General features: G+C 36.8%; 5 protein-coding genes and 1 long non-coding RNA gene across 12 annotated transcripts; 4 read left to right on the top strand and 2 right to left on the bottom strand.

The window, feature by feature from the left end:
- The first annotated feature begins 3,587 nt into the window (after positions 1-3,587).
- Positions 3,588-6,058, top strand: LOC111889445 (G2/mitotic-specific cyclin S13-7). The gene is made up of 5 exons (XM_023885594.3): positions 3,588-3,773; positions 4,290-4,504; positions 4,599-4,919; positions 4,999-5,412; positions 5,503-6,058. Exons 1-5 carry the CDS (start codon positions 3,737-3,739, stop codon positions 5,839-5,841), a joined length of 1,326 nt encoding a protein of 441 aa, XP_023741362.1. The 5' UTR covers positions 3,588-3,736; the 3' UTR covers positions 5,842-6,058.
- Positions 6,059-31,437: 25,379 nt separating this feature from the next.
- Positions 31,438-32,010, top strand: LOC111889419 (glycine-rich RNA-binding protein 8). Its single transcript, XM_023885566.2, has 2 exons — positions 31,438-31,582; positions 31,757-32,010. The coding sequence occupies exons 1-2, from the start codon at positions 31,438-31,440 to the stop codon at positions 32,008-32,010; spliced, it is 399 nt and encodes a 132-aa protein (XP_023741334.2).
- Positions 32,011-35,503: 3,493 nt separating this feature from the next.
- On the top strand, positions 35,504-37,296 carry LOC111889438 (uncharacterized). 7 transcript variants are annotated; one of them, XR_006183438.2, is made up of 8 exons: positions 35,505-35,879; positions 35,969-36,107; positions 36,184-36,426; positions 36,522-36,599; positions 36,709-36,789; positions 36,895-36,950; positions 37,063-37,133; positions 37,219-37,296. It is a non-coding gene; the product is annotated as an uncharacterized LOC111889438 (long non-coding RNA). The 7 variants fall into 7 exon arrangements; XR_008223440.1 differs by having other exon boundaries at positions 35,504-36,107; positions 36,184-36,421; XR_002849536.3 differs by having other exon boundaries at positions 35,507-36,107; positions 36,217-36,426.
- A 449-nt stretch (positions 37,297-37,745) lies between these two features.
- On the top strand, positions 37,746-39,712 carry LOC111889437 (10 kDa chaperonin, mitochondrial). The gene is made up of 3 exons (XM_023885584.3): positions 37,746-38,464; positions 38,953-39,092; positions 39,415-39,712. Exons 1-3 carry the CDS (start codon positions 38,360-38,362, stop codon positions 39,461-39,463), a joined length of 294 nt encoding a protein of 97 aa, XP_023741352.1. The 5' UTR covers positions 37,746-38,359; the 3' UTR covers positions 39,464-39,712.
- A 65-nt stretch (positions 39,713-39,777) lies between these two features.
- Positions 39,778-42,492, bottom strand: LOC111889435 (glycosyl hydrolase 5 family protein). The gene is made up of 4 exons (XM_023885582.3): positions 42,478-42,492; positions 41,767-42,339; positions 41,090-41,687; positions 39,778-40,418 (listed from the first exon to the last, which is right to left on the bottom strand). The coding sequence occupies exons 1-4, from the start codon at positions 42,490-42,492 to the stop codon at positions 39,979-39,981; spliced, it is 1,626 nt and encodes a 541-aa protein (XP_023741350.2). The 3' UTR covers positions 39,778-39,978.
- A 2,501-nt stretch (positions 42,493-44,993) lies between these two features.
- Positions 44,994-47,747, bottom strand: LOC111889397 (serine carboxypeptidase-like 45). The gene is made up of 10 exons (XM_023885543.3): positions 47,414-47,747; positions 47,228-47,329; positions 46,752-46,847; positions 46,550-46,642; positions 46,382-46,452; positions 46,018-46,302; positions 45,809-45,936; positions 45,627-45,719; positions 45,423-45,540; positions 44,994-45,326 (listed from the first exon to the last, which is right to left on the bottom strand). Exons 1-10 carry the CDS (start codon positions 47,664-47,666, stop codon positions 45,129-45,131), a joined length of 1,437 nt encoding a protein of 478 aa, XP_023741311.1. The 5' UTR covers positions 47,667-47,747; the 3' UTR covers positions 44,994-45,128.
- Positions 47,748-72,089: the final 24,342 nt, after the last annotated feature.

Genomic DNA, 72,089 nt, shown 5'->3' with positions numbered 1-72,089 from the left:
GACCAATCTTGTAGTTTTGTCTATAAGCTTTCATGTTTTCTCGTTTTGAAACATTATGAAGCCATACTAGATAGTTCTTCCTCATTCCCTACAATATTTAAGCATCAAGCAAATGTTGCATTCATATTTTAATGTTATAAACTATCAAAAACACCATAAACAACACTCCCAAAAAAATATAAAAATTATGAGGCAAAACGAAAAAGCTGGTTCAATTTTCTTTTTCAAATTTGAGGTGCTTTTTTTTTTGGATAAAAAAAAGTCGAGGGGTTTTCCGTAAAAAAATTTCAAATATAATAATAATAATAACACTAATAATAATAACTAGAAAGGTTACCCCCGCTACGCAGGGGCCAGAAACTTTCAATATTGTTTCCGAATCGATAAATATGACAGACGTAGAAAGTGCAAGGATGAAAAGCTGGGAGTTTGTCCCGGACTGTTTTTTTCATGTTTTTATGAAAAAATATAAAAGTTTTGACTGTAAAGATCAGAAGTTTCAAAACGGTTAAAGAATTAAAGAGGTATGAATTAGCAAAATTTTAGAAAAGGGATCAAAGTTGTCAAACCGTTAAAGTTTAATAGCCAAACTTTAAATATTAAAAGATTCCTAAAAAGTATAAAAATATTGATTGCAAAGACCAAAAATGTCAAAATAGGTAAAGAATGAGGAGCAAAGCGCAGGGACCATTTCTGCCAAAAAAATGTCAAGTTTACTATTCCTAAGTAGGGATGAGCATTTGGACCGGTGGACCGGACCGGACCGTTTTTTTGGACCCCCGGGCCGGTTCTCGGTTCTAAGATTTCTCGTCGGTCCGGTCCGGTTTTTTTCCCGGTCCGGTCCGGTTTTTACTGGGTTTAGAACCGGTTGGACATGATTAAGATTTTTGTGATATTTTTTAAACGCACATAACTCATTCGTTTTAAGTCGGATTGACTTGTGGTTTTTTCCAATATTTAGTTTACAGTTTGTAGATGAATTTAGACTATAATTTTGTTTATTTTTGTATTATATTCATTGTGTTACAATCCTTCAAAGTAGAGCTATCAAAGCTGAAAAAATTCAGCTTTTCAGCAACATTTTGTAAGCTGTGACGTTTTTTAAACACCCATAACTCATTCGTTTTAATTCGGATTGACCTCCGATTTTTTCCAACATTTATTTTACAGTTTGTAGATGAGTTTAGACTATAATTTTGTTTATTTTGGTATTATATTCACCGAGCTACAATCCTTTAAAGTAGAACTATCAAAGTTGAAAAAATTCAGCTTTTTAGCAAGATTTTATAATCTGTGACGTTTTTTAAACACTCATAACTCATTCGTTTTAAGTCGGATTGACCTACGGTTTTTTCCAACATTTAGTTTACAATTTGTAGATGAATTTAGAATATAATTTTGTTTATTTTGGTATTATATTCATTGAGTTACAATCCTTCAAAGTAGAGCTATCAAAGCTGAAATATTTCAGCTTTTTAGTATTATTTTATACTATAATTCCGAGTCCGCGTTTAGCACTTGTGGTAGAGTTGTAAATGAGTATCAAACTAGTTTATCGACATTGATAGTTGAAGCTTTGTTATGCACCCAAGATTGGGTGATAAAGTTTACAAATCCGATAGTTGACAACGTTTGTGACATCTTGAACGATGATGATATAGCTTTGGGTAAAAAAATTATAATCTTTATTCTTTTTTTATACAATTATTACTTTTTATTAAATACTAACAATATTTTCATTTGTGTTTATGTAGAGATTACACAAGCTTTAAATATGTTACATATGGATGACAATGATATGGGGAAGAGGCCAATGGAAGATTAAATTATGAGTTTATGAAATTTGTTAGTTTGATTGATTTTAAAGTTTAAACTATGATTTTTGTTGTTACGGTAATACTTTTGTATGTTTGTCTTAAAATTGTTTAACTTTTGTTGGTGAACTTGATTTATATGTTAGTTGCTTTTATTTGAAAAATTAATTTTTGCAAATTGCAAGTTATAATATTATACATCAATGTAGATTAGTTAGGCATGAAACGGAAACATATTAATTTTGCAAGTTATAATATTATACATCAATGTAGATTACTTATTATACTCTATGGAATTAAAGTTGTACCGGTCCAAACGGGTCCAAAAACCGAAAAACCCGGACCTGGTCCCGGACACGGACACGGACACGGACACGACTCATCCGGTCCGGTCCAAGAGCCGGTCCGGTCCGGTTCGGTCCGGGCCGGTCCAAATGCTCACCCATATTCCTAAGCTTCATATCTTTAATATATATATATATATATATATATATATATATATATATATATATATATATATATAGGGAAAAAGAAATATACATTACAGCCCCACCTAAGCTTAGGTACTAAACCTCTTGAAAATACACTGTTTTACTATATAAAGATTACGGTTAATGGATTCACGATTAATACTTTAAGATGTAAATTCAAGATCGACACAATAGGGTTTAGGGTTTAGGGTTTAGGTTTATGTTTAGGGTTTAGGGTTTAGGGTTAAGGTTTAAGGTTTAGTGTTTAGGGTTTAGATTTAGGGTTTAGGGTTTAACTTTAGTGTTTAGGGTTTAAATTTAGGGTTTAGGTTTAGGGTTTAGTAATGTTCACTTGGATGAAGTAATAAACGATAACTGGGGAAAGAAAACGGAGATGATAAAACTATAATGAAAAAAAGAAATGTTATGGAGAATGAGATATTTATCAAGTGAAACCAAACCGGGTATATTTAGGATGTTAAAACGACATATTTTAGAGGTTTAGTACCTAAGTTTAGGTGGGGCTGTAATATATATATATATATATATATATATATATATATATATATATATATATATATATATATATATATATATATATATATATATATATATATTTGTTTTCCATAGAACTCATTCCTATATATATATATATATATATATATATATATATATATATATATATATATATATATATATATATATATATATATATATATATATATATATATATATGTTAACTTAAAAATCGTAAAATGAGTTATATTTAATTTTTCTATTTAAAATGTAACTTCCGTAAAAAAAAATCAACCGTAGTTAGATAACCCTTGATGATAGATTGCTATCATTATTACACGAATAATTTAAGATAGAAAGTGATAATAATTATTATTCTTTCTATATTTATGTTAGTTAAAACGATAAAATAAAATGAAGAGAACGTAATAAGATAAAAATCTTTTTATTTGGATATATAATTAATATAATATAATATAAGATTTTGTATTTTTCACCTAAGAATAATATCAGAACTTAGAAGGAAATTTGCATTTTTGTCAAAACATAACAAAATCCCCAAAATAAGTCAGAACTCAGAATACCTCTTAGGTTGCTAAAAGAAAAGGATCTTTGTGGACATAATATTAAAGTATAGGGGGTGTTTCTAAAAAAGCACACTCTTTAACATGTAAAAAAATGTAAAATACATTTGAGCATCATTTTGAATCGTCCAACGGCTAGAAATAAGACCGTTGGACAGCGCGTAGATGAAGGCGTCCATTCCTTGGCTTCAAAAAGGGGTTGTCGTCTCTTTCCACTTTCAACACATCCATTAGTTTTTCGATTCAGAGAACCAGAGCGAGAGTGAGAGAGTGAGAGGGAGGAAGAGAGGGGCATCGTCGTCAGTGTTTTCTGTTCTTTTTTAGATTTCAATACATTCATAGATCGATTAAGATGGCGTCCAGGCACGTTCCTCAAGAACAAAACAGAGGTATCCCCCTTTTTTAACCCCTTTTCATATCTGGGTTTTGATTCAATCGCATATATTCTGTTTCTTGAGGGGTTTTTATCGATAGTTTGTGGGTTTTGATTATTTGTTGGTTTAAATCTGTTTTAAGGATGCGAATCCCGATGAGGGTTTATGGGTTTCTTAGTTCTCTCATATATTCAAAGAGGCAATAGTGAATCTGTATGAGATCTTCCTTGATTCCGATTTGAAACCTTCAGATTTACTGGTTTTATAGTTCTTCTGTCGGTTCAATCGAAGGGTTTTATATTTTGATTTTGACTTCCCTCTGATCTAAATCAGTATCTTGATGGGATTTAATTATAACGAAAGATTTATGGGTTTTTATTCGATGATATGCGATTAGATCTGCAAGTTTTATGTTCTTTCTGACTCGAAAGATCAATACCCAACATTTAAATTACGTTCTTGATTGTGGGTCTTCCGTTGATGAATTTTCTTGATTGAAAAAAGTTAATCTTGTTTTTGTCATTGGTAAAGGTGACGCAGTTGGGGCTGTAAAGCAGAAGGTTAACATGGCGGTTCCGGCTGCCGGACAAGTCAAAAGCCGCCGTGCACTTGGTGACATCGGCAACCTGGTTAAACTCCGGCCACTTGATGGCAAGCCACTGCCTGCAATCACACGCCCGGTTACAAGAAGTTTCTGTGCACAGTTACTCGCCAATGCACAACGAGACGCAGCTGAAAACAAAAAGGTGAAACTTTTTTTCAAATTTCACGATTAATCGCAGAAACTTTTCTCCAAATCTTTTTTCATTAACGATTCATCTTCCTGAATCTTGATTACAGAAACCAATGGCAGTCAACGCAGCCAAGAAGAAAGCAACAGTCAAACCAAAACCACCACCGGTGCCGGAAAATGCAACTGTAATCGAGATCAGTCCGGACACCCAAGAAGAGAGGAAATCAGGATCTTCTTCATCTTCCCGAAACAAGAAACCTCAATCGTCACTCACTTCAACACTAACTGCCCGGAGCAAAGCTGCCTGTGGCCTTAACTACAAACCAAAACCGGCGAATGTCGTCGACATTGATGCTCAAGATATCGACAACGAATTGGCTGAAGTCGAGTATGTCGAGGACATATACAAGTTTTACAAACTCATTGAGGTTCGCATATATACAACAGATACATTCATGTTTTGATGTATGAAGTTTTATTGAAAGATTTGATGTGTTTGTGATGCAGAATGAAAGCAAAGTTCATGACTACATGCATTCCCAACCGGAGATTAACGACAAGATGAGGGCAATTCTGATTGACTGGCTGATTGAGGTTCACAACAAATTCGAGCTAATGAATGAGACACTGTACTTAACGATCAACATTGTCGACCGATTTTTGGCTTCTGAAACTGTTGCTAGAAGAGAATTACAATGTGTAGGAATGAGTGCAATGCTTATTGCATCGAAATACGAAGAAATCTGGGCTCCGGAAGTCAACGATTTCGTTCAAATCTCAGACAGAGCTTACGAACATCGGCATGTGTTAGTGATGGAAAAGCGGATTCTGGGTCGATTGGAATGGAATCTAACCGTTCCTACGCCGTATGTGTTTCTCACTCGGTTCATCAAAGCCGCCGCAACTCCACCGGAGATTAACGTGAGTGTTTAATTCTGAATTTCTGATTCTAAGATGTTTTAATCCTTTGATTCAGATTATGATTCTGATTATTGGAATGGAATACGACAGATGGAACACATGGTGTATTTCTACGCAGAACTAGGGATGATGCATTACGAGATCATAAGGTTTTGCCCGTCGATGGTTGCAGCGGCGGCGGTGTACGCTGCCCGGAGCACCCTGAATAAGAGTCCGGTGTGGCACGAGACTCTGGAGATGCACACGGGGTTTGAGGAGAGGCAGGTGATGGAATGTGCGAAGATGATGGCTGTGTTTCATTCGGTGGCGAAGGATGATGAGAAGAGGAAGGTGATATACAGAAAGTATTCCAGTGTTACACGTGGCGCGGTGGCGCTATACCCTCCGGCCAAAGCTCTGTTGGCCGCAGTGATGCCATTGTCGTCGTAGTTTTTAGAGGAGGGGTTGGGTGGGTATAAGAGATATCTAACTAAACTGTGTTGGTTGTTTCTGGATTTGGGTCAATTGAATGATTCTATTACTTTTAATATTTGTTGAACATTTTAATGGGATTATATAATCATTAAAGTGAACATTATAAGAGAGATCTAACTGTGTTAGATTATTTCTCGATTTGGATCAATGAAATGATTCTTTTCCTTTTTAATATTTTGTGAACATTAAGATCGATGATTCCAGAATTTCTCCTTTTTGAGAGTTCTCATTCCCATCATAAAAAGAATTAAGAATTAAGATGGTGTTTGGAGAAAAGAGGATGAAACTATTGATGAAAAAGTTATTTACATCATCATTGTTTTTCTAGCAAGAATCTTAGGTTCCTAAAAACTAGTTGAAAAAAAAAAGAAAGAAAGAAAGAAGAAGAAGAAGAAGAAAAAAGATAAAATTAAAATGAAAAAAACAAAGAATGGCAATATATTTATGGATTTTATGTTAATAAATAGTCTCTTACTTCTTGTTCTTATTATTTATAATTAATGTATTTTATAAATTATTGTAATATTACACATAGTTAATGTTTATCATATTTAATTATAGTAATATTTTTTATAATTTAATGTTTTTCTTATACATAAAAACACATATTAGAAAATCTCAATTAACACTCAAAACATATGTTTCACAGGCCAAATAGCATCATAATATTTAATTGGACCAATGATAAATAAACTTATCTCTATTTTTAAGAACCGAAAAAAAAATTACGCTTTTAAAATCATATTATCTTTATTTGCGGAAAATCTCAATACAATAAAACATTTTACGGAAACGGTCTCGTTTTATTACAATATATTAAGTAAAGATGTTGTTTCAAAATACAAAAATTCTCAGGATGTCATAATCAATACATAGTAACAACGTAAAAACCTAACGATCTTGAATATTATTAAATATTGTCTCTTAATCACTAGACATCCTAATCAAGTCACAACAATTTTAACCTTGTTACCTATGATGCATATTAGTTTGAGTGGGTCAGGTTTGAGAAAACCTAGTGAGACATATAGAGTTTCAATCCCACAATTTTATTATGATAATAATCTATAATTAATAAACCAACAAAAGCAACTGTTACCAACAATATATCATACACTGTAGATATCCATAAGGCAATCTACCCCATCCAGTTGATTCTCACATACTGATCTATAACATTGATCCTTGAGATTTAACCTGGTGGATCATTGTAAGCAACGAGTACTCTTTTCTGATTCGGGGATTCCTTGGCAGTAGAAGTTAATAAAGGCAACCATAAGGGGGAGGGGATATAGTATAAACACCTACGGGAATAGTGACCCATTATGTTACATAATACGTTGTGGGTCGTAAATACACACAAACAATGTAATTCACAAGATTTGTCTAGATTAGTCAGGTGTTGTCATCTTACTCTACCAGGTGACCAGACATACCGAACCCATTGCCTGATACACACACACCATTTACGATTGTCTAAAAAGAAGAGGAATACTAGTATAGTACTCTGGTATGTAATGTTGGATTAGTGTCTAAGCTCGTAACTATATTTGCTATGTACTTGACCCGGTTGTGCATTGTCATTTTGGGTTGCCTTCACCAAAGTAACTTAATAGGATGATTTATGGAGAAAGAGGATTAATTATGATTTATTAATATATTATATGAATAATATATTAAAGGAGAAATCATATTGTTTAATTAATATTAGTCAAGAATTAATTAAGAATTAGTTTTGTGACTAAAAGACATTAATTAAACTTAGGGGACTGGAATTGTAATTATAAGATAATTGCAATTGGGCTATGGATCAACTTGGAACATAGGTTGGACGAATTCTATGGGAAGCTCATAAGGAATTCGTCCAAGGGTTGTTCTAAAGGGAGTCCATGGGCTGCTTAGGGCCTAAGCAGCCAAATTAGGGTTTCCTAGTTGATAACCCTAATTGCCTCACTATATAAAGACCCCTATAGTCCCAAAAACGTGGGGAACTTTCTTGAAAGAACCCTAGTTCATTTTTGGTGCTTCTCCTCCTTCTCTTTAGTCATCATCTTGCTTGTGGTGTTTGTAAGCCATTAGAGGAGTGACACTTGTGACTCTAAGCTCCAAGACAAGAAGATTCAAGCCATTCTTGAAGAGGTAATCATTTAGATCTGCTCTTACGTGATAATTTAGGTTTTGTAAGTCTTGGATGAATTTCATGTACAATAGAGAAACCTAGATCCAAGCTTTAGGGTTTGCATGAGCACATAGGATGTTCTTTTGTTCAAAACCCATCATGTAACCCGTACCCTAACACACAACCATGTAATAGAACATAGCTCTACTCTTCGTTCCAATCTCACACGCACCATTGGTATAATATTACTCAAAATCCAACTTATGTGAACCAAGCATTCCTTTCAAGTCTTAGTTTATAACTAGACAAGACCACAATACCCATAATTAATCTCAAACACAAATTTCATGCTTATACAATATCATTACAATACAGTGTATAACTAAACACTCGTTCAACTTTCTTTTGAACTAAATATCCTTGACAAACCTTAGTTTGTAACTAGACCATATCGCAATACTTGTAATTTCCTTTTAATATAGTTTTCCTAGTCATGCAATACTATATTGCATGAATATACCCTTTTTCAACTTACTTGGGACTAAACATCTTTATATGTCTTAGTTTAAAACATAAACAAATACTACAATCCTTGAAATCAACTTTCAGTACTGACATTATTTAGACAGCAATATCATAATTAAATATACTCTATCATGTATTTAATATACATAAATCTTTTAAAGAGTAATACTTCTATTAAAGTTTTTATGTAGTAATACCGTATATACACTTAACACATATATAATCATATTTTTGTCGCACCGTATATGCTAAAAAATATACATATAACACATATTCTAGATAATAAGTACATGATTCACATATAAGCTATGAACTATTATTTAATAATTTTAATAAATACTTGTATTAAAATCATGTTCTTGAAAAGCGACTATGCACTCGCTTGATTGAGGTGGAAGATTCGCAGGAAAGTTAGTTCCTTGACTAACATTTAAATTTCCCATTTTTAAACGATCTAAATATGAATATTAGCACGATTCAGTATTCGTGCGTATTTATAAGGTTATATTAATCAATTCTCGAATTCATCATTAATCCCAATAAAATACCGAGTTCTATTAGATAAGGAATGACCAGGTAAGATCACTATGGCGGTAGGATCCGTTTGGTAAAAAAATGTACCGTTTGGAAATTCCAGTTTAAACACCTCACATACCTAGCTTAGACACCACTCCTGTAAGTAGATCAATCAATATAATGACTGATATTACTGATAAATTTTATTTATAGCTTCATAATAACGACTACGAACATAAATATAATCAATATTGTAGAACTCGCTACTTGGTACCAATTCGACCGATTGCCGAGTAGTGAGTACTCAGTAGTACTCAGGAGTACTCGGACTCGTTAATTCATGTAGAAATATTTTAGGGAAATTATATATGTAAAAATCATAAGTTGATTGAAATGTATTACAAAATTATGTACATGTAAATACACAAAAACTGAAAAACACATAATGGTCTCACTTCGTGAATAATTGATGAAAATTTAAGATATATATATATATATATATATATATATATATATATATATATATATATATATATATATATTAATCACCAAGTTGGCCGAATTCTACGATACTGATTGCTTCAGTAAGTGGCTGATCGGGGAGTACTCGGATTTTGTAACCTACCTCGGTAAGGGGCCGAGTAGGGAGTACTCAGCCGAGTAATCGGCCAACTCAACGAGTTTTACAACACTGAATATAAGTTGCACTTAAAGCACGGTAAGTATAATTCAACTTACAAGTTTTTTAGCGAAAAACTAGAAACTGTACGGATAGAACTTCGATACCGAAAACTTTATTTTGTTGGGTGTGACAACCTGGAAAATACGTCATCGACCATCGTTAGTATTTAACGATAAAACACAAAAATGTAATAAGGATAATCTTGTAGCCTCCAACTATATTTTAATATATTCAATTTTTCGTCATTAATTACGTCAACCTTTAGGCTAAAAAATAAGTGCACGGAAAGTCACGTCACTTTGAGAGCATATTAACATTTTTAGATATTATAAGCTACCACTATCCCAAAAATATAAAATTCGCAAAAACCCAGCTCAGTATGAGTGATATATGACTTTTGTAGTAAATAAATATCCAACATACGTAAAAAAGTTACAATGACGAAAACTACAAAGAGAATGGTTGACTTTTGGAAAAAGTCACCAAAATGACAAACTTAGTACTACTCAAAGTAGGAATTTTGGAACGAAGAACGCCTAATACAAAAATTGTATGAGAGAGTTATGATTTTTATAAAATAATAACGGTAATAAAAACTAGTCGAAACACAAAAGTTAGAATTAGCCAAAACGACCAAAAGGAAAGTTGTAGGGAACGTTGTAACATCCAAAATTTTCAGTAAAATTTTTCATTTTTAAGTAACGAATTCATTTCCATAAAATATAAAATTCCGATCACATTTGTTTTCAAAATCCATAACATCAGACAATTTATTCATAATACCAGAGTGTCCCCAATAAAACACTAGAGCGTGCATGTCGCACCATCACGCCGAACTATTTCCCTTAGATCCTGAAGTACCTGAAACAGTCAACAAACTGTAAGCTAACGCTTAGTGAGTTCCTCATAACATACCCCATACAATCCACATAATCATATAAACCATATCAGCCATATAAGCTACATAAGTCATGCATACAAACATATAAGGATGCCCTGGAAACCCTCCAATGTCTTACTTCATGTCACACCCTCGAACCAGACGGCGAAAACGTATGGGGGCTTGTGAGTGACTTCATCCTTGTAGTATCATCATATAGTATATAATTCAAACATAACATCATCATCATCATCACACATGTAATATAACAACGTACATTGTTTACATCGAGTATTGTATTTTAATGTTACATGACAAAATAATTAGAGTATGATGAACAAAATATAACAAAATATCCATTTAATTGATCAATCTAATATGCTTTAGCGGTTTCCTGAGAATACAAGTTAATTTGAAAAGGTCAACATAAAAATGTTGGTGAGTTCATAAGCATGTTTTGAGAAAATGATTTGTGTAACTTTATAATCACAAGAAAATCCTGTATTTTCTTAAAATAGTTTAGTGTGTTTGTGTCCGATCTTATATTAATGCATGTGTGTTTTTGTTTAGTAGAATCCTAAAAGTAAGTGAAGAGAATGTAAGGAGAATGCCCCCAGACAACCCTATGTTGCCTGTAAAAGAGAATGTTGTCGTACCAACCCCCGAGGTTGAGTACCAGTGTAAGTATGTTCCCGAGTAATCCAAGAGAGAAAAGAACGGTCTCCTGTAAATTTCATAACATTAATTCCTCTATGTGAGTCGTTATAACCATGCTAATTAATGACAAATTCGCTTGTTTTGGCGTTGTTGAACACCGACGGAAAATAGAATAAGGATTTTGGTCACCCTAGACTGATGTAGTTTAACTGTAGCGAACAGCTCGGGTGTGGGGTGTCATCCCAGTATATATCTACACACAAACCCCCGCTCTCCCTCCAAGAGACTCTGGTTATAACTACAGGCTACGATCGTACACACAATAGGTGTCGACTGATACGTCTCACTAGATCCTTAATCGAATTTTACGCGAAGAGAAACATATAAAACTCATTTCAGGCTCAATGAACCATGTAAGCGGCCACTAAGGCTCACTAAACACGTAAATCATTTTCTGGCCCAAAAGGGACGATATTATATAACATAGGCCCAAAATATATGTAAAATGACAATTAAAGCCCATTTCATATGTAAGGTATTTATACGCCCAAATTAGTATACAAATAGTATGCAAGGTCCAGCACGCATGTTAATGGGTCATGTGGCCCAATAAGCATATAAATAGTATTCATGACCTATCAAGCATGTAAATGGGCCACTAAGGCCCAATATCAAGAAAGTGACAAAGTTAGCCTGTTTGTTATTATTTTGCTATTATTAGTTCAAATATTTACTAAAATAGCATAAAAAGCCCACTTTTTGTAAAAATTGACATTCTTGGCCCATTAAGCCAAAATTTTACAATTAAGGCCCAATTTTTGTAAAAATGACATTTTTAGTCCTAATTTGGACAAAACTTGTGTTTAAGGCTAGTTTTTGGTAAAAATAACATTTTTAACTCATTTTTGTCAAAAATATTACTTTTGGCTTGATTTTTTTGAAATATACATTTTCGACCCATTTATAGAAAATTTCATATTTTTGGCCCAAATGTTCATAATTTCGCAACTTTGACCCCTTTTTTTTTATCAAAATTTACATTTTTGACACAACTTTCTTGAAAATGAAAATTTAACCCACAAAAGACCAGAAATTACCATTTTGGGCCCAAAACCGTGAGAAGCCCAAATAAGGCCCATTTATAAAATATTTAGATTTTTGGTCCCTATAAGGTTTCAAATGTCAAGTTTAGCCATTGTTTAGCACAAATTTCCTTTTAAACTACATACTAGCCGAGAGTTACAAAAACAACCCATATTTTGTTACTTTTGTCATTTTTAGTCCCTATCATGAAGTTTTTCTTAGATTCAAGTATCCTTAATGTATTTTAAACCTTTCTCTTATGAGATATGTTGAACTAGGTGTTATGTTATACCAAAATCATATTCTTTTAGTATATTTTCAAGTTCATGAAGTTTTTACCACATAAACATATCTATAACTAGAAAAGCACATAAAATCATGCATACACACATAGATCTACACAAAACAACTTGTATTCTCCCCCAAAACAAAGTATGAATCGAAAATAGAGGGGTATGAACTCACTTTGAGGTTTGTTTCGGTTTTGATGAAGGGATATGAGAATATGATGTTGTTTTCAGCCTAGCTTACTGATAGGTGCATTTTATGCACCTATTTTGCATGTTTATTTCCGTCCTTTTATAGCATTCTACTTCATAATTCTTGCATTTAGTTGATTATTAGGGCAATTGTATATTTCATCAAGAATGTCTGGTACTTCACCATTTTTGATTTATTTTGTAGGCATTATGGAGCATGGATACATGGAGCTTGGATGCTTGGAGCTTTGGAGTATAAGGAGAAGATGAGCCGGTCATTCCATGGCAGAAAACATGAAGATGGAACCCGAGTCATTGTGCATTATTATCATAGCAAAGGACTATGTTTGAAACACGATTCTTGTCACACCGACACGGGTCGTGTTTGTCCTTTTTCATCTTATATTTGAGCAACATGACTCATGGTGAAGCTAGATTGAAGATGGAGCCAACGGTGAAGACTTTTTGGAATTTTAGCAAAAAGCATGGGCCATGCCAAAAACACGTGGTCAAGACAAATGGCCATGCCAAAAACACATGGGCAAAAGGCATGGCCATGCCAAAAACGCATGGCCTCATGGCATGCACGTGAACATTAATTAAAATAGGAGATGTTGCCATTTTGAAGGAAGGAACGGTTTTTTGAGCAGTTTTGGGCGATCTTGGGCGATCTTGGGAGAATTCTTGGAGTTTTTGAGAAGACCTAATCATTGCAAACACTTTGGATTTCATTTTTGTAAGGATTAAACATTCCAATTCCATCTTTATTATTGTTTGATTTGTTCTTAGCCATGTGTGGCTAAGAAACCCTAGTTTCTAGTTCTTGTTCAAAACATGTTGATTGCTTGACTTGAAGCATATGATTTGATGTTTGATTTGTGATTCTATTCTAGTGATTATGTTTTTGTTTAAACTATAACCCTTAAATTTGATTTGTGTTTGATTGGCCACTTTCATGAATTGAATTTTTGTGCAGTTAATTCACTTTTAGGGCACCTAATCATTCTATTAAGTTAATAATTGGTAACAAGCAATAAGTTTTCTTATTGTAAAACATATATCACATGTTTTCACACTTCCGAGTGTATGAGAAGAAATGAACATTGTTGGGAAGCTTGTACAAAACTTAATGTAGTTTTTCAATACAATCTAAGAGCGTGTTTAGGTTGAATTAGTAAAGCTAGGTCTAGTCAAAGAGCGAGTTTTGGTTAGATAATTTGGCAAGAGAGATGTGTTAGATCATGTTAATATCTTTCAGTACCAACTTAGAATAGCAATCTTGAATTACATCAAGTCATAATCAAGTTGAACAACAACATTGAGAACTAGAACTGGAAACACTTTTACAACTTGTTCACAAATCTATTTCATTTTGTGCATGTTTTTAAAGTAGATTGTTATTTTATTATTTCACTTTTGCAAACAAATTCCCCTTTGTGATCAAAGTACCTTGTGCAAAGAGATATAGACTTTTGTCCCGTGTCTTTGTGGTTCGACCCTGCTTGCCTTGTACTATTTTTTAGTGCGTTAAAGCAGTGTATTTGGAGTCCATTATACCCCTATTATTTGTTGGGTTTGACATGCCTAACAAATTGGTGCCGTTGCCGGGGACACGGTGTTACTAATTGTTTATGCCTAGATCCTTTCGTACAGGTACACCACTTTAAATTGACTCGGAGATAGAGAAGACTACAAAGAAGCTACGGAAGCAAGCCAAGCTTCGTAAGAGGCATCTGGTTTCCAGAACTTCTTCATCATCTACCCCTCCGGTCATCAACATTTGGGAGGATATACCCCTCTCAAGTGTGTCAGAAACTGAAACAAAAAACCCCTCATCATCATCTCAACCATCCTCACCCATAAATACCACCCCACTCTCTTCACCTACTCATAACATCCCAAACACTACACCCACAGAAATCTTAATTCCTACTCATACCATGGGAGATAACCATGGAGGGAATCCACCTCCAAACCCACCACCCGAACAAACCCTTCGCCAATGGGCGAGGAAAGAGGTTACTCAACAACCTCTTTGCATCACTTACCCATCAACTATAAACCTAGAATTGAAATCTGGTCTCATCCACTTACTCCCAACCTTTAGAGGCTTAGAAAACGAAGATCCCCACAAGTTCCTCACAGATTTCCATGTTGTGTGTGTTGGCATGAAACCACACAATGTCACAGAGGACCAAATTAAGCTTAGGGCATTCCCCTTTGCGGTGCAAGACTCAGCAAAAGATTGGCTTTATGACCTCCCACTGGGGACGGTCAACAAATGGGTAGATCTTGCACGCCTTTTCTTAGAAAAATACTTCCCAGAAATGAAAGCTTCGGCCCTAAGAAGAGAGATAATTGGGATCAAACAACACAAGAGATAAGCCTTTCATACATATTGGGAGAGGTTTAAAAAGCTTTGTGCCCGTTGTCCAAAGCATGGTATTAGTGAGTACCAAATCCTTCAATACTTTATTGAAGGCATGGATCCTTGGGAAAGAAGACTTATTAATGCTTCAAGTGGAGGATCTTTGACCGATAAGACCCCAACTGAGATTCGAGATCTCATAAAAAACATGGCGGAGGATTCAAAGCATACTAGTCAAGATGAAGACTGGTATACAGATGCACCCTGAGGTGTAAAAGAGGTACACACTCCTCAAATTGAAGCTCAACTATCCGATTTGACTAAGGTGGTAATGATGCTTGCTAAGGACAAAGGTGTGCAATCCACACCCCATCCTTGTGGCATTTGCACTCAAGTGGGACACCCGACTGATATGTGTCCTCAATTGCAAGAAGAAGAATATGAAGAAGCAAATGCTATAGGAGGCCATTCCAAGCAAAATCAAAGGACTTATGATCAGCCTCGAGGAAATCAAGGGTGTAACAACAACCAAAACATGGGCTATCAACAAAGACCACCACCCCATTACCAAGCAAGGCCTCCATTCCCACAACAAAATTACCAACCGAGGCAACCACAACCTCCTCCTCAACAAGCCGGGTCCTCAAGTATGTCCTTTGAAGACATAGTCAAAAGCCTTGCCACTAGCACTCAAAGTTTTCAGCAAGAGACCAAGGCAAGCATCAAGAATCTTGAGCAACAAATGGCACAACTTGCTCAATTGATGAGCAAAATGGAGAATCAAGGAAAGCTGCCTCCTCAAACTGAAAAGAACCCAAAGCATAATGCTTGTGCAATTAGCTTGAGGAGTGGAAAGAAATATGATGGCCCGAAGATGCCCGAAGAAGAAGAGAAGGAGTTGGTGATAGAAGAACCACCAAAGAAGGATGAAAAGAAAGAAAAAATGGTGAAGTACCAGACATTCTTGATGAAATATACAATTGCCCTAATAATCAACTATATACAAGAATTATGAAGTAGAATTCTATAAAAGGACGGAAATAAACATGCAAAATAGGTTCATAAAATGCACCTATCACTTACTTCTTTGAGAAGATCTCGAAGATGTGGATGGTTCTAAGGCCTTAAATATGAAAATAATGTTATAAGAATAAGAATCCTGTTATAGACTTGAAACAAACAATGAGGATTAACAAGCCTTACCAAGAATGATGCCCTTTGATGAAGTGTTCTTCAACACTCACACAAGCTCATACGAAAATTAAAGAGGAAAGATGAGGGAGTTTTTGAAGCTCTAGAGAGAATTATTGGATGTAGTTGTAATAGAAAGAAAGTGAGAATGGTGGTAGAGTCTCTTTGTCCAAAATAAGAAGAAAAGATAGAAGGTGGTGGTTTTTGCACGATGGTTACAAGCTAGCTTTCATGGAAGTATGTTAAATAATGACATTGTTGTTTGGTGGTAAATTGTGAGGTGTCACTCCTCTAATTATCCATCCCTTTTTTGTGTGTGTTGTTGGGCCGAGAGAGGGGAAGGAGGAAAGGAAATGAGAAAATTTTGGGCCCTTAATGAACATTCTCAAGATTATAGGCCCATCATGGATGTTTTTGGCCCATTGGGTCCTTCTTATGGGCTTACAGCTTAGGGCCCATGAAAATGAAGTGAGTCATTTTAGGCCCAATAAGGCCCATTAGAGATAAAGGGAATCATTCTAGGCCCATATGACCCAAAATACTTTAATTTCATGAATGTGGGTCCAATTAGAGCCCAAATAAGGTTCCTTGGCCCAAAATAGACAAATTGGGAGTTTATTGGCCCAATAGGCCCAATAAAAGGATTCTGGTCCCATATGAATTTGAATCGGAACATTAGGGTTACAACCCATAGTTGAGTGTATGAAATGCTTTGAATTAGGTTTTTGGAATGAACATCATGTATTATCAAGATTAAAGTTGCAGAACATATCAAAAGTTGATTACATATTGACACAATTTCCTAGCTGAGTGCTAGTTGTGACACTTCGGGTGCCATGGGAACCCCCACATGGTCTTAACTAAGGATGCCATGGAAACCCTCCAAGGTCTTACACCGGGTTCTATGGGAACCCCCACATGGTCTTATATCCAATTGCTCGGGAACCCCCCGGGGTCTTCCATGCAAGTATCATAAAGATAATAACATACCACATACCACATAATCAACTAACATACTACATAACAAATAATAGGCTGACCTTGTTGCCTTCAACCCATTAGTATGGTGAGGAGACTTACCTTGATCTGCTAAACACGAAAGTTGCTCGCCTAACAGTCTGAAACCACACGCACTAAACAATAATACCATTAACCCAATATTAGAATTAAATATAATCTAATTAAAGAACCCAATTGCCTAAGCCCAAGTCCTTTCTTAATGGCCCAAGAGTCTTTCCTTTGCTAATGGGCTCAAAGTCCATATCCAAAGCTATTAATGTGCCTCATGGCCCAATACATCCCAACAAACACAACTATGGTCCCACAACACAAAATTAGCCCAAAACTCTAAAAGGGGTCCAAACCCAACGTTGAATAAGGCCCAATGGTTTACGGGGCCAAAACAAAGTCCAAACCCATCTGAGTGCGTACGCCTTGTGTACCACTCCAGTACGCTCAACATACTAGCTCCTCAAGCAGTATGCGTTGCGTACATGCTACTACACATGTCGTACAATTCAGACATGCACAAAAGACCATTAAGCTCTTAATGCTTGGGATTTTAACGTCCAACTTTAGATCTGAGTCCATTAAGATGTCCTAAGGCATAAAGTTGGCCACTTTATGCCTTTGCATGCTCCATATGCTCCCCACACCCCTTTTCAACCCATTAAGACCTTTCTAAGGTTCTTATTGATGGGTTTTGGTCATAAGACATCCTATGTGCTCATACAAACCCTAATGCTTGGATCTAGGTTTCTCTATTGTACATGCTTTGAATCCAAGACTATAAACCCTAATTCTAGCATATGTGAATCAATATTAACATATAATTAGGTTTATGATATTACCTTGATTGTTATGTAGCAATAACAATCCCAATTCCTCCTTGAATTGACTTTGGAAGGCTTAGAGTCACAAGTGTCACTCCTCTAATGGCTCACAAACACCATAAGCAAGAGGATGAAGAGGAGAGAGGATGGAGGCTGCCCAAAAACATCTACAAACCCTAGAGGAGTCTTAGCCACGTTTTTGGTCCTTAAGGGATCTATATATAGTGAGGCAATTAGGATTATCTAACAAGGAAACCCTAATTTGGTTGCTTAAGCCCTAAGCAACCCATGGACTCATTTAATCAAGCCCTTGGACGATTTCCTTATGGGTTTCCCATAAGAATTCGTCCACCCCTTGATTCAAGACAATCCATGGCCCAAATTGCAATTATCTTATAATTACAATTCCAGTCCCTTAAGTTTAATTAATCTCTTTTAGTCACAAAACTAATTACCAATTAATTATTGACTAATATTAATTAAACAATATGATTTCTCCTTTAATACATTATTCCCATAATATATTAATAAATCATATTTAATCCTTTCTCTCCATAATTCATCCTATCAAGTTGCTTTGGTGAAGGCAACCCAAAAGGACCATGCACCATCGGGTCAAGTACATACCAAAATAGTTATGGACTTAGACACTAATCCAACAGTCTCCCACTTGGATAAGTCTAATAACTATTATGCGTATGACTTCAGATCCTGATCTGCAATCGTAGCTTTCCAAAGCCGCTGTCAACTCTGATCCTATCAGATACGCGTGTCCTTAAGATAAGGGATCATATATTCCTCCATTCTAGATATCATATGAGATATGATTTCAAATCATTCTCTTTGTACTATATCTCGATTCCCGATTTATGACGACTGACTAATTGAACAAATCAAATTAGCCCTAGCCCGGCCGAGCATTTACGTTTGTCATCACTAAATCATCGAGGGGCCCAAAGATATCGCTTTTATCCTACCTTGGATAAAAGGAACGGATAAACTTTGATACAATGCTTGCTTGCACTCACTTACCGAATTACACACAATAATATGTTTTATAACACCAAGTTACTAGTGCGTTTACATATTATCAATGTGCAACCGATTCGCAAGATACAACTCACACATCTCGGTTTCAAGAATATAAGATGTTATCGTCTCACCAATCACTCGTGATACAATTTCATGGAGTGATCCAAGTGAGCGTGGGTTTAATCCAATGCTCAAATTCATATTCATAAGCACTCATGAACGTTGCAACAAACATTTGCTTATGTCTAATGCTCTTTAGACAATCTTCACACCAATTCACGACAGTCTTCATTCATACCTACTTCCAACATATGAACGAGTGTGGCCCGTTCGAATAGTTCGATTATTCTTAATAAATTGAATTATTCTGGAAGTCAAAACATGCAAATGTGAAACACAAGAATAATACTAATCCCATATGGCCTCAAACCTTTGAGTATAAATAAAACTCCTTTTATTTATCACCATATCGATTACTCATTATTTGTCGTTTTGGGTAATCAACTTCTTACTTGAATTACAACACTTGTCCCATGCTCCTAGCATGCACACAATGTTTACCTATGGTTCTTACTTTGTGAAATAGATCACATTGAACAAATTTCCAATCATTCTCATTTCACAACTCCAAATCCTTTTTCATAAGTGTGAGAATATCAAATTCTTGTTACTTATAAAATATGCTAGATCTTAACATTCTATACAACTATCCTTTCGTAATGTCACTGCACCAAAGTCACAAAGACTATTGGCAATGATATTACAAAGTCCTCTATCGGATATTGTTACAAGACAATTCCATAGATATGATGTCTCTCACTCAAAGTACTTTCCTTTGAACATCCTTTTGCATAAAAGTTTCTAATCTTAGACATAGATTTTTCAATATTCATTCCCAATATGGACACGCTTCCATATTTTCCATATGACAACTCATTCTTAATAGAATCTTATCTATTCGTAATGATGTTGATATGGTCCATCTGATATGGAAACATTTCCATAATTTCCATATGACAACTCATTCTTAATAGAATCTTTTCTATAATAATGTCGATATGGTCCATCCAATACCATGTTTCCAACTACTCACAAGCGACCAATCCTCGTCAAACTTTGGATTGTCCTTTGATAGTTGTTTAATTATTTTAGTCAAAACCAATTCTAGTCCCTTTTCCCTCTAAATGCGCTCGACATTTGGAAAATTTTAGAATGGTCAAACATTAAATCATTTGCAATCGATCCTATACCCGAAGTGTATGGGACACGACACATAATGTTTTATTTGCTATGTTCTAAAAATTCGAATTGTGAAGAGGAATGCCGTAATCATAATCGAATTGTGAAGAACACACTATGTACCCTTGACTAAATTTATTAACATTTCTCAACCTAAACCTTTAGATTTGAAATGAAGCATAATATTCTCTCCCTTAATTATAGCAAAACACTTCTTCAACTATTGCGACTTTGCAAAGTATGACTCTTGTTTTCTATAATTAATATTGCTAACCTTGCAATACTTTCCTTAATAATCATACAGTCATAACTTTTATGCCCCCACTATCATGATGATTATTATAAAACATAACATTTATGCTCCCACTAGCTTCGACATGTATTCATAAACATCTTAACTTTCAGAAAAACAATGCTTATTGAATTTCTTAAGTCCATGTTTCTAATACTTAATGCTTTGATAATCTTTTATCAAGGCTTCTTGAACTTATACACCTTTGCCTTAGATAGTTCATATGTGTGTGCAAACAATTTCCAAACCTCACAATTCAAATTATGGAAAGGGATACTGTAACCATAATCGAATTCGAGAATGCAATTTTACAATCACTATCTTCTTAAAATCTTTCTTAGTGAAAGCATTTCCTCACAATCATTTTCATGAAGGAGGAAATCTTATGACACTTAGATTTAAACGGTGTATTTGTTCCTATCCTTGTGAATTTGTCAAAACCAAAGTTCACGACAAATTCAAACTCATATGGACCGAACTTTCTTAATCTTGATTTCTTGCCTTATGGTAGCACAGCTGCCCACCATGTCTTCCAAGTAGTTAAGTAGCTCACCTTTTCTTATCAATGTACTTTCCATTGATCAAGGTCCTTGCCTTTTATGCATTAAAATGAGAACTCATAGGACTCATATGCATAATTAACTCGATTGGATTGGCACAGAAACAAAATAATGTCAACACGATAGGTTGTAAACCTCAACTCGTGTGCTAGTGATGATTGATAAGGTCTATTTGATTTCTTCTTGAAACCTTTCAAGACCATTAAGACTCCCACTGACTCCTTGACATATAAGATTCTTTTGTTAAAACATTTCTTGACAAACAAATATTCAAGAGTTAGTGTAGCTTTTATCAAAAAACTCTTCATAAATTGGTCCTAGTTGGTCTTTGTCTTATCCAAGACATCACAACTTTCCACATTTGATGAATGTTATAAACCTTTAATACTTTTCACTCATTGTCACAATCTTAACTTTAAGACTTGTTATTGGAATGAAGTATGATAGACTTCTTGATTTAACCATTTCTTCAATTCTTGATTCCTCTTCTTAGACATACAATTGTACTAAGACTCACTTAGAGGATTAATTGAGATATGGTTCTTAATCATTAAGACCTATCATAAAGCATAAAAGCTATTCTCCCTTCTTCTTAGAATGGAGAAACTTTTATCTTTCTGCCTACTTGATTCTTCTTATTCGTTCTACTATTGATTTAAACTTTGTTAATCAATTCATAATTACACTTAATCTTATAAGTATAATCATATTTACTAAACCTTTAGTAAATCATGACAAATATCTTTGTTACTCTTATGGTGGACTTGATCAACACGCAACTTTGTGTATTCGATCTCCAAGTCCTTTACTTGATACTTTGACAATGAATTAGTCTAATTTCCAAATATGAAATTTCTCATTCATCGTGCAACCAAGTTGCATGATTCCAAATTTCCGTCTAATTAAAACTTGGGCGATGAAAAACTCTCCCTATTTGGTAAATTCTGGACATTCCATCAATAACATAATAAGAACCAAATCCATTATAGAAACATTTTAACATCAATTTTTCATACACGCCATTGCAAGGATAAATAAATAAAATTTAAAATCAAAATTTATTTTATTGCGGAAAAAAATTTGTCCTTACAATGCAATTCATTGAAAAACTATGCTAATACATCTTTCTTAGCAATCTAATTGTAACTCTAAGTAGTAGCTCAAGAATCTAATCTTCGAGAAATGCGATCGAAATCCATTCCTTCACGGTTAGATTCTGCTCACTTCTTCCCTTAAGCTTCCTTTCTTTTCTTCGATCCTACAAAACATCAATTGTAATCTTATCACATTATGTATTAAGAATCTAGAATAGAAGCTTGAAAGAGTTAGTCAATGGATTTTACCTAAAGCAAAACCATACGTTTTGACTCTCCCATCTCTTAGATCTCTTAGGTAAATAGGGCAACTTCGTCTCTAATTCTCCTTCTATTGGCAATAAAAGCAAATTGACTCTATTGGAACAGGACATGGAACTACTTCAGACATCGCCTTTCTCTTATGATCAAATTTTTCGATCATAACATGTCTTTTGTTGCCATTGTCTATATCCATAGAGGTCTTAAAGGCAGATTCACCAATCAACTTTGCTTTTCCATTGCGCCAAACCATTGTTGATTCAGCAGCAATAAGCATATAGGTGAGATCTATAAGGGTCACGTCGTAGTTCATCATATAGTACTCTCTTACGAACTCACTATATGAGTTAGGAAGTGACTGAAGAACCCAATCAACCACCATTTCCTCACAGACAATGGATCCCAACATTCTTAACCTATCAATGTGTGACTTCATCCCTAGGACGTGTGTACACACCGTCTTTCCTTCTTTACGTTTACTTGCCAAAAGGGCTTGAGTGATCTTGAACTTTTCAAGCCTTTGAACTTGTGGGTTAGGGAGAATAATTGGAGGAGGTGGAGGGAGTGAAGCATGATTTCTTGTTCCTTGATCGAATCGTGGAATATCATCTTCATGTGGAATGCATGTTCCACGGGATTTGGGAAGACCATAGTTGTCGAACTTTGACATCTACAATACGGGAGAAAACGAATTCAAGTTAGTTGATTGATTGAGTCCTTAGTAAATGACCCAAATGAAATACTAAGGCTAGGACCCAACACAATATTCTACAACTCGGGAAAGGGATGCCGTAACCCTAATTGCAGAATATTTGAAGGTAAGTGAATGACGATTCACTAATTTCCACCACGAAAAACGAAAAAGAAATTTAAGTTTTAAATCTATGAAAACTCCTAGATCCTTTGATATTCATTGAACTTTCAATGACATGTTTAAATCTCGATATGCCCCTCTTGTTTGTGACTGGGATGCCGAGGATCACAAAGCAGGTGTGAATAACCATGCAAACTTACATGGTGCCCTCACATGTTACAGTCACCTATTCGATGTGCCGGTAAACCACACACGCTCCACCGAACTATGAAAAACATTGAGTCACCCTTTGCTACCTTTGCTTAGAACCATTTAGTGTGTCGGTAAACCACACACGCTCCACTAACGTCTTCGCAAGGGCACAAAGTGTAATTTCATGGAATTGCATCAATTCACTTTTCCCTAAGTAACTAAGATTGGGAATTTTATGAAAACATTTAGTTACTTTTATACTTCATTATATTTATAATGGAAGGTTTCGTCCTATCCTACCCGTTCGGCTAACGACCCTCCACTAGTCAAGAGTGCGGTGGGTAAGAGTGGATACCCATTCAATCGCCATTTTATAGGCAATTTCCTTAAACACCCCTTATAGACCAGCTTCGTGAATGAGGCCTACTAACGGTAAGACTGACTTTTACTCATACATATATATAATGTTAGACTTTTAATGTTATATATAGTATAGGGTGTATTTTATACTTTTAAAATATTAGGTGGTCAAATTTAACAATTATACCTTTAATTCAATTAAATTGTAAACCAAAACTTTATGGATTTATTAAGCCTCTTTTAATTATACACCTTAATTAATTAATAAAACCATAAGGGTCTGATTTGAACTTTTTCAAAACAATACTAGAGTTTTAGAATTTAACATTCCTAATTAAACTTTTAATCAACTTTTAAATTCTAAAACTTGAGGGCAAGTTTTGAAACATTTCAACACATTAGGGTTTAGAATTTAAATATACATCAAAATTAAACATTTAAACAAAATTTAAATTCCAAAACTTGAGGGCAAATTTTGGAACCTTTTTCAAAACATTGGGGTTTTAACTATTTAAATTTCAGAACAAAAAAACTTTTGGGGTTCAAATTTAAACTATAAAACCTAAAGGGGAAAATATGAAACTTTTCAAAGCACAAGTATCAAATAACAAATAATCTAAATTAACAATTAATCACATAATTATCCATATTTGATTTATTTAATGATTTCTTGCAAAACAATTTACCAATTTAATCAAAATAATTAATCAATTATCACATAAGGAAACAATTATCTTATTAATTGATAAATATCTTTAATTAGATCAAGAATATAGTCAAATATATCATAAAATCGGATTAATATTGATCTAATATGATAAGGTAACATTCCATAAGCAAAAACAGCAAGAAATCGCGAAGATATCCCCATCTGACGAGTTGACTCGTCGAGTCAGGCTTAGACTCGTCGAGTCTGCATGGACTCGGCGAGTCCAGCCTCCAGAAACCAAGAAAACGAATTTTTTTAAACATATCAAGCATCAATACAATAGAAACCAGTCTAAGCTCTGATACCACTGATGGGTTTTGGTCATAAGACATCCTATGTGCTCATACAAACCCTAATGCTTGGATCTAGGTTTCTCTATTGTACATGCTTTGAATCCAAGACTATAAACCCTAATTCTAGCATATGTGAATCAATATTAACATATAATTAGGTTTATGATATTACCTTGATTGTTATGTAGCAATAACAATCCCAATTCCTCCTTGAATTGACTTTGGAAGGCTTAGAGTCACAAGTGTCACTCCTCTAATGGCTCACAAACACCATAAGCAAGAGGATGAAGAGGAGAGAGGATGGAGGCTGCTCAAAAACGTCTACAAACCCTAGAGGAGTCTTAGCCACGTTTTTGGTCCTTAAGGGATTTATATATAGTGAGGCAATTAGGGTTATCTAACAAGGAAACCCTAATTTGGTTGCTTAAGCCCTAAGCAACCCATGGACTCATTTAATCAAGCCCTTGGACGATTTTCTTATGGGTTTCCCATAAGAATTCGTCCACCCCTTGATTCAAGACAATCCATGGCCCAAATTGCAATTATCTTATAATTACAATTCCAGTCCCTTAAGTTTAATTAATCTCTTTTAGTCACAAAACTAATTACCAATTAATTATTGACTAATATTAATTAAACAATATGATTTCTCCTTTAATACATTATTCCCATAATATATTAATAAATCATATTTAATCCTTTCTCTCCATAATTCATCCTATCAAGTTGCTTTGGTGAAGGCAACCCAAAAGGACCATGCACCATCGGGTCAAGTACATACCAAAATAGTTATGGACTTAGACACTAATCCAACACTTATCTCATGCATGAAGTCAAAACACCCATCAAGACTGCATTTTTATGGTATGAATGAACTAAGGGACCTCGAATCTACTCTTCCTAAGCTCTGGAGTTGCTCAAGCTCCCAAGAGGCGACTTATGAACCCAAAAGAGGACAATGTAGCAAACCCTAGCTCAATCTAATGAATAAGATGCCATTTAAGAATCTAAGACTTGACTAATGAATTAGATTGATAATCCAACTAACCAAATCTATTTAAAAACATCTAGATTCAAAATGATCAAATGAACTCATAAACAAATTTAGCTTGAAATCATTTCAATGACAAGTTAGAAGCCATTAGTCACATATTTTGATTTATTAAACTTCATTAGAGTGTAAAATCCCAAAAATACGACCCAAAAAATTTTGTTTTTAACAGTAACTAACAACATAATCTCGAATATCATATTATCAAACCATGTCTCGTGTATCTCGAAAAGTCATAACAATGTATCAAATCAAAACCGATATAAAAAAACATCTGGAAAATATCAGAGTATAACTCCCAGGGTAAAACTGTGGTGTGTGCCATGCCATCATCCCGAGCCCTTCACCTTGCTAGCTGAAGTACCTGAAACCAAACTGAAACTGTAAGCACAAAGCTTAGTGAGCTCCCCCAAACTACCACATACCATACATCAACATAATAAGCACATACTGGGCCTTGCCCACTGCATCAGACCTGAGTCCGGAACTAACTAGGGCCTCGCCCTCTGCATTGGACCGAAGTCCGGAACTGCATCGGACCGAAGTCCGAAACTAAACCGGGGCCTTGCCCCCTGCATCGGACCTAGTCCGGAACTGCCTCAGACCGAAGTCTGGAACTAACCAGGGCCTTGCCTCTGCATCGGACCGAAGTCCGGAACTGACTATACATAGCATAACATATAGCATGAACACATATACTGCATACTACATCGGACCATAGCCCGGAACATATAACACATAATCCTGCTTGAGTCACGAAGACATCAAACATACTAACTACTACATCAGACCGAAGTCCGGAAACTACTGCTAACTAAACGAGTCGGCATTGTGGCCTTAGACCCATTCCTACTGGAAGGAAACTCACCTCGTACGGCTAACTGTTGAAATGCTGATCGGGAACTATTTGACTGCTGCTGTGGTAGCTCACCGACTACAATTCCCATAAAAACACTTAATCAAACACTGATAACTAATCTTAGGGTAGAATGACTATTTTACCCTCTGGTCAAGGTCAACGTCCTGGTCAAAGTCAACTTCCAGTTGACCTGACTCGCCGAGTTGGGCCGCCAACTCGTCGAGTCCCTATCCTTCCTTCTATTCCCCCACCTGACACTACTCGTCGAGTTTGGCAAAGACTCAACAAGTTCTCTTTCTACATTAATGTCGAGTCGACCTTCAACTGACTCGCCGAGTTGTTGAACAACTCATTGAGTTCCCCTTCAACATAAGAACACACCCAATCTATGACTCGTCGAGTCCGTCTGCTTCTAGATCCAAGTCTTAACTCACTGAGTCCTTACTCTACTCACTACCCAGACTCGCTACTACTGAACCGGGAGTCTAAGACTCGCAACCCGACTCGCCGAGTCAGAAGAACGTCTCGTCGAGTCCTTTGCATGCATATCCCATACAGTCGATTCTAATCAACTTTACTGCATCAAATTCGTAGATCTAAGCTTCTGGGACTATCTGAACACGTAAAGTTGCTAACTTTACGTGTATCTAAGATGCAATGAAGCAATAACACTCAAACTTTGCTATTATGGGGGTTATTAGACCAAAACAAAGCCATGGCTGCCAAAAGGTGGTCTCCTTGAGCTTTTGGAACTCAAGAGAGGCTAGATCTGAGATATGACTCGATCACAAGGCTTTATCACAAAGGATTTGGGGTTTTTGAGCTTAAAACCAACAATTTGGGGACAAACTAGATCTATTAGCACAATAATCAAGATGGAAACTTTATTACCAGAAGGGATGACCAAAGAGGAGTGTATTCTGGATCTACTTCTTCTTCTTTGAGCTCTTCTACCTTCTCCTTCTTCTCCTTACTCCCAAATGCACCAAAAGTTCCTTCACAAGGAAAAGATCACTCACACACACTTCAAAGAGGCTAGGGTTTCGGGAATAAGTCTCTGGGGGAGTGAAGGAGGCTAGTTTGGGGCTATAATGGCGTTTAAATAGGGTGCAAACCCTTGAAATTAGGGTTTCATCCAGACTGGCAGACTCGCCGAGTCCGAGAATATGGACTCATCGAGTCGCCAACTTAAACCGCGTGCAAAATCCCGTCTCTACTCGACGAGTCGGGCTAGTGACTCATCGAGTACCCCTCAAGAATGAAAATTACTTTATTTAAATCACATACGGGAAAATGGGGCGTTACATAGAGATTTGAGGATCATTTCTAGGTTGGGTTAACGTTTAATTCGTGATCTAGTTCTTTAAATGAACTTTTCACCAAACTAGGGTTCATAAGTTGCCAAAACAACTTATGAAGTTCAAATCAAGCAACATCAATGAACGTTTTTGATAGTTTAGTGAACTATTGAATAATTCTAACACTACAAGAAAAAGGGGTATCGGAGACTGACATAATCACCCTCCAATGATCAATAATCAGTCTCTGATGAGAATCAGGGACTGATTTAGCTAGTCCCCAGCTAGTCCCCGAGACCTAGTCTCAGATAGTCAAATTATTATGTATTTTGGGACTGAAAATCAGTCCCTAATACAATAAAGTATCAAGGACAGAATATCAGTCTTCGATGATATCTCATTCAGTCTCTAGTTTGTTTTCTTCAAATTATCAATTTGATGTAATGTCAGTCCCTAATACTATTTTTTAGGGACTGAATATCAGCCCTTTGTAATATATCGTTCGGTCCGTAATATGTTTTATTAAAATATCTATTTTATATGGTATCTTAATACTATCTTTCAAGGAATAAATACTAGTGTTTATACTATCATGATCAATTTCCAATATCTTTCCTTTAAGGCACTAGTAGAAAGAAAGACTTTAAATGACAGACATTTTATGTCGTAAATGACTATAGATGACCAACAAATGTCTATAATTAACATTTCTTTTAGAACTATCGACACATTTTCCGACAAACTATGATAGACATTTTAAATTTACTTAAAACTATATGTTTTTCTAAATATACTAATATTCAATAAAAAAAAGTTATATATACACTGAATGACAATTCATTACACAAAAATCATACTTTGTCGATTACAAAGTGGTGTACGTATTTAATAACAAATACTACTCTCGAAACCTGAAATAATTACAGAAACAATGTTTATGACATAAGAACTATGAAAATGCTATGTAAAACTTGCCCAAATTTCTACTCGCCTTGCTTCGCAAACCCTTTATAAGCTAACCAATCATCTTGCTAATTTTCTTCTCTTGTGATTTTGACTTCACTTTCGTATAAGAAACATCCCTGAGAATAAAGCACATGCATTAATATTAGTAGCAAGAATAAGTTCAAATTCCGTTTACCAATTTATTTATGAGAGTTTAGTTGTTTTGGGGAGAAAATATCATTCAATGAATTCTAAGGAAATTCATGATGAAACTTCATATTTGGTCATTTATAGTGTTATTTATATAGTATGTAGGTAGATGATCATACCTAGGTCACCAAAATAGGACCCACTACAGTAACTTTATAAGCAAGCAATAATGATGACATCTCTACCTGTTGTTTTTGTACCAAAGATTTTATAAAAACTAAAAATGCAAACCTTATGTATAAATGGGGAAAAAGAGTTGAGATAAATGTAAACATACCTGGTTGTATAACATCGAGTATTGTAAGAATACCAAGGCGATTCATGTAGCCATGCCTCTCAACTGTGAGCTTTTTCACAATCCTGTTATAGTCTTTTGGTTGATTGTTAATTATCAAAATTGTTGGTTTAATAAGTAGGTAAAACAGATTAAACTTTTGAAAAGAGAAAAAAGTGACTAATTTAAGATGCCTATACTCGTTTGATGCTCCAAGTACTTTTACAGCTTGATCCCGCACTTTAAAAAAGTGTTACGCCACTTCCTCTTAGTAACTTTGCAGCCAAACTAGTTCCTGCCATAATCGGGTCAAAATCAATAGATGGTTTAATGTGATATATAAGTTGATAAACAACACCTCCAAGATGAACTTGAAGTTATTATACATTTGACTATACGAATGAACTCGATGCATATGCCAGGTGATTGATCACTTTTGTTGAAATATATATAACTAATGCATTATTATATAATAGTTTAATAATCAATATGACAAGAGTAATGATAAGCAAAATCTCACCTTCATTGTCTTGTAAGTATGTATTTTATCTTATCAGGAATCTTGTCCCACTTAGAGCTGTCCAAAATTGGTATCACACTCACAAACTCATTCTTCCCTTCACACATCAAACCAGGAATCTATATAGAATCAATAGTAACTAGAGATGCAAGTGGATCTTACATACCATCTGCACCTTGATGGATGGATCTGAAATCTGATCAAACTAAAGAAAAGAAAAACCACAAATTATTCTCATCCAGTTGAAAGTGAATACTATACTAAATGATTATATAGAATTTCATTAAAAAAATTACAACGTTAAATTTTTTGGCAAACACTAAAACTAAAAATTGCCACTTGTGTCTGTATTTGGATTCAAGAAAGAAGTTATGTGATGTGTTTTTAACCATGAGTATATTAAAAAAAAATAGTGATCATCACAGATCTCAATTTACTCGATTTAAGACTCAATTAAACAACTTTTTGCACAAATTTCTCATAAAATCATTGGTGTAAGAGACCAAAAATCAGAATTATACCTACATCAACACTAATGGGAACTTTTTCAAACAGTTGGTGGTCACAAAGAACATACCGACATCATTTAGTAACTTTGACTAGGCAAATACAATTTTAGATAAATACATTTAAGAGAAATTGGACATTAAAATGAAAATATATAGAGTTGCTAACCTCATAATGTTGATTCCACATGAAGATGAAATCTTTGATGCATTGGAGAAATCGATTTCAAACCTTTGCGATATTAGAATCCATTTAAAACCTATGTTTTAAAGAAACCGGTGCATCATAAAAATCGGTTTCAACCTTTGATATGTTCATCAGGAACTTAACCACATAGAAACGTACAAATCAAATCGCATCTTAAGCAAACCAAACAAATCGAAGGCTAAAGAATACTTTGATACGCTACCCATCCGAAGACGTGGAGATGGTTTGCCTTCCTGACGTCGTAGAATGGATATGTTCAGCCTATCGAGAGCACCTAATCGATTATCGATCAGGGTTTGGGGTAGCAGGAACTGAGTCGGAGCGGGAGAGAAAGAGGGTCAAAATTGTTAGGGTTACGTGAAAAGAGAAACTAAGGGAACTTAAAAGTCTTTAATTTTTTTTATGGAAAATAAGATTGAAATTGTGTATTTTAGAACATTAATTTATAAAAAAACATTTTTATATGTCATCTATTTGATCTTAAATTTAAATTAACTCTTAAATGGTAGTAAAAAACACTCTAGTTGTGATGGCGGTGTTAGATGGGTGGAGTGGATTTGGTAGTGTTGGTGGCCATGAATGTAGCAGTGGTGGCAGTGGCGGCAGAGATAGTAGTGGTGGTGATCGTGAATGTGGCGGCGGTGGTGGTAATAGTTGAGGTGACGCAAGTGATGGAGGTGGAGGTGGTGGTGGTGGCACTGTTTGCAAAGGTGGTGATGGTGTTGGCGATGACTTAGGTGATGATGGTGTTGGTGGAGAAAACAATGGTGGTGATCGCGATGGTGGTGGTGGGGGTTGTGGTGGTGGTAGTGGTCACGGAGGTGGTGGCGGTGGTGGTGGCAGTGGAGGAGGTAGTGGTGGCGACATATATGATGGTGGTGGTGACGATAGGGGTTGTGGCGGTGGTAGTGATCGCGGAGGTGGTGTTCGTGGTTATGGCGGTGGCAACCGCAAAGATGACGATGGTGACATAGGTGTTGGTGGTTATGGCGGGGTGGTATGGGTGGTGGTGATTACGGAGGTGGTGTTGGTGGTTGTGGTAGTGGTGGTCGCAGAGGTGGCGATGACAACATAGGTGATGGTGGTTGTAGTGACAATAATGGTGGTGGAAAAAGGGGTTACGATATTGGTGGTGGTGGTAGTAGTAGCGTCAATGGGGGTGATGGTTGCATATAGGGTGGCGGTAGAGATTGTGATGATTATAGTGATTGCGGAGGTGGCATTGGTGGTTATGGAGGCGGCAGTCGCTGAGATGGCGTCGTAGGTACTGGTGGTGGCTACGACGATGGTGGTGGTGGTGGTAGTGTTCGCAGAAGTGGATTTGATGTATTAATGATTTGTATGCTATATAGTAAAAAAGTTGTACATTATGTTAAAAATGTAATGTATTGCTAACAAAATTCCTAATAAATTGTCTAGTAACCTGTGTCAAAGAGTAAAATTCAGTCCCTAATAAGTTTTCTTTAAAATAGTATTCATGACTGATTTATAAGTCTCCGAGATACGGCATCTATGACTAAATAATCAGTCTTAGATACTTAAATTTAATCAGTTATAAGTGTTCATTTAAATGTCAAAAAGTACATGTCCATTAGGGACTGAAATTCAGTCTTTAAAAAGTTTCCCATCCAAAGGACAAATTGTTTTAATTGTATTAATGACTAAAATCCGATCCCTAATAAGTTCCATGCACAATTAAAACTGACACAAGTCTACCAGGGATTGAAATTTAGTCTCACATAACTTACCCTCCAAAGTCCTTCAACTATTTGAGACTGAAATTCAGTCCCCAATACGTTTCGCACAAAACCTAAACCAACGCAAACAACTTACGGACTGAATTTTAGTCTCAAATAAATTTTGTCAATCTCTAATGTTTCACATGTTAAAATCAGTCCTAGATAGTATTTAAGACTAATTAATCAGTCTCAGATACATTGTATCCAAGACTGATTAATCAGTCTCTGATAATTTAGTCACAGAAGGCCTCTTTTCTTGTAGTGTAAACTATAATTTCAATCTAACTCCTAGTTACATATCATTGATTGGACAAAAATCCAAACCATAGTTGAATAAAATGAAGAAGATAACTAATGATTAATACCTCTTTAAATAAACTTAAATCCTAAACTTAATCTTCAAAATCATCTTTTTAACCCTCTACACTCTTCAAAATCGCTCAAATTAAGGAAAGTGAAAGGGAGTCATGCTTGTGTCTAAACTTTGTCAACTTCACACATAGTCACATATAGTCCCTCCATTTCTTATTTTCTTTATGAGTAAATGTCACTGTAACCCAACCAACTATCAGGTTTTGTTTTAAATGTCCCTCATCTTTTTTTCTTGCATTGTAGGTGTATAAACTTCACTTTTAAATTTTAAAAGGTCACTATTTTTGAAATCCTTGACTTACTACCGGCTAACAGCCTAGTCAGCACAAGTTAGAAGCATAGTCAACACAAATTAAAAGCCATGTCATCAAATCACAAATCCACCTCATCAAGTAAGATGTCGCATCCCCTTCATCAGTTAAGATGTCACTCTTTTCCTCCGGTTAAATTGTCGCTCTAGAAGTGCAGTTATATAAGTGCAAGAACCAAAACCTCCTTCGTTGCCCTTTACTCCCTTGCAGGTACGTTGACCATCATCGATGGTCACCTAGTCAGCGCCGATGAAAAGCCCTAATTCACAACTATTTTCCGCCAATGACCACCACCGAAGGCCTTACCATCAACATCCAATGTCATCACTCACTCTCGATCTCTCATCATCTCTACCACCTCCCTTTGTTAGTGAATGTGAACCGAACACAACGATCTATCATGGACAATCCCAAAATAAATCAAACTTTTCTCAACCACCTGTGTATCCTATGTGCAGGCCCCAAAATAAATTGGAAATCGAAATACATGGGTTTAGGTGGTCTCTTCCCCTTCGAGTCAAGAACAGGGCTATTTCTTGTTGTTGTGTGTGCCTCTCACCCCATTCTTCAATTGATGATAAGGAAGTAAGAACACGGATATCTGGAACAAAAACAATTCTAGGTTTGGCAAAACGATTCCAGATGGTTTCCAAGCAAGATTATCAACGAACAAAAACAAAAACAAGTGAAATATGCACTTGTATTAATCTTTGATGCAGGTTAACTATTTTTCCCCTTCCACGAACAAGCGCCAAGTCGATGCAGGTTTTGATTTTCGATTTTAGTTGGTGACACTACACTTTTGTTCATCTTCCTCCCAACTCCCACAACAATCACATGTAGCTCAAACTTATGCCCTCCAACTTGTAGAACCATGGAACTCAAAATGAAGAAGAGATTCAAACCAATGAAATCGAAATGAAAAAGAAACTAAATAAACATCCTTGTTGGGCTGTTGTGCTGCTTCACCGACTTGTATATCCATGGAAATCAAAATGAAGAAGAAATTCTAACCAAAGATACCGAGCAGAGAGTGAAACTTGATTGTAAAGGTCTATGATTGAGAATACGGAAGGTGGGTGTTCTTGAAGATGAACATAAGTTTGTGGTGGGTGAGGACGTGAGTGACATAATGAGGTGTATTTTTAATTTAATTTTTCTTTTTAGTGAAAAAAGTCAAAACATGAAGGAAACCGGCAATTACAAGTCAAGGTCCCTTTTTAGTAGGTAAAAATTGACTTTATGCCTCTAAACTACAAAAAAAATAATATTAAGGACCTTTTAAAACAAAACCCGATAGTTGGTTGGGTTACGATGACATTTACCCTTTCTTTATTTGACCATAAAACCGTGCCAACTAGAGACTAGTCTTATATATTTATAATATTAAACATAATAAACTTATTTATTAACAAAGTAAATCTAAAAATAGGGTTAGTGGGTTAAACCAGATTTAGATATGAGTTTCCCCGATTAACCAAGTCAACCCAAAATTCCTAAACCTCAACATTATTTAATATTTATGGGATATCATGTAGTGTTTGCTTTGTTATGAATTTTTCATAGAAACTGATTTCCAAGCCTGTGATTTGAGTTTGCTTATTGAAAATACCTACATGGAGCAACTTGGTATGGAAAGGAAAATAACTAGCAAATAAGTAAAATGTTGATCACAGTGTAATTGTGTCAAAAATATGCTTATTACTTTGTTTTGTGACTTGTTAATTTTAGTGATGATCATTGAAACTTTTAAGCACATCATTATTTATATCGTAGGTAATTGTATGAGCTTTGGATCTATATGTAAAAAATGGTGTTAGCACTTTTATAGTTAATTTTGATCTTGGCTTAATTTTTGTTTGGAGTTTTAGATCTAATTTTGGGTTTTCCTAAATATGTAGTTTTTATTTGAGTTTTATAACGGGATAAAAGATTATGGTCATGAAAAATGGTGTTGGCGGAAACATACGTGGTGATGTGGTGAAAAATTAAAAGAGTTATTATACTATATATTAAAATTATGTGGCCTTAGCTACAGTAAAGTTGGTGACTTTTTAACATGTTTGGTCCACATATTTGCTGTATGTCACAATTGGTCCAGTTGTTCATTGAAATTGCAATTTGACCCTTCCTGCTCAATGTCACCGCTTTGGTTTGAGAGCCCTCCTGTACACGTGGTCGCGTTGGGATATCCATTGTCTACGTGTTTTCCATTCGACATTCTCTCTTCTCTACTCACCGATTCTCATCCATCGCTTCTTCATTCTTCTTCTCAGTGAAACCTCACCGCCATCACCCTATGGGCGGCCATCGTTCACCACCACCAACAATCTGCTTTTTCACCACTGTTCATGGGGTTTACTTCGTCAACGATGCTCACCACCCCCACAAGTTCCGGAGAGTGCAGCCTTGATTTTTGATCAGTTTTTTTATCACCATCAACGACGAGCAAGAGGAGCAACAGCCGCCATCACTGCAATTCCTATTCTATTGTCTGCGACTCATTGATCTTGCGTTTTCTGGTTTTTCTCATGCCCTAACTCTCGCTCTATAGGTCAATTATGGAAGATGCAATTCTGATTTTGAAGTTTTCGATTTTTTTGAATGATAGATCAAATTGGGGATTTTCTTTTCTTATCTGACCCTTGATTTATAGTTTCTCACATACTCTGGCATATGAGAAGCAGCATCCAACTGCGGCCACCATTGCATCTTCTTCAACCAAACAATATATGTTCCTAAAAACTTAGGTACATATTCACCCTTCAATTAATTATAAATAAGTTTTCATCATCAGTTAATACTCTTCTTTATGTTTAATGTTAGGTTAGTTTTGATTTTACCCAGCTCCAATCTCAGGGCTCTAAATTGTTGGTGCAGTTCGACAATTGATGTGGTGTTGGGTTTATAACCGACGTTGGTTGTGTCTGGAGGTTTCCGGCTACAACCCATTGTTGATTCTGATGCGGTTTAGATCGACCTCCACTGCCACCACCACTCTCAGCATCGTCAGCCTAATGACGAAGGTATCAGCTCTAATGAAGAAGGTGTTGTCGGCTAATAAGTAAGGTATCTTTATCTCTCTTTCTTAAACAGATGTTCATCACTACTCTTTTTCTCTAGGTTTTTGAAAAATGTGTTCGAATGTGGATGACAATTAACAGGATCGGGAAAAAACCATTTTTCTTTGTGCATGTGTATCTTTCTATCTATGCCCACCACATGTTTGCTGGAATGCCCAGGTAAATGTTTTACCCAAAAAAATCTATATCTGGAATAAATAGAATATACTGATTTTTCCATTGAACTTCACAATAAAGCATCTATTTAATCGAATGTCTTTCTTTGTAGATAAGTTGTTTCCGGCCCCACGGTAGAAGCACATTGTTTTATTGAACTATGTTTCTTAATTGACTTAAAGAATGAAAAAAGGTACATATCTTGCTGAAATGCTTTATTAACGTTTATATATACTCATTACGAGCTTATGATCTTTATTTATAGCTATTGTAACAATTTCTTTGTCCTAATAATTAGGTCAAATTCCCAACATCAACCTAGACTTCAGACACCCTTTTTTCCCGGATCAAAAAGTACCCTCTGGATATTCATCTTCGACTAAAATATATTAGAAGTTTTTATATCTTAACATAAGTATAATTATTTACATATATCAAATATTAATACCATGTGTGTATATTGCAGCCCGGAAACTTTCATCTTCCTTCCATAATAAAGCAGATATAATTAGCTTTTTTTTGACTTTCCAGAGGAAGGTGAGTTGACTAACCTGCTATATATGAATCACTAATCACAATCTTTTCATTTGTTCTAAAATCACCACTTTCAATCAATTTGCAGCTATTGAATGGACAACGATATACGAATTGCCTCATTATGGAAGGAAGTCAAAGCAGATAAAGAAACAATTAATGGTGCGACCTCCATATCCTAAAATGTATCTCAAAAATGAAATGCCAACTGTCAATTCGATTACAGAAGTATGTGTTGTGATTGATGGTGAATGGAAAGTTGGGGATTTGGTAGATTGGTGTAAAGATGATTGTTATTGGTCAGCAAGGATCATCAAAATATTGAGTGGTGATGAGGTTCAGGTAATGAAATTTTATCATTTTTTTATTAGTTTATTACTTTCATCTTATAAATTATTATTTATTGTTATAAATTTGTAAATTATTGTGTGTAGATTGAGTTGCCAATACCTCCTACTCGACAAGGGAGGATTTATGATGCATTTTGTAAGGATTTACGCCCATCCTTAAACTGGTCTCCATTAGAAGGCTAAACATTTCCTACCATGGTTCTTTTCTTTTTTCCTATACACTGATTTCTTTTTTTTTCTTGATTATTATTGTCATTTTAGATGTTTGTTTTGAATCGAAATCCATTTGTGTTACAAATCTATGAAATTGTATGTATATATGAATGATTTATATTCATTAAAAACTATTAATATTACAAAACATGATAACTAAGCCTTTGGATTTTTTTAACCGAATTAATTGTTGAGTGTCTTGGTGAAATAGTGGCTAACATAAGAGAAAACGTGAGAATTTTTGTTCTGAAATCTTAGTTAATGTATGATGAACAGCTGACAAATTTTTTTTTTCAGTTTCAAACAGTTTTGTTCTACATATTACACTTAAAAATAAAAAAAAATTATAAAAAAAGTAGCTTTCCATTTCCTGCATTTAGCTCATCCTTGGGCTAAATACAACAATAACATCCTCTTCCCCATGCAAAGCATGGGTTTCCATCTAGTTAAATATTAACCCCTCGAATTACAAATATGATGGATTTTTCTAAAATTTCCTATAGTGTAGGGACGCATTTGTAACTAGACAATATTACAAGGGTACAAATTTCAAACTTCACTATTTCTAGGTTAGAAAGTCCAAACCCTTTCGTTTCCAAAACCCCAGTCTTCTTTCTCCGTTTCTGGACTCTGGTTTGTTTTCAGCTTCTTGTTCTTCGATCGAAAATGGCGAAGCGTTTAATTCCTTGTTTTAACCGTGTTCTGGTTGAGAAAATAATCCCTCCATCAAAGACCAGCGCCGGTATTCTGCTTCCAGAAGCATCCTCCAAGGTTACCATTTCCACCCTTTATTTTTTAGATCTAGATCCCGTGTGCACATACATGGGCCATGGCCCTGAAAATGTATGAAGATTCATGTATTTTAATGCGATTTCAAATTACACCAATAAGTGAAACCTACACCTGTTTTATGTGTTCATTCTTCCTCTGCACATGCATATTATTCCTTTATTATGTAATTGCATCCTAGATGTCAATCTGCGCTCATTTACTTCGTTAGAAGATTACAATCAATCATTGGAACCCTCATGTTACCTACTTGATTTTATTCACTTTCAAAGTAAGCGGAAAATTTACAGAAATCTCCGGGCCTTTTACCTTCTTCTTGATCCCTGGATCATCACCTTATTAGGACGCCACTAAGATTGAAATTTGTCTCTGTGAAATCTCTGTCATCTATCTTTTAGTTAAATTTACTAGCTCCCGAATTAGATTCCTTGGATTTCAATTAGTAAACTGATTATGGATTGTTGAATCAGCTAAACTCTGGTAAAGTTATTGCTGTGGGCCCTGGATCACGTGATGCAGAAGGGAAGTTGTTGCCTCTCTGTGTGAAAGAAGGTGACACTGTTTTACTAGCAGAGTATGGAGGAACAGAAGTGAAACTTGATGATAAGAAGTAAGTATTAGTTTCTTACAATCTGAAACATTACAACCTTGCATATCTTGATCTATACTTGTTTCTAATTAGGGTTTAGGGTTTAGATTGCAAGACATAGAGCTTGTGCATGTATTTGTCATAACTCATAGTAGATTAGTAGGTAATAAGAAATGCATATTTTTTGTTCATGATGTAGATAAAAGTTTATAGATGTCTATCCATATAGAGGGCCAAAAAATTGTTAAATACATCATCTTACTCCATCAAACATTCAATTGATGGATTTTTATTTTTAAGTTGCATAATATAATATGTGGTAAATTACTTGTATTAATTTCAGGTATCATTTGTATGACGATCATGATATCTTGGGAACTTTGCACGATTAGTTTGGCTCTATAATTCATGAGAACATTTAAGAGATTTTGTCATTTGGAAATGTACGAGTGAGATGGGTCCCAAAATTGGGGATTTGGAGAATCCGGATACACAAATTTAGTTTGCAGTTGTTATTTAAAAAAAAAAAAATCCCCTTTGTATTTGGCATTTAGCTTATTAATTAGTTTTTATCAAACACTGTTACTTAATCAGCTATCAGCTAAATAATGTCCTATTAATGTCATTTGTTAACTTAATCATTCTACTATTTTACAAATAAGTCATCTCACTTAAAAATGTATCTATTAATTATATTGAAAATTGTGGTCATTTAGGTGGTTAATAATGGTTTAAAGGCAAAACTAGTCGTAACTTGGAAACTAAAGTTTTTATTTATGGATTTGTATAGAAGTATTCGGCGAATAACAGTTAATATTAATTCCATAAATAAAATAAAGTGTAGGTATTATCTAACCACCTATCCAATACACCGATAGAAAAACATACTTTAGTGTGTAAAATAACGTTAGACAAATCTATTGTTGGTGGAAACAAATTGAAACCATTGACTTTGGGGATTTGCAAGGCATCTAGAGTCATTATCATCTACACAAATGCATTTCTTGCTCACAATCCTCGACGAATATTTTGGATCAAAATCCAGGCAAAGATCCACACCATTTTCATCTTTGTTTGAGATTTGGAACCTTGAGTTTTTTACCGATTGCCACGTGCTTTGTTTTGCATTGCAATTCGTTGTTAGCTTCACCGGAAGCCCGTCTCCGGCCACCGTGATACATAATGGAGTGCTTGCGAGTTGCACCGGAGTCCCATCACCGCTGTGACTCCACCCGTTCAACCAAAGGCATTCATCTGCAAAAAGCTGGTCCTTGTAATCGGATCGTATACAACGTCCAGTCATTGGGTGGAACAAGAATGTGTAGTTGCTCGATCTCCATTGTGGAACTACATGAAAAAATTTGTAAAAATTAACAATCAGACATGTTATCAGTTCAACCATGGTTAAATGGTTAGACCTTGATCTTGAATTATACTCCCTCCGTCTCAAAATTATAGTTAATTTTTTTTTTTGTCCCAAAATAATAGTCCAGTTCTAAAAATAAATAACATTTTTACGAAAATATTCCCTCATTATTATTTAACCAACTAAGCATTTAATGAAATATTAAATGCAAAGTAAGGACAAAACTGTCATTTTATTAAATAAAGTTAGTGGTAATTAATATTTTTTTTAATCTGCGTGTTTTTTGTCCGTGAACAATAATATTGGGACGAAGGGAATATAATTATTGAAGTAAAGTTCAAGAGAACTATTAATTAGTCAAAAAGCTAAATACATGACTTCCTACTATAATTTTCTCCCTCTTAGATTCTATTTACAATTCTCTATTATTTAATTATATAAATTTCTGTTCTCTTAATATGAACTATATTTTAAAAAATCTACAAATTCTTTTTATTTAATATGTTTATATTTAAATAACTTTGTTGTAATTAGATATTTATAGATATACAAAATTATAACAAAAATAAAGATACAACATTAATAATATATAAATCAATTTCTTATATTAACTCTTATTAAAGCCATAAAAAAAATCTTATTCAAAACGTACCTTGAAGAGTTTGACGCAGGAGGAACAACTTCGCGTTAAAATCAGGGTTTCGTAGCCCCTCCCAATCGTTATTAAGGAGTCCATATTGTTCATCCATATTTTGGACCCCTTGTCTAAGGTAGTAGCTTCCTTGCAAAGCCCATACAGCCCAATCCAAGTCCATTTCAGCCAAAAAAGCCATGTAACAAGGCAAAAAAACATTGTCACTTTGGCGCGTACCCATTAAGTTCACGCCAAACTCGGAAATAAACAACGGGGCAGGATCTGACCCTGTTGTTAAAAACGTTGCTCTATTATTTATATCACGAATAACATTACTACACATTTGGTTTAGTGGTTGACGTAGCCACCTTTGTCCCTCTGTAAACGAGTATCTGTGTGTTTCGTATACTATTTTGTTTGGTAACGCACGATCTAGTCCTAAAGGCTCAGATTTTAATGGACTGAAATCGAGGTCATAGTTTAAACCAGAGATAAGAACCAACACATTAGGGTTAACTTTGTGGATAGTACTAGCACCTCTGCGAACCCACTGATACCAATCATTCGCATTTTGGCGAGGCCCACGTAGCTCATTCCGTAAACTCATAGCCACAACCTACAAATTTTAAGTTCTTAAAATTAAAAAAAAAAAAAAAAAAAACAAACTATTGGACCATATCCGATTTAGTACTTACCATAGGAGTATTTCTATAACGTTTTCCCACGATAGATAAACCTTCTAACCATTCGTCCGGATCAAAATACTTATCTCCAAAAAATCCATTTCCATCATTGTTGGAACAACACCACATTGGTTCACTCACGTGATTGTCAAGTATCACCATGACTCCATAAGACTGAATCACACCTATCACTAACGAAAAAGCATCAACCACCGTGAGAGGTAAAAATTGAGGATTATTTATCTCAAGGCCTTTAATTGCATTTGTAAGGCTTAAATCACGAAAAGTTTGTACAACGGTTTTGTTGCTATAACGTGTAAACATATTGGTAGCCCAAGTGAGTCGAACACAATTGAACCCAAAGAAAGCGACCTGGTTTACAATGAAACCTATTGGCTTCTTGTCAAGCCCCTCTACTAACATGGGTTGTAGGTGAGAAGGCCAGTTCACACACTTGAACTTGACTCGTTCACCGTTCAACTCATCAATGACCCATTTTGATTGTGTTGTCAAAGGTAGGGAATGAGAAATTGTTACTAGGGAAAAAAGTAATACAAAAGAAAAAATTATAGTTTTCATGGTTTTCTTTTATGAACTTGTTACAACATTATTTTGAGAATTGAGATTATATAGTTAAAGTGGGACCACTAACAAGAAGCAATGCATGTATAATTCACATAAAGAGCAAACCCATATATTGTGCTGTTTAGGTTTGGTTTAAACCAACTTTGTCCACATCATCATCCGAAATTTGGGTTTGAATTAGGTTTTACTCGATTTTGTTCATAAAAGTTGAGCGTTTTAAATTTGATTTGCTTATGAATTCATTATGGTGATAGATGACGACCAAGCTAGTAAAATTTACAAAGATAGGGGGAGAACTTAAAAAAAAAAGACGTTAGGATTTGTGAAATTTCCCTTTTAGAATGACACATAAATATCATGTCATTTCATTATGTTCCTCTAGTAAAAATTTAGATCATTCTTATATGAGTAAATTATAGGAATGATCGTTGCGATTTAAAGTAATTTACTCTTCTTATTTTGTAGGTCAAAATTCATAAAATCGTTTCAATTTAATAATTTTTTTGGTTTATCCATGGTATTTTTATTATTTAACTGTGAGATTTTGATTTATTAAAAAATTCATTGCAACCGGATATAACAGTTTTCTGATAACTTTAAATTTAAAAAAAAAAATACTGTAATATATATATATATATATATATATATATATATATATATATATATATATATATATATATATATATATATATATATTTTGTTTGACTGATATTTTTCATATAATTTAACCACAAACACTTTGAATTGTTTTGGAAAAATAGCTTTAACCACAAAAAACTCATAATCCAATTTAAACAAAAATATTTTAAATTTTAAAAAAATTAAATAATAGAAACTTTATATTTTTCTATTTTCTTTAATTTAATTACAAAACAACTCATTTTTAATTAACCATCCTATATTTACTATTCAATGCTATGTAGATTTTTAAATTATATATTTTAACTTTTGATTATTACAAAATAACAGCCTTATATTGTAAAGTTCCATCATAAGTAAAATAGAAAATTATGCAAAACTGAGTATATATATCATGAAAAAAAATATATAAACAAAATATTAAAAATAAAACTACATAATCTTATACAAATAACACTAATAAAATTACTAATTATATGACTTGTTGTGAATAATTAATAACGTTTGAAATAGAGAAAATTTCAGAAAAACCATTATATTTTAAATATTTTATTTGAAAATTTATTATTTTAATTTTTTTTGCAGAAAAATAGTTGACATTTATAAATATTTAAAAAAAAAATCATTGTTCATATACTATATTAGCATATCACCATTAAATATCAAACATTATTTTTTTCAATAACCATTAAGTTCTGTATATAATTTAATAAAACTACCAAAATATCACACATTATTTTTTCAAAAAACCATTAAGTCCTATACATAATTTAATAAAACTACCAAATTTGGTATCGGAAAAACCATTTTGATTTAAAAATTATTATTATTATTATTATTATTATTATTATTATTATTATTATTACTAACGTTTATGATAATCATAAATATAATAATATTGAAAATCTCTTGACTAACACTTTATCATTTTCTCTTCCAATAAAATTCCATAATTCATTTGGGTGTGTGTGTTTCAAGTTTATTTCTAGGGTTTAGGTCATTTAATTTTTGGTTTTGTGCTCATTTTATCGCTTAATTATTTTTAAGTTTTAAAAGTTCATCAAACTTTTGGGTTTATGCTCATATTAGTCACTTAACTTTTGATTTGACCATTTAACTTTTGAATTTGTGCTCATTTAATCACTTAACTTTTAAAATTGTGCTAGTCACTAAACTTTTTTTTTTTAAAGTTTAGTGACTAAATGAGCACAAATCCAAAAGTTAAGTGACTAAATGAGCACAAAGTCAAAAGTTTGATGACCTTTTAAAACTTAAGAAGAGTTAAGTGACCAAATAAATACAAAATCAAAAGTTGAATGACCAAAAATAACCTAAACTCTTATTTCTTTTCCGATGGGGGTTATCTATATAAATAACATCACAACACTCATCCAAAATGTCAATAAGTATTTTAGGAATTCTAAGTGTTCATGATAAGATTCTTAAGGCTAAGGCTAGACTAATATCGATGGCTTGTCATGTCGCTTTTAAAATTTATATAGTAGTTAGTGAGTGGTGGAAAAAATCAATTACTAGAGACTCCGGATCCCCCTAGTTGAAGACTATCGCCCACAATAATATGAATTCAAACAAATAATTACATGGTAAGAAATATAACACCAATGAAATTAGTAATTATATGACTTTGAATATTTAAAAAAATGACGATTTATAAACTATGCTTACAGTTTATCCATATTTAAATGTAACGTATGTTTTTTATATTTACAATATAATATCTAAACTATTCTAAAAGTTCATCTTATTAAATAAAATTAAAATTTTATTTTGTCTAAATATATATTTTGATACTTATGTTATCTATCAAATGTCAAATTACTATCTCAATAATAACTTAAGTATTATAAATAAGTAAAATATCATCAATAATAACAAGTAGTTACGGACACATAAAAATCGATATGAAATCCATCCTTTCGGAGCTCCTATCAGATTTGTTCTCAACCACTCAAATCCCCGAAAACGAAAGGTTCATGTCTCCGAAGTTCCTCAAATTACCCGACAAACAAACTTCCATTAAGCCTCATTCAAGACGCATGACACAAAACATTTGTTACACTTTATTTAATTATTCCTTAAAACCCAAAGGGTCAAAGAGACATGTGAAACTGGTTTTCATTACCCTATTTTCACAATACACGGTTTACTGTATTAACACGATCATCCTTTTTATTGATTTCATTTGCTTGTGGCAACGGTTTTCCACCCAAAAACCCTTTGAACAAAGCAAGTGATCGCTCCGGTTGAGAAAATGGAGCTTCATGCGCTGCCCCTCTTATCGTTGCAAAAGATAAAACATCACCATATACTTGTATCCATCCACCAACCTACAATTAAAAAAAAAAAAAAAAAAAAACCTTATAGAAATAAATAAATGTAAACAAATTTATAAAAAAAAGTTGGAATTAAAGTATTAAACTAACCTGGTTGCCATTAAACCATGCCCTATAAGGCAAAGTTGTATTCAACCGTAATTCCTTAGCCAAACTGTTCACCACTGATCGGGTCCCGGTTAAAGGTAAGACCGAATCTTGATCACCACTGAAAGAATTAATGAAAAAATTATAGCAGTGAAAATTAATATTTTCGTATCTTTAAAAAAATAAAAAATAAATATATTTACTCGCCTGTAAACAAAAACCCTAATGCCAGACTTAAGTAGGGAAGTCAACACAGGACTCATTGGTATCTCTAAATTGTGCATGTCATAGTTCAAAACCCTGTTATTTACAAAAAATTAATAATATCATTAATATATAATTAACACGGACTTTTTAATTAATTTATAAACTCGAGATCCGTGTATTACTCGCTACACGGGCCCCACTGGCTGACACCCATGAGCCGAGCATGTAAAGCGGTTTGAACATCTTTTCGGTTCAAGTACTCGATCGTTTCATCCTCCACACAAACATCTATCTTTGTCTCCGTGCCTTGCTGTCATGTATATAACAGCAGTCAGGAGGGTATTTATGTCTTTTACACAGATGAGAGAGAGAAAAAGTTGGTTAAGCTTACGAAGTTATTGAGGAGAACTTGTGATTGGGAGAAAACATTTGATAAACAAACGTCGAGAGTGATGTCATAAGAGTTAATGAATCGACCGACTTCTCTTGAAGCTTGATTTGAGACTTGAGAGCATTTTGGGGTCATAGACTTGTATTGGGCTTGTCTTCTTATGGTTGAGTAGTTACAAACTTTATTGAATAAGTCATATGTAGCGTCCGATATTAAACCATGAGACCAGAGATACTCCCCTCTTGAATTAAAATCCGTATTAAATTCCAATAGTGGGTTACCGATCTACACAACAAATGATAAGCTCGTTAACGGTCTGAACGAGACTACATGACTATTTTACCCTTGGATTTATTTTACTCACTGCGATTCCCTTGAGATTGATCTTGGCTTTCGACTTAAGTATGAGATTTGCAAGTTGAGGAACATAGTGTCCTGTAGTAGACATTAGACAATGAGGTGTTAAGAGTTAAGAGTTAAGACAGTTATTCTGATTTGAAAAGCTTTTTAAAGCTCTTACATATATTTTTACCTGCATAACTTTCGCCTGTGATGTAAAAGTCTCTATTCTTGTACTCTGGAAAGTTTTCAAACCATTTCTCTAGAAAATTGAGATTGTCGCGAGCTGAAATGATGAAATAAGCATTAGAAACAGTTTGTTCAATGTTCATAGTCATATATAAAGTATTATAGAATCATATGTGTACACTCTTGAAAAGAAGTAAATTAAGAACCTGTAATAACATCATTCACTGATAAATAAAAGGACTTATCAACAGAATAAGAGAATCCTACTCCTGCTGGTGATTCCAAGTACAACATATTTGCCTCTGTAAAAAAAACATCAAGGAATTCCCAAAATTATTTCCTCAAAATATGTATAATTAATAAAAGCTTTCATCTAAGATATCCATGGACGTTTATAAAACACAGAAAATTTGTTAATTGATCCATCCTCAGCCATTCATGACATAATTTGCCCAATTTGACACAAATTGATAGTAATAATTCAAATACATGGAAAGCGTAGTTGTTGCAGGCCATTGGTAATCGATCATGAGAGATTCATTATGATATACGAATCATCATGATTATCAATCAATGTTTTAGGGCAAATCTATAACTTCATTTAATGCTGCAATTAATACTCTCAACATTAAATACACAGTTATTGCAGAATTCTCTCAACTTAAATGCAGATTCTGTATACCTTTATTCCAGCTATACTCATTTTTAACCAAAACACTACCACTTGGTTTAAAAGGACCATGCTCGACAAAAGCCCCTTCTCCAACAGACGAACAACCAGGTCCTGCAAAAAATTGAAACCAAAAGCTTCACGCGTTATCGTTATGCATAAGGTTTGGAGTGAAGAAATTAATATAGCGTGAATTACCTCCATTTAACCAAAGCACAAGCGGTTTGGAAGATGAATTGGATTCAGCTTCAACAAAGTAGTAAAACAAAGATCTCGGTTTTGCTTCATCGAGGGAGATGTAGCCTGCAAACTGCTTGAATGTCACCGGCGGTTGGCCTGGTAATTTCACTACCTCATCGGCGACTGGTATGGAATTAACGCCGTTGAGACATGTGTGCATTAAAATGATCCCAAACAGTAACTTTGCAGAGAGTATCCATGGCTCAGACATGATTTTGACAGTGAGAGAATTATAGCCGCTTTGACAAGGTCAACTTAAATAAATCTGATATGACGTACAATCGTCAATATTGGATGCTTTACGAGTTTTGAATTCCATGAGACCTTTGTTTTTTCTTTTTTACTTTTGGACAAAGAATTTCCTTTAAAAGGCTGGACCATCCTTCCAATACACGGGAACCAAGCAAATTTAACATTTTGAAAATTTAGTTTTGGTCCAATTGGTTTATCTAAGGTTTAAGTCCAATTATTTAAAAATTGATAGACACTTTTTTCATGGTTTTTAAAAGTTCTATGTAACGGGTGAGTATTGGATCGTACCGGTTTCAGAGAATATTGTGAATCATGGACCGGATTAGATGATATTTACAGGTCCAGGTTTAGGTACGAGTTTTCCAGTTGTTATACCCGTTTGGATTAATACAACTTTACATGTATACAATACAACTTGTTAAAACACGTTTTTGGGTTTGATACAATTCGTTAAAATGAATATGTTATTGATTTTGATGCGTTACAACTCGTTAAAATAAATATTTTTTTAGGTTTGATACAGTACAACTTGTAAAAATGAATACATTTTCTTATGTCCTTTGGACCGGTCAAACTTTAATTGTTTATACTTCATACCATTTGTTTGAAAGATTGTAACCCATTAAATATAACACCGAAAACAACAAAACTATAATCTAAAATTATCTACAAATTTTAAATTACATGTTTGAAAAAACCGCATATCAATTCAACTAAAGCGAATGATATATGTTTGTTTAAAAAATTTCACATGATAAAAAGTTTAAATTTCTTGCTGAAAAACGAAAGTATTCCACCTTTGATATCTTAACTCATTCAATATAACATCGAAAGCCATACAATTATTGTCTAAAATCATCTACAAACTCTAAATTACACGTTGGAAAAAATCGCATGTCAATCCGACTTAAAACAAATGAGATATGCTTGTTTAAATAATTTCACATAATATAAAAGTTTAATTTTTTTTTGCTGAAAGCTTGAAATATTTCAGCTTTGAAGAATTGTAAATCATTTAATATAACACGAAAACAATAAAATTATAGTCTAAAATCATATACAAAATTTAAATTACACGTTGGAGAGAACCGCATGCCAATCCGACCTAAATCGAATGAGATATGTTTGTTTAAAGAATTTCATAGAATACAAGGTTTAAATTTCTTGTTGAAAAACTAAAATATTTCTGCTTTGATATCTCATCTTTGAAGGATTATAACTCATCGAATATAATACTAAAACAAGAAAATGATGGTGTAAAATCATCTACAAACTCTAAATTATAGGTCTGGTAATTATCGACACGACCCGCGACACGACACAAAATAAACGGGTTTGGGTTAAGTTTTTCAACCCGCCAACCCGTCGACCCGTTTATTAAACATGTCATATATGAGTTTCTAAAAAAATATACAGGTTGACCCACCAACCCGTTTAGAATTTTAATTAAAAAATTATATATTTTTAAATGTATTGAGACTTAAGTATTATACAGTTTATACACCAGGATATGATGTCATTGACCATTTGACCTATGCAAAACGTTTGTCGTTTGGTGTTTGTATTAATGTTTTAGTTTGAACATGTTTCTATGAATGTATTAAGACTTACGTATTATACAGTTTATACCTGGTTGTGAGGCGTGTGCCTCGTAACTAATTCTGTTGCGCATTCCCCCGTGAGGTGCGACGTGGCGGATCCGTATTGAAGGATCTCCTGTCACGTCTTTTTGCTTCGTCCCCTCATTAGCTAGAGGGGAATATTTGATATTATTATCATCATAATTGTCGTCAGATGGACAAGTGGAACTCTCTGATTGGTTCTACGTTTGTTGGGGTGTTATCTCTAGGAGAAGAGATTGAGGTGTAGTTCTGCTCCTTAACCGTCATACCAGTGACTCCGCGTTGGCAAAGGTGAAACATCCTAAAAACTACAACCCAAAAATTTTGTTTTTAAAATCATCATTAAAACCATAAATCATCCATCATCATAAAGAAAATCAAAACCATGTATCTCAAAACATCATGTCAAATACTGTGTCGAAATCATATGAGAAAATATCAGAGTCTAAAACAATACCAGGCTGAAACTTTGGTGGGTGCCATGCGATCATCCCGAGCCATTCCCTTTGCTAATGGAAGCACCTGAAACCAAAACTGAAAATCGTAAGCACGAAGCTTAGTGAGTCTCCCCAAATTACCACATACCATACACATATAATATGCAACTAAGAGATACGGGCCCCACCCACACTCATGGAGATACGGGCCCCGCCCACACTCCGCTGACTGGGAGATACGGGCCCCGCCCACACTCCGTTGACTGGGAGATACGGGCCCCCGCCCACACTTAGCTACTTAATAATATGGGCCCCGCCCACACTCGGCTACTATGAGATATGGGCCCTGCCCACACTCAGTTGCTATGAGATACGAACCCCACCCACTCTCACTGCTATGAGATACGGGCCCCGCCCACACTCAGGTACTAAACGAACATACAAGTATCACAAAGACAACAAGTATAACTAAATCTAATAATCAGACATACATAATCAAACTTAGCTACGAGATACGGGCCTCGCCCACACTCGGATACTATGAGATACGGGCCTCGCCCACACTTAGCTACAAACATATCATGCTACGGGCCAACCTTGGCGCCTTAGACTCGTTCCTACTAAGGAAACTCACCTCACAAGACTAACTGCTGAAAACTCGAGTGAGGAATCCCTGTCTGCTGCTCTAGTGACTCTCCGGCTATCAACACCATAATAACACTTAATCAAAATATGATAATCCTCCTTAGGGTAAAATGACCATTTTACCCCTAGTCAAAGTCAACGTCCCAGTCCCAGTCAAAGTCAAGGTCAGCTCCCGGTCAACCCAACTCATCGAGTTATCTCCCAACTCGGCGAGTCCCTGTAATGCTTAAACTCGTGGTCGACTGAGTCAACTCGTCGAGTCCCTTCACAGACTTGTCGAGTTCTTCTTGTCATAATAATTAGTACAACCCGCTTCAACTCGTCGAGTCCCTCCATGGACTCGTTGAGTTCCCCTGTCTGATTGAGCCATCCCAATGGCTTAAGCTCCTACCTTTCAGATCTATGCTCCAAACTTCATCTACATACTGGGAATACACTCTTAAGGGTAAAGTTTCCAACTTTACATGTCCTTAGTCCTTCTAAATGGGTTTAACCTAAACCCTAACTTCTTTAAGACATAAATCCTGGTCCACAAGCCATAACACCCTAAACAAAGACACATTATACTAGATCTAGGCTTTTATTATCTGTTGGACACGTAAAGTCCCAAGATTTCCTTCCATGAATGGTCTTTTAGGGCTAAAAAGGCCATGTTCTTGCATACAAGCTTGCATGGGGCTTCCATGGTCATAAAGTTTGCACCTTTATGCCATGGAACCCTTCCTAGACCCTAGATCTGAGATATAAGTCACTTGGGACGTGCCAATCCAAGGACCAAGGTTCTTGAACCAAAACCTTCACAATATGGAAGCGAATAGATCTAAGTGAAGAATGATCAAGTTAGAGACTTGATTACCAGAAAATGTAGCAAATGGAGTGTGACATCCCCATTTTCACGGCCAGAAAAGACCGATTTTTGTTTATGCTTTATAAAAATCAGAGTACTTCTTTTGATAAAAATGTTGCAGAATTTGTTCCCAGTAAAACATGATAAATACGTTATCAAAGCATTTCCGAAGAAAAGTGTTTTTATTCATTTTAAAACATTTGGGATGTCATCGTCAATACAGAAACATAAGCATAAACAGAACTTACATTCATTATCACTAGTGATTTATATCTCCTTAATCTCTCATTGTAGTGTGACTTCCTATCAACACCTGTGATATAAATAAACTGAGTGGGTCAGGTTGGGAAACCTAGTGAGTACATAGGGTTTTCAACCCACAATAATATAATTATTATGTTTAATCATCAAACAGTTAACCCAATTACCCATCCCCATTATCTTCTTTACTCTTAAGGATCTACCCTAAGAATCAGCTATTTCTCATTCATTCATTCATTCCTAATGATTATCCTAAGGAATTAGTATGAAGTCCATCGTTGTCAATGACACAACTGTTAAGCACAACTGCTAGTTCAATCACTTAGGCGCAACTGCCAGAATTGTGACATTCTATGTGAGGCGCAACTGCCAGTATTGTCCTTCGAGCACAGCTGTTAGGGTTATCTCATTTATTGACAATATCGTTTTCGAGAGTCCACTCGCAATACATGTCAATGGGTTTTTAGAGTACACCGGTGAACACATCGTTCACAACACCTACAGGTTGTGAGCCTGCTAGTGTTCCAATGGACTGTCTAGAATAGTCCGTGGTTGTCATCCATACTCTGCTAGATGACGAGGCCAATGTTTGGGAACAAGGCTTCTCATATCGTCCACCTCTCACCCTTACCTCATGGTCTATATCACCTCTCAACTCATCATCCAACTCATATTTCATCTACCCATGTTTTACCCAACATATTATGTAGATATAAATACATATACAGTTTAAATCATATAAAACTTGTATAAAATCGTTCATCCAGCATAGATAGCAAGTATACAGATAATATGCACACATAGCACATAGTTTATATAAAATACTTCATATCTATGTGGAAGATGAAAGGGACCATGCACTCACTTGAAAAGGTGGTGATTCCGAACTCAGACAGCGCTTCGCTTCTTAAAAATAATTTCCTTCGACGAAACCTAGTATTATTATCACTATAGTTTAGTCTATTATTCGCCGAGACTAATTAATAGTCTAGCTATTATTACTATTATAAAAGCGTTAAACAATACGTATATAACCCATAATAATATCCCAAGTACTTATTATAAGTTCTTAATAACGTTACTATAATTAAATAAAAACTATATTAAAAATAGCGTAGACGTAGCTCACTTACAACAGGTTTTATAGAAAACCAGGCTTTGCTTGGAGCAGCATTCCCGAGCTGAAAAGCTCTTCTTCTCGGAGCCGTCGAGCACTCCGGGGCTTCCTCCTCGTGCTAGGGAGGTTCCCTAGGATTTTCGGGGGGTTTCGGGGCTAGAGAGAGGTTCTAGAGAGAGAATAAAGAGAAGAAAGAATGGGAAATGTGTGAAAAAAATGAGGGTGGGAGAGGTTCTATTTATAGGGTGAAATATGGCTGAACTTGGTGCCACATGTCACCATCTGGTGGCAAGAATTGGGGAGAAAGCAATGACCAAGATTGTGCCACGTCACCCTTTTTCGCACAACACACTTCCGACTTCTAAAATCCGTAACTTTCACATACGAGCCAAATCTTAGAAAAATTCATAACTTCCTCATACGAAGTCAGATTTGGGCGTTCTTTTTTTTTTTGTATGTTCTTGGTTTAACGTATACTAAAACTTTTGTTTATATTTCTAAGGCTAAAAAGTCATCCTTCGTAAATTCACTATTTACGTCTCTTAGTGTCGTGTCGGTTTTGCCGTAAAACTTCGACGAACCATAACCTCTTCGTTATAACTCGGATTTCGGCGTTCTTTATATGTATGGAACCCTTGAGACGTATTCTACATCTTGGTTAAGATTATTTATTCTAAATAATCTTTTGTCGTAAAGTCGTTTTCGACCCCTATTATCTCTAAATTGACTAGCTCGGATCTACGGGCGTTACATGGAATGTAGTTCGTGGATCCACTTCTTCCCCCTTGAGCCTTCTAGGGTTTGGAGGTGATAGAGGCTGGGGTGGAGGCCAGATATGATGCTTAAATCAGCTGCAAGCCTAAAAAATTAGGGTTTCATCCAGCCTGTCCTACTCGCCGAGTTAAGAACCCGATTTGTCGAGTAGCTCACTTAAAACCCACACATATACTGCCTTCTACTCGACGAGTTAGGGCCACCAACATAAGTAAATTCTATATATATTGCGTTTTCAAAATTCGATTATGATTACGGCATCCCTCTTCATAGTCAAATTTTGAGAACATGGGAAATAAAAAAATATTGTAGCAAAAGACTGGTCTAGTATCATGTCTTTATGTGAGACATCATGAATCGTGTCCCATATGCTTCGGAGATAGGATCGATTGCAAGTGTTATAATATTCATGCTTTCTAAATTTTCCAAATGCTCAGGGCATTAAGAGGGGAAAAGTCTAGAATTGGATATGACTGAAATGATTAAACAATTGTCGAGGACAATCTAAGGTTTACCAAAAATTGGTTGCTCATGGACAGTTGGAAGTATAAGTGTTAATTTTGGAAGGACCATATTGACATATTCTGAAAAGAGGTAACTCTTGTTCAGAAGTGATAGTCAAAATGTGAATCTGGAAAGGTTTCCATAGGTGGAAGTTGTTCTTTCAAATCCGTGTAAGATTAGAAAGCTTAATGCAAGAAGGATGTTCAAAGTAATGTACTTTCAATTTGAGACTTCATTTCCATGGAATTGATCTCCATAGGAATGCTTTGTAATGTCTGTTGACAAGTCTTTATGACTTTGTGCATAGTCATTACGAGAGGATCAATGCATATAAGTTTAGAATCTAACAGATTTCGTTAAATGACAGGGATTTGGAATTCTTACATTTATGATAAAGATTTGGGATTGTGAAATGAGCATCATTGGAATCATGTTCATTTGATCTATTTCACAAAGTAAAGATCATAGATAAACATAATGTGTATACTTGATGTATGGCATGACTAGTGTTTACAAAACATAGTTTACATGCTTGGAGCATGGGACAACTATTTTTTTAATTCAAGTATAAAGTTGATTATTTGAAACATTATACAACGAATAATGAGTAATCAATATGGTGTTTAAATAAAAGGTGTTTTATTTACTCTCTAAGGTGCTTGGGACCATAGATGATTGGTACTATTCTTGTGTTTCACTTTGCATGTTTTGACTTCCAGAATAACTAGGTTATTCTTTCCGAGTGACTAAGTTATTCAAACTATCCACAGTCGATAATACATTGGAAGTAGTGATGGGTTTTAGCCATATGAACATTCCTATGTGCACATACAAACCCTAATGCTTGGATCTAGGTTTCTCTAATTGAACATGCATTGAATCCAAGACTTCTAATGGTAATTCTAGCATAATAACAATAAGAAATCAGAATTAGAAGTTTACCTTGAATCACTTGATTGATCTTCTTGTCCTTGGAGCTTTAGAGTCACAAGTGTCACTCCTCTAATGGCTTAAAAACACCAACTTAGCAAGAGGATGATTTGAGAGAGTGGGGAGGGAGCTAGAAATTGGCCAGGGATCTTCCAAAGGCAAGAGTGCCGATTTCCTTAACCCCTTGGGTCTATTTATACTTGTAAGGCTCCTAGGGTTTCACCCTTAAAACTTTAATTGGTGTAACAACCATAAAATTCAACAAATTTTAACTTTTCAAAAACAACCCATTTTCATAATGTTATTACAAAAAGGTTTTCAATATAATTATTATCAGAGTCTTCCCAGAATCACATCATAAAACATAAACACGAGGAGCGGTACGATCACGCCTTTGCCTTGCCACGGTCTCCTGAAGAACCTGAAAAACATTAAACCATAAATGTAAGCCCGAAAGCTTAGTGAGATACCCCCAAAATACCAACCACATATACCATACACGCATAACATGCCATAACATATCCGATCACAGAACAGCCATGCACTTCGGGTCTACTGTGTGACTGGTCCGCTGCTCCGGCCAACAGTCCACCTGGTCCACCCTCCGAGTCTAGCCATATACATCGAGTCTGCAGTGTGATTGGTCCGCCTGCACCGGGCCTTCAATCCACCTGGTCCACTCTCTGAGTCTACAATATGATTGGTCCGCCCGCACCGGGCCTTCAGTCGGCCTGGTCCACTCTCCGAGCCTCGACACGTCTAGTCCGCCCTCTTGGGGCCTACAGCCTATCCGGACCGCTCGCTGGGCCTTCGGGACAACCGGTCTGCCCTGGGTATCTTGGCCTACAGCACAAAGTAGGACCCGCCTCAACCCAACTCCAGTCCAAACAACCATGTGCACATAAGCATACAATCATATAACAATTCACAGTCAACAAGCCGATCAAACAGATCACATAACATATCATCATCCTAACCAGGATACCGACCTAACCGGTCACTAGCATAGCATCACCCTACATAACAGGATACCGACCTTAACCAGGTCTATAACATATACCATCCTAGCTACCAGGATGCAAACATATCAAAGCAATATCATAACAACAAATACCTGGATCTCAATCCGATAAAGGAACGGCCTTGGTGCCTTAGACCCTATTGATATAGTGAGGATAACTCACCTTGAAATTGCTGACTGAACAGATAAACCCAAGCTACTCCAACCACTGATACGATCTCCAACACTAGCCAACACCAAGACTCTGAACTCAAAACAAAAGCTAACAATTACCAAAATGCCCCAGGAATCAACTGGTCAACCCTTGGTCAAAGACAAGACAAAGTCAACCCCTGACTGACTCTACTCGCTGAGTCAACCCGATGACTCGCCGAGTCCCCATGCTCAGAATCTCTCACAATTCGTGACTCAACTCGCCGAGTCACCCCGAGGCTCGCCGAGTCCAACAACTCTGAGTCCTTCCTCACTCGACTCACCGAGTCATCCCTTGACTCACTGTTACACAGCTCACCCTGAAGAAGGATCAAGACCTCACGACCAGACTCGCTGAGTCTAAGGCTATCTTCAACCTACTCGCCGAGTTGTTCTTCCAACTCGCCGAGTTCCAGTCCATCTTCAAGCAACTCGCCGAGTACACCTTTGTGACTCGCCGAGTACCTCTAGATCTCATCCCATACAGAAGCCTTCCAGGCCATGCAATTGATCCAAAACGTAGATCTACCCTCCTACAACCCATCCATCACGTAAAGTGGCAAACTTTACGTGAATCCAAAGAGATCTAGGCATTATTCACACTTTTAGCCCTTCAACTTTACTCTTGATATTCCGGGATGTTACAATTCTCCCCCACTTAAATTAGGCTTCGTCCTCGAAGCCTGCGGCAACTCAACTCCAGAATTACTCTCGCATTGCATCACCTGGCATTAACTAGACCAAGTCCCTCAAAGCACAACCATCGAAACCAAAAAACCCAATTTTTCCTTCCCGCGGTGTTCCGACCACCACTTCAAGATGGCCACTGGCCTCGCCCTCTGACAAGTACACTTACCAACTCATCAACTGAGTATCATTCCATGATACCTCACCCTATCCAATTCACAACAATCACTCGACTTAACGAGCTAGAATCACCGTGAACCACTGGACACCCGATTTGAGTCCAACTCCATCCACTCCAGGTTGACAGAAGGACATATCCTTCAATCTCAGAGCAATTCCCATGAGTTCTCCTCTTGCAATCGCATGCACATGTTGAACTAGCTCTAGCACCCTCGGGATGGGACAACCCGTCACACTGACGACACCTCCAAACATCCCCCCAGGATGACTCACCACTATATACACAATCCCTTGACCAGAAACAAGCTGGGAATCCATGACTCCATCCCTGCATCCCTTCCGAGCCTCTTGGCTCTACACCCGCGGAATCCCTTCCGCGACCTCAGCAGTCATCCAATCCGGATGTGATTCCACACCACTGCCGCAATCACGCTGCTCAAAGACCATAATTGGATCATTCCAATCATAACTCTGCACTGCCGCTTTCACTTCCGTGAATTTACACTCCCTATCAGAGCTACATTCCTCTCTCTTTCCTTACCAAGGAAATCCACTTTGCCGCCTTGTCACTGCGACAAGTGCCACGATGCTCGCCCAACGCTACACCACTCCCTTATAGCATAATCGCTATCCATGCAACACACATTCTCTGAATCTTCTCGCAAAGACTCTCGAGTCCATGCACCATCTCCACTAATCAAGATCAATTCCCGGGGCCAAACCTTCTAATGCTAACACATCGCGACATACTCAACCCATTTCCTCGAACCAGTCTAACAACACCTGTAGAGTCTTCAGCATGACTGGACCGCCTTACCAGGCCTTCAGCCAATCTGGACCACTCTCAGAACCTTCAGCCAATCTGGACCGCCCTCCAGGGCCTTCAGTCTGGCTAGACCGTCCTCCGAGCCTTCGGCCTGACTGGTAAGCCTTCCGGCCTTCAGTATATCCGGACCGCTCAACTAGCATTCATCATTCCGAGTTATCTCTCTGGGAAATCCTCCCATGCATACTGTTCTAGCCCTCTAGGGGTTCCAAACTCTATCTCCATCATACATACTCAATCCCGTCCTGATCCCAGGCCCCCCACAATCAAATACCCCTGGTCTGTATCCCGCCCCGCATGCCTGCCACTTACTCATACCAGCTTACGCTCTTGGCTGACAGAACACTGCTGAATCCCAAACAGCTAAATAACTTCACATGCTCATCGATCTTCTGGAGAATTTTCCAATTCTCCCCCACTTATAGCACTGACTATCAACCACCAGTCGCCATCACCGACCTCCCTCAACAGCCCTACACAACACAAACACTTACACGCGAACTGCGTCCCGAAAGCACAAACAACCTTCACAAAATCACATATCAACACTGATCGTCCCGAGCTTGAACGAAACTCGATCTTCTGCTAACCCCTCCTCAGACTGCAGATGCTACCCGACACTCAGACCAAACGCCCAATTTCCACTAATAACCCTTATGAATGATAACCAACGAGATTCCCAACACTAGCCCATAACCATACCATAACCCTCAAAGATCAACAAATCCCACACCGAAAACCACACAACGATACTAGCAGATAGACAATACTCCACAATAACCACAAGATAACAAGACATCAAGAAAGAAACATACCCGCAGCTGCATCCGACACTGCTCTGACCTCCTCTGCTGTAAGCTGAAAAACACGACCCTGAGCCCTTGGGGGCTCCGCTCCACCCTGACCTCCACCCGTGATCCTCAAAGTAGCCGGTGTTGGAGCCTGCACCGGTCCTGCAGCAAGCTGTGGACAGTTGACCCTCAAGTCCCCAACCTGATGACAATGATAACAAATCCTCAGATCCCGAACCGGCGCTGATTGCCGACAATCCCTCGCATAGTGCCCCTCCTTCCCGCACTTGCGGCATGCACCACCAGACCTAGAAACTCCGGTGTGATCCCTCCCACACTTCCCACAAGCGTGGCTGCTCTGATCTCCCACCCTAGAATCAACGGTCTTGGACCGTTTCGGCGCCGGCGGCGACTGCACCGGAGCCTGCCTCAACTCTCGCAACTGCAACTCAACCTCCAACTCACGCCGCCTGACGGCCTCCTGCAACTCCAATAAAGTGTAGCACCTCATCGTAGACAGAAACTGCCTGATATCCCTTTTGAGCATACTCAGGGCAAAACATCGCCCTCTTAGTGAACATCCTGGTGATCTCCGTCACCGACTCCGAATCCTGCTTCAGCTCAAGGAACTCCTGAGCCAATCTCTCTCTCTCTCTCTCTCAAACCGCGGAACATAACGAGTGCTGAACATCTCTCTGGATTGATCCCATGAAACCACATCCCTCTGCGCATCCGAATATGACCCCGTGGTCAATCTCCACCAATCCTTCGCCCCGAGCCTCAACAGGTTCAGAGCACACCTCACCCTCTGATCAGCAGGGCATGAACACGTGAAGAAACACCCCTCCACGTCCGACAACCATCTCATAGCAACGATGGGGTCCTGAACTCCATCAAAGGTAGGAGGCTTTGTATTATCGAAGTCCCGATACTAAAAACCCCGACCAGCTCCTCCCCTTGCCGCTGCTACAGCCGATGTAGCCGCCGCGGCAGCTGTCTCTGTGAGAGCTGCATAGCGCGCATCAAAATACTCAACCATGGCGGTCTTAATCGGCCCAAACAGTTCCGGCAACTCAGCCCGGAACAACACAGTAACCTCATCATGTAGGATCTCACGAATCCTCGCATCCAACTCGCACATGCTCATCTGACCAATAACCTCGGGCGGTACTGACCCGCCCGGAACTCCCCCTCCTGCTCCCGATATTGACCCGGATCCACTCCTATCATGCCTCAGAATCTCCATACTAAAAAACACCAAAAAATCTTAGACACTTCCCACTAACCCAGGAACCAACTCTCAACCCAACCCTAGAGGTCATGGTTTCCCTGATACGCGTATGGGTCCTGTGCTTTCAGTAGTACGGGCCCATACTACCTTCCACACCTACCCATATTTGTATGAAGTACTACCACAACACCCTAGTGAAAAACATAACAAGCGCTCAATCCTCACTACTAGAGGAACACTGAAAATCTCCCACAAGGAAACCCTAGGCTAATAGGCATCATAAATCAGGCAACATTATCATGAAATCCTGAAGATCCCTAGCCTAACACTAGCATGCTGTTCTATCAAAGCTCAAAAACAAATATCATGTACAGTATTTTGGGGTTACTTACTGGCTCCGGCTGATCGTACCTCCGCGTCCTCCTTTTACTCGTTTTGAAAACCATTTTAAATTCTCTTTTAAAAACCCTTTTCGATTTGAGACTGGAGTCACACGAGTGTTCCTCCAATGCACTCAAACCAAGGCTCTGATACCAACTTGTAACAAGCATAAAATTCAACAAATTTTAACTTTTCAAAAACAACCCATTTTCATAATGTTATTACAAAAAGGTTTTCAATATAATTATTATCACAGTCTTCCCAGAATCACATTATAAAACATAAACACGAGGAGCGGTACGATCACGCCTTTGTCTTGCCACGATCTCGTGAAGAACCTGAAAAACATTAAACCACAACTGTAAGCCCGAAAGCTTAGTGAGATACCCCCAAAATACCAACCACATATACCATACACACATAACATACCATAACATATCCGATCACAGAACAGCCAACACTTTGGGTCTACTGTGTGACTGGTCCGCTGCTCCGGCCAACAGTCCACCTGGTCCACCCTCCGAGTCAAGCCATATACATCGAGTCTGCAGTGTGATTAGTCCACCCGCATCGGGCCTTCAATCCACCTGGTCCATTCTCTGAGTCTACATTATGATTGGTCCGCCCGCACCGGGCCTTCAGTCGGGCTGGTCCACTCTCCGAGCCTCGGCACGTCTAGTCCGCCCTCTTGGGGCCTATAGCCTATCCGGACCGCTCGCTGGGCCTTCGGGACAACCGGTACGCCCTGGGTATCTTGGCCTACAGCACAAAGTAGGACCCGCCTCAACCCAACTCCAGTCCAAACAACCATGTGCACATAAGCATATAATCATATAACAATTCACAGTCAACAAGCCGATCAAACAGATCACATAACATATCATCATCCTAACCAGGATACCGACCTAACCGGTCACTAGCATAGCATCACCCTACATAACAGGATACCGACCTTAACCAGGTCTATAACATATACCATCCTAGCTACCAGGATGCAAACATATCAAAGCAATATCATAACAACAAATACCCGGATCTCAATCCGATAAAGGTCCGGCCTTGGTGCCTTAGACCCTGTTGATATAGTGAGGATAACTCACCTCGAAATTGCCGACTGAACAGATAAACCCAAGCTACTCCAACCACTGATACGATCTCCAACACTGGCCAACACCAAGACTCTGAACTCAAAACAAAAGCTAACAATTACCAAAATGCCCCTGGAATCAACTGGTCAACCCTTTGTCAAAGACAAGACAAGTCAACCCCTGACTGACTCTACTCGCTGAGTCAACCCGATGACTCGCCGAGTCCCCATGCTCAGAATCTCTCACAATTCGCGACTCAACTCGCTGAGTCACCCCGAGGCTCGCCGAGTCCAACAACTCTGAGTCCTTCCTTACTCGACTCACCGAGTCATCCCTTGACTCACTGTTACACAGCTCACCCTGAAGAAGGATCGACCTCGCGGCCAGACTCGCCGAGTCCAAGAACAGACTCGCCGAGTCTAATGCTATCTTCAACCTACTCGCCGAGTTGTTCTTCCAACTCGCCGAGTACACCTTTGTGACTCGCCGAGTGCCTCTAGATGTCATCCCATACAGAAGCCTTCCAGGCCATGCAATTGATCCAAAACATAGATCTACCCTCCTACAACCCATCCATCACGTAAAGTGGCAAACTTTACGTGAATCCAAAGAGATCTAGGCATTATTCACTCTAGGGCTAGGGTTTGGGACAAGACGACTTCACCAAATACTCAAGAACAGGGACTTTAATGCACTCTAGACCTTCTCCATTCCAGATCTGAGGTAGCAACCTCAGATCTAACCTTCAAACTCAAGATATCACAAGCTAAACCTCCCACACATCCCAAAAATGATGAATCTAGATGAATAGCAGCCCAAGAACGAGATAATACCTCAAAAGGAAGCCCCAACAGCAATGAAATCCGAATCTAAGCAAAGCCCCTTGCTCCAAGCCTCCTAACTCTCCAAGATCTTCCTCCAATTCTCTTCTCCAATGCTCAATTGCACTCAAATCCTTCACAATCGCGTTTCTAGGGTTTTCTAGACTTCAAGGGAAGGTAAGGAGGTTGGGGAGAGGGTATAATGTCCTTTATATAGGGCTCATCCTCCGAAATTAGGGTTTTCTCCACTCAGCACCAACTCGCCGAGTCTAGCCGCCGACTCGCCGAGTTGGCCACTTAACACGCGACCAAAGTCGCGACCCTACTCGCCGAGTCCACCCGTGGACTTGCCGAGTTGCCCTTTCCCAACTACACTTTTAGCCCTTCAACTTTACTCTTGATATTCCGGGATGTTACAATTGGATAACTTAGGCCCTAAGCAATCCAATACCCTAATGATAAGCCTTGGACGAATTTTATGCCTATCTTAAGCCTCAAAACCGTCCACCCCTTATCCATAAGGGATAACAGCCCAAAGTACAACTATCATACAATTGACAGTTTATGCCCCTTTATTCAATTAATCTCTTTAAGTCACCAAATTAATTCCTAATTAATTTATGACTTATATTAATCAAATAACAATATTATTATTCCTTATATTATTCTCATAATATATTAATAATATTTCTTCTCTCATTAGAAATCATCCTGTCAAGTTGCTATGGTGAAGGCAACCCAAAAGGACCATGCATAACCGGATCAAATACTTGCCTAATATAGTTGCAGCTTTAGACACTATTCCAACAGTCTCCCACTTGGATAAGTCTAGTAACTATATACAAGTATAATCCGATTAACAATCGTAGCTCTCAGAGACGCTGTCAAACTCTGATCTTATCAATCTTGTCCTATAGATAAGGGTTCGTATAGTCCTCTATTCAGATATCATGCAGACATTTCTATGGAACCAATTGTCTAGCATTTGGTTTCTCGATTTCAGATTCATTTGACATAGAACTTAATCGAACACATCAATTCAGTTCTGACCGGTCCTGACACATAAGTCAAATCAAATCATCGAGCGGCCGAGATATCGCTTTTACCCTCTTAGGATAAAAGTAACAGATAAACTTCGACTTATATGCATTTACTTATTCATTAATCAACCATACACAACAATGCGTTTTATAACATCAAGTTACTGATGCGGTTTTGTATTATCAATGAACAACTGATTAACAAATAACAAACCATATATCTAGGTTTTAAGACCATATGATATTATCGTCTTGCGATCACCCTTTTTATCACGATCCATAAGGTGATTCCAACAAGCGGGTTTGTTCCAATGCTCAAAACTAGTTCATAAGCACTCATGAACATTGCAGCAAACTTTTGCTATGTCTAATACCATTTAGAAAATCTACACACCAATTCATGACAATCTTCATTCATACTTACTTCCAACATATGAACGATTGTGGACAATTTGAATAATTCGATTATTCTTAATAAACTCAATTATTCTGGAAGTCAAAACATGCAAAGTGAAACAATAGTTAAACAATTAACATAAGACAATAACATTACTCATAAATAATACTCTTTTATTTAATCATCAAATGTTAATTACATTTATCTATTACACGTTTCTAATACTATCTAATCTATACTAATATCATCCTTCAGCCCAATACTCCTAGCATGTTGCAAGTGCTTAACCTTGCTCAGTCCCTTCGTAAGCGGATCTGCTGGGTTATCTTCTGATGATATCCTCTTCACCACGAGTTGTCCTTCTTCTACACGATATCTAATGAAGTGATATTTTCTGTCGATATGTCGAGATCTACCATGATCCCTCGGTTCCTTGGTCAAGGCAACCGCTCTTTCATTATCACAGAAAATTTCCATGGGCTCCTTTATGGCAGGTACAACTCCAAGATCACCGATGAAGTTCTTCAACCATATTGCCTCCTTCGACGCTTCGCTCGCTGCAATGTACTCTGATTCGCACGTTGAATCAGCTACGGTTTCCTGCTTGGAACTCTTCCAAGTTACTGCTCCTCCATTAAGGGTAAAGACCCAGCCTGACTGCGAACGGTAGTTATCCCTGTCGGTTTGAAAGCTGGCGTCACTGTACCCTCGCACCTTCAAGTCATCACTCCCTCCGAGGACTAGAAACCATTCCTTGGTCCTCCGAAGGTACTTAAGGATATGCTTGACCGCAATCCAATGAGCTCTGCCAGGGTTCCCTTGATATCTACTAACCATGCTCAAAGCAAAGGCTACATCAGGGCGAGTACAAGTCATAGCATACATGATTGAGCCAACTGCGGAAGCGTATGGTACTCGGCTCATTTCTGCTATTTCAGCTTCGGTACTCAGACTTTGAGTCTTACTCAACTTGGCATTACTTTGTATCGGTAATTCTCCCTTCTTCGAATTTTCCATACTAAAACGTTTTAGTACTTTATCTAAGTAAGTGTTCTGACTAAGTCCTATTAGTCTCTTACTTCGCTCTCTCACTATCCTTATTCCCAAGATATAGGAAGCTTCTCCGAGGTCCTTCGTAGCGAAGCACTTCCCGAGCCAGGACTTAACCTCCTGCAGTGTCGGGACGTCGTTTCCTATGAGTAGTATGTCATCGACATACAAAACTAGAAAGCTAACTATGCTCCCACTGGCTTTGACATATACACATGATTCATCTTCGCTTCGTACAAATCCAAACTCTTTGACTTTCTCATCGAAGCAAAGATTCCATCTGCGAGACGCTTGCTTTAGTCCATATATGGACTTCTCAAGCTTACACATTCTATTCGGATGCTTCGGATCAACAAAACCCTCTGGCTGAGCCATGTAAACATCCTCAGCCAACTTCCCGTTGAGGAAAGAAGTTTTGACATCCATTTGCCAAATCTCATAGTCATGAAATGCGGCAATAGCTAGCATCACTCTAATAGATTTTATCTTCGTAACTGGTGAGAAGGTCTCATCATAGTCAACTCTGGGAGTTTGAGTAAAGCCCTTCGCAACCAATCGCTCCTTATATGTGTGTACATTCCATCCACGTCGGTCTTCTTCTTGAAGATCCATTTGCACCCAACGGTCTTACGTCCGGGGACATTATCAACCAAATTCCAAACTTGGTTGTCATACATGGACTAGATCTCGCTGTCCATTGCCTCTTTCCATTTTTCAGACTTCGGGCCTGCCATGGCTTCCTTAAAGCTATTAGGTTCATCTAGATTTATTAGTGTACCATCACTAATATACGTGTCCCCTTCGGTAGTAATATGAAAACCATAAAACTGGGGTTGAACTCCAACTCTTTTGGAATGTCTAAGAGGTAAGGACTCGTCAATCGATTCAACCGGAGTTTCCTCCTCGGGTTGAGTGCTAGCGGTAGAGGTTCCTTCATCTATCGACTCTTGAATCTCTTCAAGCTCGATTTACCTCCCACTGTCTCCTTGGCTTATGAGTTTTTGCTCTCGGAAAACTCCTCTCCTCGCAATGAAGACAACATTGTCCTTCGGTCTATAGAAGAGATATCCAAAGGATTTCAGAGGGTAGCCGATGAAAATACATCGCTCACTACGAGGTTCGAGCTTGTCGTGAGTATCTCATCTTACGAAAGCCTCGCAACCCCAAACCTTGATATGTGCCAACGAGAGAGCTTTCCCTGTCCACATCTCGTGAGATGTTTTGGAAACCTTCTTAGTAGGGACTTGGTTAAGGATATGGGCGGCAGTCTCTAGGGCATACCCCCAAAATGAGATAGATAGTGAAGCACGACTCATCATAGAGCGGACCATGTCTAACAAGGTTCGATTACGCCTTTCTGCCACACCATTCAACTGCGGTGTCCTAGGTGGCGTTAATTGTGAAACTATTCCACACTCCTTGGGATAGTCATGGAGTTCAAGACATAGGTACTCTCCTCCTCGATCGGATCGAAGCATCTTGATTTTCCTGCCCAATTGATTCTCCACTTCATTCTTGAACTCTTTGAACCTTTCAAACGTTTCTGACTTTTGCTTGATTAAGTAGATATACCCATATCTACTATAGTCATCGGTAAAAGTCACATAGAAGCGGTTTCCATCCTTAGTGGTTGATCTAAACGGTCCACATACATCAGTATGTATGAAGTCCAATAGACCCTCACCCCTTTCACATGTACTAGTGAAGGGTGACTTGGTCATCTTTCCAAGTAAACAAGACTCGCATGTGTCATCTTCCCTAAGGTCGAATAACTCCAACACTCCATCCTTTTGGAGTTGGGCTATGCGCTTCTTGTTGACATGTCCAAGACGACAATGCCACAAGGATGCTCTATCCATACCATTGGAAGAATCCATGCATAAACCATCATTTCCTAGGTTATCTACAATCATAACAGTTTCATAAATTCCATTACATGGTATTGCTTCAAAATATAAGACACCATTTAGATAAGCAAAAATAGAACCATTCTCATTATTAAAAGAAAATCTAAATCCTTGTCTAAACAAACCATGAAATGAAATGATGTTTCTTGCCATTTCTGGCAAATAGCAAAAATTGTTCAAATCTAAACATAAACCATTCCAAAGCACTAGAGAATACACTCCAATCTTGGTCACAGGCGACGATCTTCTGTTCCCTATGATTAGATTTATTCTTCCATGCTCCACATCCCTATTTCTTCTTAGTCCCTGCAATTCAGAACAAATATGGTAACCACAACCGGTATCAAGGACCCAAGAAATAACATGAGATGAATTGTTAGATTTAATTATGTATATACCTGCGAAAGACGGCTTGATCTTTCCTTCCCTTATGGCTTGCAGGTAGTCTGGGCAGCTTCTCTTCCAATTCCCTATTTTGTGGCAGTGGTGGCACTCTGCCTCCTTTGGGTTAGGGTTAGGCTTAGCAGGATCAACTTTGGTCCCACTAGAAGAGGAACCATATCGAGACTTTCCCTTGTGGTGGCTCTTAGACGAAGCCTTCCTCTTCTTACCTCTTCCTTGCCCAATGGCCAAAACAGGAGCAACGGGTGGATTGGGAGTGCGTGCAACGGACTTGTCCTTGAGGTTGCTCTTAGCAACCCTAAGGAGACCTTGGAGCTTACTTAGGGTGACCTCTTCCTTATTCATGTGATAGGTCATCCTAAATTGGTTGTAACACAGAGGCAAGGAGTGAAGCACCATGTCGATTTCCAAGTCTTCCCCAAAGTCAACATTCAACTTGCGAAGACGATCGACATACCTTTGCATCTTTTGTAGGTGCACGGTTAGAGATTCTCCATGACCCATTTTAGCGGAGATCATGTTAGTGAAAATCTCGTAACGCTCCTGCCTCGCGTTTTAGGGGTATCTCTCCAACAAGTCTTGGTGGATTTCGTACGGATACATGTCCTCGTAGGACTTTTGGAATTCAGCGTTCATTGTGGCTATCATGATGCAATGAACCTTCGTTGCATCACGTTCATGAGTCTCAAAAGCAGTCATTTCAGCTGGAGTAGCGATTTCTAGGTTGATTTTCTCGAGCTTCTCATCGAGGACATACTCCTTGTCCTCGTAGCGAGCAATTGTGCGAATGTATCTTATCCATTCGCTAAAGTTCGTCCCATCGAAAGTCACCTTTTGGAAAAGGCTCATCAATGTGAACGAGCTAGCAGCAGCGTTGTTCGCGTTTGACATCTACAATTAGAAAGGACAAAGATAGATTAGAATATGAATCCCTAGTAATCACCCAATAAGAAAATTAGGGCTAGGATCCAACAACAATATTTACATATTAGAAAAGGGATGCCGTAATCTAACATGCAAACAATTTGAAGGTAAGTGAATGACGATTCACTAATTCTCCACCATGAAAACATAACTTTAAGTTCTAAATGAATTGAGAATTCCTAGGTTTGGATGAGATTCATTGAAACTTTTCAATGGCATGTTTAAATCTCGATATGCCCCTCTCGTTTATGACTGGGATACCGAGGATCACAAAGTGGGTGTGAATTACCATGCAAATTCACATGGTGCCTTCATTGTAACAATCACCTATTCGATGTGTCGGTAAACCACACACGCTCCATCGAACTATGATAAACAATGAATCACCCTTTGCCACCTTTGCTTAGAATCAATTAGTGTGCCGGTAAACCACACACGCTCCACTAACTTCTTAGCAAGGGTGCAAAGTGTAATTTCATGGGATTGCATCAATTCACTTTTCCTAAAGTAACTAGGATTGGAATTTTTTTTTTGAAAAACATGTAGTTACTTTGTATTTCATATTATACTTTTAATGAGGAGATGAGTTTGCCCTATCTTACCCGTTCGGCTAACGACCCTCCACCGATCAAGCAAGCGGTGGGTGAGAGTGTTCACCCATTAAGCACCATTTTATAGGCCGCAACCTTATACCCACCTTATAGACTGACTTCGTGAATGAGGCTTACTAACGGTAAGACTAGCATTTTAATTATACATATACATATATATATATATATATATATATATATATATATATATATATATATATATATATATATATATATATATTAATCTTGTAATATTATATTAGTATAGGGTTGAATTTTAAACTTGTAAAATTCTAGGGTTTGAAATTTAAATTGTCTAAATTAAACTTTTAATCACAAAACATAAATTTCAAAACTTGAAGGCATCAAAACATAGGGGATCAAATAACAAATAATCTAAATTAACATTTAATCACATAATTATCCATATTTGATTTATTTAATTATTTCTTGCAAAACAATTTACCAATTTAATAAAATAATTAATCAATTTTCACATAAGAAAATTAATATTTAATTAATTGATAAATATCTTCATTTAGGTCAAGAATATACTCAAATATATCTTAAAATCGGATTTATATTGACCTAACAAAGTTTCCAATAGATAAACAACAAGAAATCCCGAAATTAGCTCTTTCTGACGCTCGAACTCGCCGAGTACCACAATGGACTCGCCGAGTTGAGCCTACTCGCCGAGTCCACTATGGGACTCGCCGAGTTCATTAGGCAGAATGACAAAATTCGAATTTTTCAAGCAACAAACAAGCAATCAATGCATCAATTCAATAGAAACCAATCTAGGCTCTGATACCACTGATGGGTTTTAGCCATATGAACATTCCTATGTGCACATACAAACCCTAATGCTTGGATCTAGGTTTCTCTAATTGAACATGCATTGAATCCAAGACTTCTAATGGTAATTCTAGCATAATAACAATAAGAAATCAGAATTAGAAGTTTACCTTGAATAACTTGATTGATCTTCTTGTCCTTGGAGATTTAGAGTCACAAGTGTCACTCCTCTAATGGCTTACAAACACCAACTTAGCAAGAGGATTATTTGAGAGAGTGGGGAGGGAGCTAGAAATCGGCCAGGGTTCTTCCAAAGGCAAGAGTGCCGATTTCCTTAATCCCTTGGGTCTATTTATACTTGTAAGGCTCCTAGGGTTTCACCCTTAAAACCCTAATTGGATAACTTAGGCCCTAAGAAATCCAATACCCTAATGATAAGCCTTGGACGAATTCTATGCCTATCTTAAGCCTCAAAACCGTCCACCCCTTATCCATAAGGGATAACAGCCCAAAGTACAACTATCATACAATTGACAGTTTATGCCCCTTTATTCAATTAATCTCTTTAAGTCACCAAATTAATTCCTAATTAATTTATGACTTATATTAATCAAATAACAATATTATTATTCCTTATATTATTCTTATAATATATTAATAATATTTCTTCTCTCATTATAAATCATCTTGTCAAGTTGCTATGGTGAAGGCAACCCAAAAGGACCATGCACAACCGGGTCAAATACTTGCCTAATATAGTTGCAGCCTTAGACACTATTCCAACAAGTAGGTATTAAGGCAAGACTGTCATGAATCGGGTTTGTAGATGTCCAAGGTAGTGGACATAGTAAGAGTTACTACAACATTCATGAGTACTCCTGGAATAGGGATTCGAGTATTGGATTCAACCCACGCTCATTTGAATCACTTCATGGATTTTATCACGAGTGATCATGAGACGATAATATCTTATATTCTTCAAACCTAGAGATATGAGTTGTTACTATGAGTTGGTTGTACATTGATTACATGAAAACGCATTCGGTAAATCGATGTTATAAAACGTGCCTTTGTGTATGATTCAACAAGTAGTAGAACAAACCATATGATTCGAAGTTTATCCATTCCTTTTACCTTCGGGATAAAAGCGATATCTGTGGACCCCTTGATGATTTGGTGATGACAAACGTAAGTGCTCAGCTGGGCCTGGACAAATTTGATTTGTTCAATTAGTCAGTCGTCATAAATCGGAAATCGGGAAACAACAAATGGACAGAGAGAATGATTATAATCCATGTCTCAGTCCATATGATATCTAGAATGGAAGAATATATGGTCCCTTATCTAATGGACATGTCATTTGATTTGTTCAGAGTTTGACAACGACTTTAAGAGCTACGATTGCTAGTCAGGATCTTGGAGTCATACTTGAATAATAGTTTTAGATTTATCCAAGTGGGAGACTGTTGGATTAGGTGTCTAAGCCCATAACTATTATTGGTATGTATTCGACCTGAGAGTAGCATGGTCCATTTGGGTTGCATATCATCAGGACAATTTGTTAGGATGGACTTTTGAGAGAAGGTTATTTATGGTTTATTAATAAATTATAAGTAATAATATTTTAATATGAAATCATATGTTTTAATTAGTATTGATCAAGAATTAATTTAAAATTAATTTAGTGGTCAAAAGAGACTAATTAAATATATAGGGACTAATTATGATAATTAGTTATATTTATATGTGTTGGGCTTAGGATCCATGTTGGACCAAGTTTATGTATGGATACATAAAGAGTTGGGCCACATGAACCATGGATCATAAAACCCATGGGTATGGATTTGGGTTATATCCATGACCCTAGAAATCCTACATATAAATAGATACTTCATTGCCCAAAATCGCCACTTGTATCTTTTTAGAGTTCATGGTGTCTTTTGTGTGCATGGAATTCTCTCTCAAGTTCATCCTTTGTCCATGGTGTATTGTGATTCCATTTGAGGCTTCCATACTATTGGGGCTAAGCTCTTTAAGGCCAAATACACCAAGAATTCAAGCTCCATCAAAAGGTATGTCATGCTAACTAGTATATTATATTTTTATGTTAAATGCATGCTAGTTGTAAGATTAATACATTGGAAACCATTTGCATGTATAATTAGTGAAAACATAGATCCAAGGTATTTAGGGTTGTATGTGCACCATAGTATGTTGTAGTATACCAAAACCCAACAGGTAGACCATCGGGGAATATTATGGCTACGGTTGAATATTGTGAGGGATCCAGGTTCCGATGCCTGAAGTGTGTGGGAAGGATTGTTGCTGTGAAACAGGGATCTCTGTTTGTTGTGTTGCGATAATCTGTGGAGTTGTGGTTGATGGGTTTTGGTCATAAGACATCCTATGTGCTCATACAAACCCTAATGCTTGGATCTAGGTTTCTCTATTGTACATGCTATGATTCCAAGACTATAAACCCTAATTCTAGCATATGGAAATCAGAATTCACATGTAAATAGGTTTAAGAACATACCTTGATTGTTATATAGCAATAACAATCTAATTCCTCCTTGAATCGACCTTGGAAGGCTTAGAGTCACAAGTGTCACTCCTCTAATGGTTCACAAACACCATAAGCAAGAGGATGAAGAGGAGAAAGGTTAGAGGCTGCCCAAAAACGTGTGAAACCCTAGAAGGTTGCTTGTCCACGTTTTTGAGGCATAAGGGGTCTTTATATAGTAAGGCTATTAGGGTTATCTAACAAGGAAACCCTAATTTGGTTGCTTAAGCCCTAAGCAACCCATGGAGCCATTTTCTTAAAGCCTTGGACGACTTCATATGGGCTTCCCCATTAGAATTCGTCCACCTTATAATAAAAGGCAATCCATGGCCCTAATTGCAATTATCTTATAATTA

This window comes from Lactuca sativa, chromosome 5 (assembly GCF_002870075.4).
Source record: "Lactuca sativa cultivar Salinas chromosome 5, Lsat_Salinas_v11, whole genome shotgun sequence".
NCBI classification, from domain to species: Eukaryota; Viridiplantae; Streptophyta; class Magnoliopsida; order Asterales; family Asteraceae; genus Lactuca; species Lactuca sativa.
Note: the sequence above shows the minus strand (reverse complement) of the source record. Positions and strands in the feature narration are given on the sequence as shown.

Excerpts from the sequence above, each read along its gene's own strand:
- LOC111889445 (XM_023885594.3), top strand. The coding sequence starts at position 3,737 with ATGGCGTCCAGGCACGTTCCTCAAGAACAAAACAGAG. Across the intron at positions 4,505-4,598 it reads ACGCAGCTGAAAACAAAAAG|AAACCAATGGCAGTCAACGC; the intron begins GTGAAACTTTTT and ends TCTTGATTACAG. Across the intron at positions 4,920-4,998 it reads AGTTTTACAAACTCATTGAG|AATGAAAGCAAAGTTCATGA; the intron begins GTTCGCATATAT and ends TTTGTGATGCAG.
- LOC111889419 (XM_023885566.2), top strand. The coding sequence starts at position 31,438 with ATGGTAGTAAAAAACACTCTAGTTGTGATGGCGGTGTTAGATGGGTGG. Across the intron at positions 31,583-31,756 it reads TGAATGTGGCGGCGGTGGTG|GTGGTGGCGGTGGTGGTGGC; the intron begins GTAATAGTTGAG and ends GTGGTCACGGAG.
- LOC111889437 (XM_023885584.3), top strand. The coding sequence starts at position 38,360 with ATGGCGAAGCGTTTAATTCCTTGTTTTAACCGTGTTCTGGTTGAGAAA. Across the intron at positions 38,465-38,952 it reads TTCCAGAAGCATCCTCCAAG|CTAAACTCTGGTAAAGTTAT; the intron begins GTTACCATTTCC and ends TTGTTGAATCAG. Across the intron at positions 39,093-39,414 it reads GTGAAACTTGATGATAAGAA|GTATCATTTGTATGACGATC; the intron begins GTAAGTATTAGT and ends TATTAATTTCAG.
- LOC111889435 (XM_023885582.3), bottom strand. Across the intron at positions 41,688-41,766 it reads GTTATAGAAATACTCCTATG|GTTGTGGCTATGAGTTTACG; the intron begins GTAAGTACTAAA and ends TAAAATTTGTAG. Across the intron at positions 40,419-41,089 it reads CCTGCGTCAAACTCTTCAAG|TTCCACAATGGAGATCGAGC; the intron begins GTACGTTTTGAA and ends TTTTTCATGTAG.
- LOC111889397 (XM_023885543.3), bottom strand. The coding sequence starts at position 47,666 with ATGTCTGAGCCATGGATACTCTCTGCAAAGTTACTGTTTGGGATCATT. Across the intron at positions 46,643-46,751 it reads AGTGAATGATGTTATTACAG|CTCGCGACAATCTCAATTTT; the intron begins GTTCTTAATTTA and ends TCATCATTTCAG. Across the intron at positions 46,453-46,549 it reads CACAGGCGAAAGTTATGCAG|GACACTATGTTCCTCAACTT; the intron begins GTAAAAATATAT and ends TGTCTACTACAG.